Source organism: Lactuca serriola, chromosome 1, assembly GCF_051521515.1.
Source record: "Lactuca serriola cultivar US96UC23 chromosome 1, Lser_US96UC23_V15, whole genome shotgun sequence".
In the NCBI taxonomy this organism is placed as follows: domain Eukaryota; kingdom Viridiplantae; phylum Streptophyta; class Magnoliopsida; order Asterales; family Asteraceae; genus Lactuca; species Lactuca serriola.
The window spans coordinates 74456807-74528895 of record NC_136408.1 but is presented as its reverse complement, the minus strand read 5'-3'; the positions used below and the strand labels follow the sequence as shown (position 1 = coordinate 74528895).

Sequence of the window (72089 nt, the reverse complement as noted above, 5' to 3'; positions counted from 1 at the left end):
ATAATCACCAAAAGAATCCATAATTTGTGACTGAGGTGGCGATTGATTTTGTTTTGATCCTTTTTGAATCAAGATTCTTTTCGCGGTTTGTATCGCTTCAAAAGCCGCACCTTTAACATACGCCATTTGATCGTTTTGCCTCTTCTCCATTTCCTCAATCACAAAGGGTAATTCCGACATTACACATTTATAATCCAAACTCCTCATCAAAAAATTCACCATTTGAATAGCCGATAACCGTTTTTGTGAATTCCCCTCCTTGACTCCCATATTCAAAATCCCAATCCCGGACTGAATCAACAACCTTGCATACGCTTCAACAATCAACCCGTTATGTTTCGCTAACGCCATAACCAACCCCATATGTGAATTTACCATTTTGCCCTTCTCAAGAGCCGCAGCCACCCTTTGACAAACCTCATTCACCATTTCGCTAGTGGAAAATCGCCAATTATCCGAATCCACAAGAGCTTTCAGACAAAGGGCAGAACCGGAAGATAAATTCTCGTGACTCGATAACAAAGAATCCGAAAGCGGTTTGAAAAGAGATCGAATGATTTCTCGCTTCTTGTTATCGTTTGTGGTGGGGTCCATTCCGTATCGTGCGATTGCGGGGACCACTTTCGCGCAAGCTTGATGAAGAGCAAATGAGCTTGCTGTTGAAGTCAAAGTCTTGATAATGGTGGACATGATATTGTCGATTTGTGGAACAATTTTGGTGCCATGAACGCGAGCAAGAACTTCGTAAAGTGAGATTGTGTATTCACCTGATGTGGTTCCGGTTTCTTTGGTTTCAGAGACTTGAGCGAGAAAAATTGGGATTGCTTTTGAATCAAGATCCTTTACGTATGATTTCAAAGCTTTCATGGCGGATTTTCTACTTGCGGCATCTTTATCGAGGTTTTCCAACTCGCGGCGTAGAACTGGGCTCAAGCTTCTTCCCATCTGGTAAAAAAATTATCAACAAGATGAACAATTGAAGGAGATAGATCTAGAAATGCTTATGAATCACAGATTAAACTAAACCATAGAACTGAGATAGATCGTAGTCGGAAATAATCACGAACATCAAGATCTAATTCCAAATAAGCTAAGAAAATTCGAATTTAGCAACGATGGTTGTTCGGATTCAACTTCAATTTGAAAACAAAAGAAAAAAAATCAATACCTTGGTGACGAATAATCTCTTCGCAGCTACTTTTATCTTAATCTTTCTTGAAATCGTTGACTAATTTGAATGAGAAAGAACATCTGAGCTGTCGTTTGTTAGAAGATCGAGAGGTTGTAGAAGGAAATCGATTCTTTGAATGAAAGGATTCGAGAAATCAAGATGTGTTACTATTGAAGTAGTGAGATTGGATTGGATTTTGGAGCACCGGATATATCGCTGGAGTGTAGTAAGATAGGTGTGTTTTAATTTGATCGAGTATTCCCCCCATTTCTTGATGAATATTTGTTTTTTAGGGTTTCCATTTAATTTCAAATCTTTTTGGTTAATTCCACCGCTACCCCTTTCCTCTGTTTGTCTCTGACGATTCTACCCCAGATGCTCATTATTATTAAAAAAAAAAAAAAAAAACAACCACTATATTTTCAAATAATTATCTTAAACGTATAATCTTTTTTTTCCTTTTAAAAAAATGGGGATGACAATTCCAACATAACATAATCGTGTTTTCTTTGAGTTTTTCTAACCTTTAACCACTAAATTTTCAAAACAATTAACTTAACCCGTTTCTAATATATGTTGTGTTTCTAATTAATCATACTAAATTTTCAAAACAATTAACCTAACCTTTACATATTTACTTATTAATATGATTAATTATTAATCGAAATAAAAATAAATAAAATTGTTGTATGTAGTAAAACAACATGTTGGACAATTTTGGTTTCTTTAGCTGTAAAATTTATTTTATTTATTAGAGAAAAGATATTACATAAATCAGTCAATCTATTAGTAAGTCAAAGAGAAGTCATACATGATTTTGCATGCATTTTTTACAAATGATAGTTTTTTGGTTTTTCATTTAGCATGTCATATTATGATATTTTGTTTTCAATAATATTTTTGGATATAATGACTACTTTAAATGGAAAGCATTAAAGCAATCAAGATGGATGTATGCAAATATATACATAATTTCACCATCCATAATTTACGATAGGGTAATAAGTTTTGATCAATCAATATATGGGCATAAAGTACTGTAGTGAAAACTGTATTTTAAAGACTTGTATTGTATGCTGTACTTAAAGGAAAATACGTAATTAGAAAGTGAAGGATATTAATGGACAAGGGCAATCTTGCCATTTCAGTATTTTGTACTTTAGCTGGGTCCCTTTATTTGACTATTGGGCCGTTTGGTAGATTTCCATTTCCCGCTCCATGCCATTCAAAAGAACTGAATCAAGAAATAATAAGTAAACGACTACAAATACTCATTCTACTTATTTATTATTTTGTATAGATATAGATGGTGACGTTTCTTAAAAAAAAATTAATATTGTATACAGTTTATCAATTTGAAACCACTGCAACATAATTCACGTTCGGTTAAATAACGAGCAATATAGAAAAGTAAGCGATTTTATCATGCTTTGGTTTTATTTTTCGTAAGAATGAACGTATTAACTGGAAAACTGAACCATAACAAAATTAACTGAAATATCCAAACCATTTTAACCGAATCATTACTAAAAAAAATGATATGATTTCTATTTTTGATTAACCAAATACATATGGTTCGGTTATGGTTTTCATCCAAAACCAAACCACTAATATTAATAAATGTTTTTAATATAATATAATATTTAGTAAATTACACAAATCGTTCATCGTCAAGGTGTTAAAAGACAAGTTCAGCCCCTATTTTTAAAAATTAACCCGGACCATCTCTGCATTATCATTTTTTCACTCGGGCCATCCCTATAGACATAAAATGACTATTTTACCCTTTATAATTTCCATTTTGGTTTTATTTTATGGGATAATGACTTAAAAGGGTAATATATTTTTTGATTTGTACAAATTTAGTCATTGACTTTTTTTTCGTCCACATTTACCCCTTAAACTTGTTAAACTATACACATTTGGTCCTTATGACCGACTATTCCAGGTTAGCCAGTAAAAATGACTTAATAGGGTAATATATTTCTCACTTTGTACACATTTAGTCCTTAAAGTTTTTGTACACATTTGATTCTTAATAATTTTTTTGTTGCAAAATAAGTAATTTTTGTTTTTGTACTCATTCGGTACTTATAAATAATTTCTTTAGGTTTTTCTCACAACATCTTATGTAGATAGCCATATGGTGGTGGGATAGATTGAGGTGGGCCTGCTATATGTTGTAGTGCGGGCCAGCTGTAAGCCATAGGCACAAATGCTCGAGAAGAGCGGTTGGGTTAAGGCGGCATGCCGACAAACCCTGGGTATTCCAGTCCGATAACTGACTGGACCTGTTGTATGTTGGCATTCCAGTCCAATGAATGCTTGGGCCAAGGTATTCCAGTCTAATGAGTGTGAGGTCGTTATACATGATAATACATTTGTTGTATCTTTGGGGGAAACTCACTAAACTTTGTGCTTACCCAGTTGTTTATGTTTTCAAGTTCTATCGTTGATCGTGGGAAATCGAAGACATGACAGTACACACTCATCCATAATATTGAGGATTCCACGTTTCTTATATTACTCTGATTTTTTATAAATGTATTTTGGAATAAACGTTTTTTTTTCTCTTAATAATGGATTTATAATTAGAGAGTTTTGCCTTATTTAAAAATGAAACTTTTTTGTTGTGAAAATGAGACGTTACACATAAACATCAACAACCCCACACACTTCATAAATGATTGTCCAACACAAGATGTCGTGAGAAAAACCTAAAGAAATTATTCATAAGTACTGAATGAGTATAAAAACAAAAATGACTTATTTTGAAACAAAAAAATATTAAGGACTAAATGTGTACAAAATGAGAAATATATTACCCTATTAAGTCATTTTAACCGGCTAACCTGGAGTAACCGGTCATAAGGACTGAATGTGTACAGTTTAACAAGTTGAAGGGGTAAATGTGGATGAAAAAAAAACTCAGTGACCAAATGTGTACAAATCGAAAAATATATTACCCTTTTAAGTCATTATCCCTTATTTTATTTATTTATCATTCTTTGATTAAAAAAAGAAAAAAAATAACTCCACCAAAAAAACCCCATCCCACCATTGCCGCCTCCCCTTTCCCCCAAATCCCTTCTACGGTTCTACCCATTCGTCTCCCTCCTCGTCTTTTTCTTTGGAGCTGTTGAATCCAGATCTCTAGAGCTGCCATCGCGGGAGCAAAAAGGAAGAACAAATCTTTTATTTTCTGCCTGCATCACCGTTAGAAACCCTAGCTCCACCTCCATCTTTTCGAAATCCGACAAATCTGAGGTACGCGTGTAGTGCGACCGACGATGATTCAGGTGATGGCGAAACCTAGATGGTTCGACGATGGCAACGCATTTCGGAGCAATGGCCATATTCTTCGCACATGTTTCTCGTTTGGGGGACAAATCCATGGCCTTAATTGCTTTACATTTCGAAGAAATTCGTTAACTTTTATAAATCTTGATTATTTGGTTCAGGTGGGACTAAAAGCATGGAGAAACTCTCTTGATATTAGTGGTGTGACACCTTATGATTATGCATCAATGAGAGTCCACTATTATTACAATCATATGCTTCAAAGAAATATGAACAAAAAAAGACCAGAGATGGGGCATGTGGTTGAAATGCCTCTCGTGGTTGAGCAACCCCATAAAGTCGCCAGATTTGAAACATATATGACTATAGTGGTAACTGCCAAGGCTATTGGTGGTGGTACAGAAATCGTGTAGTAGGTGTGAACGGATTTTGGTATATTATGATGATGGGTAGTTATAGAAGGAGGTGATGATGGTGTGTTTGTGTAGTAGTTGACGTTGGTTGTTGGTGGGTGGATATAAGGTTGGTTTGTAGTGGTAATGAATTCTAGGTGAGATGGCTTTAGTGATGTCAGGGGTTGTGTGATTTTCTTTGACTGATGAAGGCTGATTTGGGGAAAAGAGATGGTGGTTGACAATTGTGGGCGATGGTCCAGCGGTGGTGATGATTTTTTGTCACATAATTTAGGGGGAAAAGGGTTTAGAAGGGAAGTGGGGTGGGGTGGGGTTTTTTATTTTATTTTGTTTATTATAAAAATGGTAAGAAAAATAAAATAAATCAAAAAAGAACAAAAAGGGAAGAATAGTCATTTCATATGTACGTAAGGGATTAAACGTGCGAATTTAAACTAACGAGGGATGACATGTGCAACTTTTAACCAAATGAAGGACGGTCCGAATTAATTTTTGAAAATAGAGACTAAACGTCCTTTTTCGCAAATGCATTTGGGACAATTCGTGTAATTTACTCTATAATATTAGATATATGTTATGTAACTATATTTTGAATTAAAAATTTAAAGGGTGATTATTTGGAATTAAATGAAATATCTAATCTTCTATCATATTAATATATTTAAAAACACTGAATCGTTCACTTTTTCTAATAATATACTTTATGTTTTTCACTTTTTATTGCAAAATATTTTTTATTTGTATCTTATTTTCGACCATTATGGTTAACCAATATTAAAGATTAACCATAATCATTAACCGACAAAAACCGTTAACCATAACAATACTAACCAATACTTAATGACTACTAAAATGCATTAACCACTTATAATGGTTATGGTTCGCTTTTGGCTAAAACCGAATCAAAGCACCCCATCCACACCCTTAATTTTTCGCAATATCAAATAGGAGAATGGAGAGGTAACATAGTAGTCTAGTTCTATACACGTCTTATTTTTGTGTTAACATTTTCTCTTATTTGCATACCTTTTAAGGATGACAAAAATGTCCAAACCCGACGGGGAAACCCGAAACCCGATCATTTCGGGTTGGGTAATGGGTCGTTATCGGGTTTTTTTTCGGGTTCAGGGCATGGAATGGGTTATCCTCGCCCCGATCCGCCCCGTCCCGATTATATATATATATATATATATATATATATATATATATATATATATCCCTATTCTAATAAATGAATAGTTTTAATCTCTTTTTGCCAAGTGTCACTCTAATACAACCCTCATTAATATTATCACATGTGTCATGTAGTCATGTATATATATTAGGCAATTCATTTCAAAATTCAAATTTATATTTTCTATGTTAAATTTCAAATTATAATAACTTTAAAATTTTGATATTTCTCTTAATTAATAATTTATTTAAAATAATTGATTAATAATCATAAATTTTTATTATAAAAGTTTAATTAATTTTATAATCCGTGGTTCCCACGGGTTATAAACTAATATATATATATATATATATATATATATATATATATATATATATATATATATATATATATTGTTCAAATCCTTTCGATGTTAATTGTACGCATTCAAAAATAAAATACTTACTATAGACCATCTTTTTAGTTATTAACAATCTGGTGTGAATGATCATTTTTTTTATATTTTGACGCATTACACTAAAGTAAAATCAAATAATTTTTAATATAACGTCCACTTTATTTTATTAAAGTGATTCATCATTTTTTTAATTTAAAAGGGATGCTAGAACATGTACTTTTTTATAAGACAATGAGTACCCTAAAACGGAATAAAGATTTCGTTATCAATTGTTGTAAACCCGATAAGATACCGGAAACCCGACGGAAAAACACGAAACCTAATGGGGCGCCTCGATAAGATACCCGAAAGTTATCGGGTCGGGTTTGGGAAACCATGCCCCGCTCCGAACCCGCCCCATTGCCATTCCTAATACCTTTATTATGTTTTTTTATGTGCTCCAACATTGGTATTTGTATCTGGTTTATTCTTATATATGTTCAACTGCTCATATTTGACTCACCCTCTCTAGTATGTTCAATTTATTTGTTCGCATATATTGATATACAAATATCGAAGGTTGTCTAAGTGACCAAATTACTTTAATATCAGTGGATGTATGACAATTGTAATCTATTGGAATTCAAAGGTTCATTGTTGTTGATGCTATTTTTTCCACGAATACAACATATTATAAACAATGCATATCACAATTTTTTCCGAATATTAAAAAAATCACATAAAAACTATGTTTGTCAGGAAAAACTATTTGATAACCAAAAAGTTAGCAACTAAAATGATGTTTCATAAAACTACCTAATAATGTATGCAACGCCCTACGTTAGGGTAATTGAATATATATGTAAGGTCCTGAAACGGATCTTACCAATGATCAAACAGCAAATACAATCAGTTAGCAATAAAGAACGAGTAGAATCGAGAATAAACAAGCTTGCACACGCTTTTCTATTAAGAACAACTTCTGGTACAACTTGTGGTTACAACAGCAGTGAACTCTGAGGCATCAACAACTGACAAAAGACCTAGTACACCTCTATATATACTGGACCTAGGTCGGCTTTGGGTTTACGGCCGTAAAAAGGCTTACGGCCGTAAACTCACTGTCAGGCCGTAAACTACGTAAAGACTACCAAAAGCTATAAATTGACCAAAAGAACCTATTACATAGAAAGCCTAGACCAAACCACTAATTAGACCCTTCAAAATATATATATATATATATATATATATATATATATATATATATATATATATATATATAATTGTTTCTATAACCTAAAAGTTTAAAGTTTAAGTTAAGTAAGATGATAGTAATATAACTTACTTGAATCAAGCATCCCAAATCAATATAAAACTACTAATTACCATAAGCATTAATAAAACAAATGGTAGAGTATTAAGACTCAAATAACAATGGCAAATGGTATATATACATGTATTCAAATTCAAGGATATACAATCCATAATCGAAAATCAAGAGTTTGATTACTCATTTTTTTTATTATCCAATAAGGTAATCACCAAATCAGGCCAATTTCAAGTGCTTACTAACTAACCATCTATAACAACAAGGGACATAGTGTTCCATAATCCAAAGCAAATTTCAACCCTCCAAATTAAATAAACATCAAAATTGAACTTGGGGTTCAAAAACAAAAAAATGAGTAATATATAACCCATGTCTCAAATTACAATGAAGGCTAAACATTTTCCGCAAAACTTAATAATTCATCTAAAAACCCCAAAATGGTAATTAAGGATTTAATATGCAATAATATGTAATACATACATCTATTCCCAACTCTTGTCTACATCTGAAACTTAAGTATCATCTACAAATATACTCATACACCGACTTAACGACACCTAATTTGTCAAACCCCTTCGAGTATCATGAGTGGCACCCATAGAACCATCCTACATTCATGCACATAAGGGTGATTTTTAAACCTTTTCCAAAACCTATGCATATATCTTTCTTCCTTTTTTTAAAAAAAAAACAACAACATATGTATATCTCAAAAAAGATTTCAAAATGCATATGTAATGACCCAAAAATCACGACATATAAATTTTTGTTTCTAAATTAATAAATCATTAGTACAATTGTTTCCATAAAATCAAAGTAGCAAACATTTAATAAAACGTCATTTAACCAGAGTAATTCACGGAACGCGGAAACATGTGGTTTGTGCTCTGCAATCATCCCGAGCTCTTCCATGTAATAAAATGGAGTACCTGAAACATAAACTGAAAACCGTATGCACAAAGTTTAGTGAGTTCCCCAAAATACCAAACCACATATGACCACAAATTATCATGCACATAAATAAAGTTGTCATGGGCTCTCCCCATGGTCTTTAACTGAAATGTCATGGGCTCCCCCACATGGTCTAATATCCAAGTGTCATGGGCTCCCCCCATGGTCTTTACTTGGAATGTCATGGGCTCCCCAACATGGTATGATATCCAAGTGTCACGGGCTCCCCCAAGGTCTTCCATGCAAGTATCACATAGACAACTAGCATACCACATATCACCGAAACTATGGTCCATATCACCGAAACTAGCATACCACATATCACCGAAACTATGGGCTCCCCCAGGGTCTTCCATGCAAGTATCACAGAGACAACTACCATACTACATAACACAAAATGGGTCGGTATTGGTGCCTTCGACCCATGGATATGGTGATGAGAGTTACCTCGCACTGCTAAATCGTATAGAAGCACCCTTGGCTGTTGGCTAACAGATCCTCAACTACTAATAACAAAAAAAACCAATAACCGATTACCAATTGGGTTCTAATCCATATACATAATCTCAAACCTGGGGTGAAAATACCATTTTACCCCTAACCTAGCCTTGACCAAAACTATGGTCCAAACTGAATGCCCAAAAGGTCAATTAACCAATCAATGGCCCAATTTTCCAAATTGGGCCCAAACCTCTACATGGCCTTACCTTAAGGTCCAACCACCTTTCTATTCCAAAATACTTGGCATTCCTATGACCCATTAGCCCATAACCATTCATAGCCTAAATAAGGCCCACTCATGGCCCAATTTTCTAAATTGGGCCCAAACCTCTCCAATAGAACTTATCCTAAAGCCCAATAATTTCCTTGGCCCAAAACCTGTTTTCCAGATGTCCACAAAGGCCCACAACAACTTTGTCCAAGAAATGGCCCAACCCGAGGCCCATAAGGATGGGTTTTGAGCATTCTAACACTCTTATGGTGTACATGCAACCCTAGATGCTTTGGATCTATGTTTTCTCCAATATACATGCAACTTTCATTTTTCCAAAGCATCATCCTAACTAGCATATTATGGAGTATATACAATATAAAAACTAGTTGAATGACATACCTTTTGTTGTAGCTTGAAACCTTAGACCTTTACGAGCTTAGCACCAATAGTGTGAATGACTCAAATGGAATCACAACACACCTTTGGACAAAGGATGAATTGAGAGAATATGTCTTGCACACAAATTGGCTATGCTCTTCCAAAGATCACTCTAGTGCCCGATTTCATGAGCTAAGAAGCTTCTTATATAGTGTGACACAACTAGGGTTACACCATGCAAACCCTAATGTGCATGACTTTCCACATTCCTTAGGCTCCATGGGTTTTAACCTCCATGGAGTATCCATGGGTCACCACATGGGTTTAGCCCAGCATAAAGACCTATGGATCATAAGCCCACTTTATAAGAATGAATGATTTACACAATCAATCCCCATATATTTAATTAGTCTCTTTTGATCACAAAATTAATTCCAAATTAATTCTTGATCAATATTAATTAAATAATATGATTTAATATTAATATATTATAACTTATAATATATTAATAAATCATAAATAACCTTTTCTCAAAAGTCCATCCTATCAAATTGTCCGGGTGAATGACGCGTCCATTAGATAAGGGATCATATATTCCTCCATTATAGATATCATATGGACTAAGACATGGATTTTAATCATTGTCTCTGTCCCTCTGTTGTTTCCCGATTTTCGATTTATGACGACTGACTAATTGAACAAATCAAATCAGTCCAGGCTAGGCTAAGCACTTCGGTTTGTCATCACTAAATCATCGAGGGGCCTATAGATATCGCTTTTATCCTTCCATGGGTAAAAGGAATGGATAAAATTCAACTTATATGCTTGCTCTATCTACTCATCAAATCACACACAATGATATGTTTTATAACACCGAGTTATCGGTGTGTTTACATATCATCAATGTACAATCGACTTGTAAACTGCAATTCATACTTCTCCGTTTGAAGAAAATAAGATATTATCATCTCATGATCACTCGTGATAAAATCCATGAAGTGATTCAAATGAGCGTGGGTTGAATCCAATACTCGAATCTTATTCCAGGAGCACTCATGAACACTGCAGCTACGTCTAAAACACCTAGACGAACTACATACCCATTCATGACAGTCTTGCCTCAATACCTACTTCCAAAGTATGATCGACTGTGGATGGTTTGAATAACCCAGTTATCCGAGAAGTCAAAACATGCAAAGTGAAACACAAGAATAATACTAATCCTGTATGGCCCCAAAACTTTCGAGCCATATTGATTATTCATTATTCATCGTATAATGTTTCGAATAATCAACTTGACACTTAAATTAAAACAATAGTTATGCCATGCTCCAAGCATACACACTATGTTTTCTATGGTCATTTCTTTGTGAAATAGATCAATTGAAAAACATTTCAATGAAGCTTATTTCTCAATTCCAAATCCTTATTGCAAGTGTAAGAATTCCAAATTCTTGTCACTGCTAGAATGTGTTAGATTCTAAACTATCATGCAATGATTCTGTTGTAATGTATAGATACCAAAACTCACAAAGACTTGACCAACGATATTACAAAATATTCCATTGGAGATTGTTACAAGACAATTTTATGGAAACGAAGTCTCAAATTCAAAGTACATTCTTTTGAACATCCTTATTGCATAAATGTTTCTAACTTACTCATAGATTCTCAATATCCAACTCCCAATATGGAAACATTCCATATTTTCCATATGACAACTCATTATCAATAGAACCCTACCTATTCATAATAATGTCAATATGGTCCATCCATTACTATACTTCCAATTATCCTTAAGCGATCAATCCTTGGCGAACCTTAGATTGTCCTTAACAGTTGTTTAACCACTTTAGTCATGTCTAGTTCTATTCATTTTCCCTTCTTAATGCCCTAGGCATTTGGAAAATTAGAACACGAGAATATGCAATCGATCCTATACCTGACACATTTGGGATACGATTCATAATGTCTAACATAAATACATAATACTCGATCAGTATTTTTCTATAATATTTCTATTTTCCATGTTCTCACAATTCGAATTATGAATAGGGATGCCGTAATCATAATCGAATTTTGAGAACGCAATTAACACAATCATGACTAAATTTGATTAAAATCTCACAATCTAAGCTTTTAGATTTGAAATGAAGTATATAAATTCCTCTCCCTAAATTATAGTAAAACAACTTTCCAAACTCTGCAACTTGCAAATTGAAACTTTTGTTTTCTATGATTAACATTGCTAATCTTGCAACATTCATCATAACTGATTATGCTCCCACTAGCATAACAATCATTACTTCACTAGGATAGCACTTATGCTCCCACTAGCTTTGACATGTATTCAGAAATCAGCTGGACTTCTAGAAATCAATACTTCATTGACTTGACTTTCTTACCAAACTTCAGATTTCTGACATGAGATGCTTTGATAAGACTTTATGTAGGCTTCTCAAACTCATACACCTTTCCTTAGATAGCTCACATGTGTGTCCAAACAATTTAAGAGCTTACATCAATAATTCTCAAATGTTTAGACCTTTTGCCATTTCTCACTATTCGAATCATGAAAAAGGGATGTCGTAATCATAATCGAATTTGAGAATGCAAATATCACAATTGCTATCTCTTTAAATCTACTTAGTGAAAGAATTTCCTCACAATCATTTTCATGAATTGGAGAGAAACCTTAGGACACTTAGATTTTTGTGGTGTATGTGTTCCTATGTAACGCCCGGGTTTCAGGGCTAAGCATTTTTGTCAATGTAATAGTCTAGGTCAACTCTTGTAACTCTTTTTGAAGTAATAAAGATGAAATATTTGAGTATTATGTGAATTATATGTGTTTATTATTTAATTATAAATGTATAATTAATAAAGAATAAAAATGAGCGTCAAAATTAAAGTGTGAGATAATCCCGATATCTCTATATAAAGTTGTAGAATATGTCTCAAGGTTTCCGTACATATAAAGAACGCCGAAATCCGAGTTATAACGAAGAAGTTATGGCCCGTCGAAGTTTTACGGCAAAACCGGCACGGCACCGGGAAGCGTAAATAGTGAATTTACGATAGAGTGAGATTTAGCCTTAGCAATCTAAACAAAAGTTGTGGAATATGTTGAACTAAGAACTTCGGTAAAAAGAACGCCCAAATCTGACTTCGTATGAAGAAGTTATGAGATTTTAAACAGACCAATCCTGTCCCGGCTTGTTAAAAATATAACTTTAAAAATAAAGTCAAAATTAGCTGACGGAGTCTAAACGAAAGTTGTAGAGTACGTCTTCACCTACGCGTGGATATAAAGAACATCAAAAACGGAGTTCGTATGAACGAGTTACAAATTATAATAACATATTTACGTATTAAAATAAAGTATAAATCATGTATACGTACACATATATATACATATGTATATATCATTAGAAAGGTATCGACGATGCGGTCATTATAAGACTAATGTTGAGTTCTTTCGACATTAGTTTAGTACAAATATCATTAAACCCATTTATAATAGTATTATAGAGGGGTGTTTAGTTGTTTATATAACTAAAAGGTCATTAAGTAATTATGGAGGGTAGTTTTTGAAAATTCAATTAGTATAAATAAGAGCCTTGGGCTCTCATATTTCTTGCACCATTCTCTTGATTCAAGAGTCTTTCTCTCCTTATCCCCCGAGCATTTCGGTCCCTCGTGATTCGACTTCTCTTTCTGTAGCTTAGTATAGTAAGGTGAGCGCTGAAGCGCTGCACGAATCTTTCTTAGAAAGATTCAGCGACGAAGTTCTGCCCCTGCAGAGCCCGACTCCTAGCTAAAACCCCCTTGTAAGTAAGTTATGCTTACCTTATTTTAATATAGCTTATATTTAAAATTAGTATTGTTATTATGAACTTATAATAAATATTTGAGCTATTATTATAACTTATATAAGTGTCGTTATAATATTTTTTTTTAACTACTCGCGGTACGGGGAATCTGGTTTAAAGGGCCGCATAGGGTTGTTGGATTTCAGAAGTGCTATATGCCAAAATGGTCCTGCCCTCCGGTGTTTTATGTCTGGCCCCTGTCTGTACATAGTGGTTGGAAAATATTGTTTAACGCTTATATAATAATAATAATACTAAGACTAATAGTTGGTCACGGTAAATATTAGACTAAAATTTAGCGATAATAATGTTAGGTTTCGTCGAAGGAAAATAGAATCGTTAGAAGCAAGCGCTGCCCGATTTTGGAATCATCACCTTAACAAGTGAGTGCATAGTTACTTTCAGCTTACACATAGATATGAAGTATTTTATATAAATTACGTGCTATATGTGCATATTATCTGAATACTTGCTATCTATGCTAGATGAACATTGTTATACATGTTTTCAATGATTTAAACTGTATATGTATTTTATATCTACGAAAATGTTGGGGTAAAACATGGGTAGATGTAATAGCTGATGTGTGATAAAATGATGAGAGGCCTCGATGTTGATGTTGTTGTTTCTGTCATCTAGCGGAGTATGGATGACGACCACGAACTCTTCTAGACAGTCCAGTGGAACGCTAGCAGACTCGCAACCTGTAGGTGTTTGTGAACGACGTGTTCACCGGTGTACTCCATCCCCCACATGGTTGCCTTTAGGACATTTATTGCTGAGGAATCCCCTTAGCAGTAGTGTCCGTCCCGATGATGATCCTTAGGCTAGGTCCCTTATGATAGGTGTTTAGGGACGTAAAGTGAGGATAACGGGAACGGGTAATCGGGTTATTGTTGATTGAATTAATAAACTTATTTATTGTGGGTTGAAAACCCTATGTGCTCACCAGGCTCCCAAGCCTGACCCACTCAGTTTTATGTATTACAGGTAGTGGCGCATGAGCATAGGTGTGATGTTTTGGACGAGGGATTACGGATATAGGCCTGTAGATATGAAATAATGTAGTAAGGCTTATATTGTACTGTTTATGCTTTTGATCTGTACGAACATGACATCCCGAGTCTTTTAATGAAATACATTTCTATGGAAATGCTTTTGATAAATCTTTATCATATTTTTGTTTTGGGACAAATTCCGCAACACTTTCATTTAAAATGTAACTCTGATTTTTAAACAAAGCATAAACAAACCGGTCTTTTGTGGCCGTGATTTTGGGGATGTCACATCCTATCCATGTGAATTTGTCATAACCATAATCATAAGACAAGGTTAGTGACAAATCTAAACTCATATGGACTGAACTTGTTCAATCTTAATTTCTTGCCACTTGGCAGCACAAGGGCCTACCATTTCTTCCGAGTTGTTTCCTTATGCAAACAATTGAGAACTCATAAAACTCACATGCATAGTAAAATTTAACTGGAACGGGCACAAAAACAAGAATATGTCAACACGATAGGTTACAAACCTCAAGTCGTGTGCTAGTGATTAACAATATGTCTACTCTTGATTAGTTTTTCTGGATCTTTAAGACTCCCACTGACCTCTTGACATATAAGATTCACTTTTTCAAGGAACTTTACTTGACAAACAAATATTCAAGAGTTAGTGCGGATTCTAATCAAGACTAACACTTCACGCAATTGGTCTTAGTTGGTCTTTGTCTTATCCAATACATCACAACTTACCAATTTCAAATGTACAAGAGTAGAAAACATTTTACTCTGCATTTGATAAGTGTTATAAACCTTCTTAAGATTAGGCAACTCAAGTTACAATCTTGGAGTATAACTCTAAGACTTGTTTTGGAACGAAGTATGACTCATCTTCTTGATTTAACCATTTCAAACAATTCACGATTCCTCTTCTTAGCCATACAAATGCACTAAGATGTCCTTAGAGTATCAATTGTCATATGGTTTCATAATCACTAAGATTATCATAAAACATGATAATCAAGTACTTCCCATCTTTTCAGATTGGAGAAACTTTTATCTTTTTGTCGAATTTGATTCTTCTTATTCGTCCTGCTATACATTGATTTTTTTTAATGTTTAGAATATACTTAAACTTGTAAGCATAACTATATTTGCTTACTTTGAGTAAATCATGACAAATAGTCTTATCGATCTTTTTTTTGGACCTTGACAATTGCAAAAGAATGTGTACTCAATACCTTAGCCCTTCACTTGACTCACATATGCATGTGATCAAGGAAGTAGTCTTAATTTCCTAAAGATGAAAATTCTCATTCATCGTACAAAACAAGTTGCACAATTCCAAGTTTCTATCCAACTGAAACTTGGGTGATGAGAATCTTTCTTTATTTGGTAATTTTGACACTACCATAGACGACAGAATCAAATCCATTTTTCTAATATTGCTAGAAACATACAAACATCAATTTTTCATAAATGCCCTTGTAAGGAGATTTAAAATAAAATAAATTTCAATTTTTTTTCTTTTATTTATAAAAAGTTGCGGAAAACTTATCCTTACAATGCAAAAACATATGAAAACTATGTTGTTATCTATTCCTAATCAATCTATCATAACTCTAAAGTAGTAGCTCAAAAATCCGATCATCGAACCATGCGATTGAAATCCATCTTTGCGACCAGATTCAACATACTCTTCCTTTAAGTTTCCTTCATTTTGCATGATCATGAAGCAGAGTCAAACTTTTTGATTCTACCTTCTTTCAGATATTTCAGGTAGTCAGGGCAGCTTCGCTTCCAATATCCCTTTAAATGACAGTAGAAACAAATGGCTTCTTTTGCATTGGCACATGAGATAATCACAGACTTAGACTTTCTCTTTACCATTTGGTCAACCGGGTTGACTATGGTCGATCCCATTCCATTGGGTAGAGAAATCTTTTCTGGACTTCCAATGTTACCATTGTCCATTTCCATGGAAGCTTGAGAAGTAGATCCTCCGATCAAATTTGCTTTTCCAGTGCGCCAAATCATTGCTGATTCAGCAGCAACAAGCAAATAGGTAAGATCAATAAGGGTCATATCGTGGTCTGTCACATAGTAGTCCTTAATGAGCTTACTATATAACTCGGGAAGTGACTGAAGAACCCAGTCAATGTCCAACTTCCTTGGGAACACGACACCCAACATTCTCAGCCTATCAATGTGTGACTTTATATCCAAGACATGTGCACACACAGACCTTCCATCCTTGTGTTTGCTATCCAATATTGTGGGTTAGGGAGAATAATTGGAGGAGACTGAGGAAGTGAAGTGTGACTTCCATAATCCAATCGCGGAACATCATCTTCAAGAGGAAAACTTGTTCTAAAAGATTTAGGAAGACCATAGTTGTCTGAACTAGACATCTACACAGGAGAAATTCAAGTTTAGTTGATTTAAGTCCTTAATATAACACCCAAATGAAATATTAAGGCTAGGACCCAACACAATATTTTACAACTTGGAAGAGGGATGTCGTAATCCAAATCGCAAAATATTTGAAGGTAGGTAAATGACGATTTACCAATTTCCACCATGAAAAACGAAATTGAAAATTAGGTTTTAAATGGACTGAAATTCCTAGATCCTTTGAGATTCATTGAACTATTCAATGGCATGTTTAAATCTCGATTGTTCCCTTCAAGTTTGTGACTGGGATGTCGAGGATCACAAACAAGGTGTGAATAACAATGCAAATTAACTTGGTACACCCAATGTTACAACCACCTAATCAATGTGCCAGTTAACCACACACGCTCCATTGATCTATGATTAACATCAAGCTACCCTTTGCCACGTACTGTCAGTCCAGATTAGCGTGCCGATTAACCACAGACGCTCCACTAACGACTTAACAAGGTGCAAAGTGCAATTTCATGGGTTAGCACCATATTCACATGTTCCTAAGTAACTAAGATTTGTGAATTTATAAGTGTTTAGTTACTTTATATTTATCATTATACTTTTAATGAAGGGAGAATTTGAGTCCTTTCCTACCCGTTCGGCTAACAACTCTCCACCAGTCAAGGAAGCGGTGGGTGAGAGTGGACACCCATTAAACTGCCATTTTATAGGCAGTAACCTTATACCCCCCTTATAGACCGACTTCGTGAATGAGGCCTACTAACGGTAAGACTGACTTTACTCTTATACATACATACATACATACATACACACACACACACATATATATATATATATATATATATATATATATATATATATATTAGACCTATAATATTATAATAGTATAAGGGTTGAATTTTAAACTTTTAAAATTATAGAAGGGTTGAATTTTAAACTTTTAAAATTATAGGGTTTGGAACTAAATGTGTCAAAAGAAGACTCTACATTTACAAATTCCAAAACTTAAGGTCAAGTTTTGAACTTTTCAAAAACTTTTGGAATCCATAACATATGAGTTTAATATATGTTTTAATGAAAAGACTCTTGAAAATCCATAACTTGAGGACAAGTTATTGAGTTCATAAAAAAAACATTTATGGAAAAACTCTTCAAGACCATAACCTATGAGTTTAATGAAGTCTTTTAAAAGAAAAACTTTTCATTTTTCATAACTTGAGGACAAGTTATTGAGTACATTAAAGACCATAAAGATCATCAAATAAACTAACAAGCATGTCAAATAATATCCATGATCTAGATTAAACTCATATGAACAAGATAATTCATATCAAACAAATTTCATGTAATTAGCATAACCATATAAAATAATACAAAACATGAAACTTTGACAATTATCTTATAAATTGGATAAGCATGATCATTACCACATCAAAAGTAGGTTTAAAAGCTCAAAAACAGCTTAAGGTAATGATCCTAGTCCAATTCTAGCCAAAAACCTCGATTATCTGCATTCTGGAGCATCAACTCGTCAAGTGCAAGAACAAACTCGGCGAGTTGGTCATGGAATCCCCCATATGGTCTAATATCCAAGTTCCATGGGCTCCCCCATGGTCTTTACTTGGAATATCATGGGCTCCCCAACATGGTCTGATATTCAAGTGCCATAGGCTCCCCCGGGGTCTTCCATGCATGTATCACAGAGACAACTAGCATACCACATATCACCGAAACAACTACCATACCACATAACACATAATGGGCCGACATTGGTGCCTTCGAACCATGGATATGGTGAAGAGACTCACCTCGCACTGCTGAATCATACAGAAGCACCCTTGGCCGCTGGTTGACAGATCCTCAACTACTAATAACAAAACAAACCAATACCCGATTAACAATTGAGTTCTAATCCATATGTATAACCTCAAACCTAGGGTGAAAAGACCTTTTTACCCCTAACCTAGCCTTGACCAAAACTGAAATGTGAAAGGCCCAAAAGGCCAATTAACCAATCAGTGGCCCAATTTTCCAAATTGGGCCCAAACCTCTACATGGCCTTACCTTAAGGTCCAACCACCTTTCTAGTCCAAAACACTTGGCATTCTGATGACTCATTAGCCCATAACCATTCATAGCCCAATTATGGCCCACTCATGGCCCAAATTTCCAAATTGGGCCCAAACCTCCCTAATTGACCTTATCCTAAAGCCCACTAATTTCCTTGACCCAAAACCTGTTTTCCAGATGTCCACGAAGGCCCACAATGCTTATCCCCACTTTTGTCATTAAGCACTTAATGCTTATCCCATAAGTCCAAACCACATATTTGAGTCCCAAATTACGTCTAGACCCATAAAGTCACTGACTTGGTGACTTTGCATGCCCTAAATGAACCCAAACTCCAAATATAACACTCTACTACCAAGGAAATGGTCCTAACTCATGCATGAATGGATTTAAACTCTAAAAGTACCAACTTTTTGGACCTTGAACCTCAGAAACACTAAGAGGGACAACTCAAAGCTTCTGGAATGAAATCAAGACCACTAAATCTCATACCTGGGACCAAAATGAACCAAAACTCATTAATGGTAGATCTAAGACATCAATGATCAAGTTCAAAGCTTTATACCTACAAAAAGCTGGAAATGAGACACATAATCCAGATCCATAAGCTCTTCCTTGATTCCCATCCATACACCAAGCTCCATCTTCATATAAATGGACCAAAACACCAAAAATGGACACCATAAGCTCAAGATACCACCATGAAGACATAAGGACGAATTCTAGGGTTTTATAGGGTGGAGGCTGACTTAGAATGAAGAAGGAGGCTTGACCTTAAGCTTATATAGGGTACAACCCTTGGATTAGGGTTTTCAATCTGACCCTCATACGCCCATCGTACCTTCTCGTACGCCCCGCGTATGAGGCCGAGCACCCGAAACCAACCTCGCGCAAACGCCCCACGTTTCTCCCAACTATGCCTTGCGTAGTTCCTTCTCCTCGATATGCCCTGCGTACCACCTTTTTACGCCCGACGTACTAGGGTTTTTCCCAAGCCCTAATTCTTACGAAGGCCACAACTATCTCGATATAACTCCGATTCCAACAATCTATATATCCCTAAAAAGGTATCGAGACGCTCTACACTATTATCAACTCACTCGGGACATAAGATACTCCGGACGGACATTCGCTTTCCATAAAATCCCTAACTGAAAAATTACCGAAATGCCCCTTGATTCCAAACACAAACCGAATACCCAAAACATCCAAATTACAATATCCAACTCCAACTGGGTCCAAAACTCAATTCCTCAAGGATCCGAAGCCTGGTAATTCCCAATCCTTTGATCAGCAACTCAAAATGGAAACAATGTGAAACATAATGTTACAACTCTCCCCCACTTAAACTGGATTTCGTCCTTGAAATCCGTCCTTACCTTTCCCAACACATCCAATAATTTGGTCAACATCATCACAACCCGAGAATAATACAACCTTCCCAAGGCAACCAAAACCAACCCTAACAGAACCTACCAAACCTGAAAAGGAACGAAGCTTAAACCCCTTGCAGAAAACCACCTCTATCTTTCCCGAAACTCGAAACCTCAAATTGATTTGTCTTCCCGAAAACCCGCCCACATTGAACCACTATCATACCATTTCCTCATGAATACCACACTAAACAAAATTCTTCCAACCCTGATTATCTTGATGCTTCCATCGGAACCAAAACCAATGATCATATACAACTACAGAATACCTACACTTGACAAAAGCCTCAGATAATCCTTGGAGTAGAAGATTACTCCCTACAACGGTTAGACTCGTACGAGTGCTGCGGAACACGGTTGAATCAACTACTCTGAGATTATTTAATCGAACTATGAGCGACTTAACATATACCCCGAATACAAGCAACTCCTCACACGAGGCTTAGATCATTGAAACATCTCCGACTAGTCTTGCTACTACCTATCTGCTTCCCAAAGGCAGCCAAGACCTCCCTGGTCCCAACTAGTCGGCCAACTAACTGAATCACTGAACTTCTGCCCGATTGCTGAGCCAAAAGACATACAAACACACAGTAGCCCCACGCAACTTCCGAGAGCAACCTTATCTGGCGATAATCCTCCAAACCACATTGACACCAACCTACTGCTAAAAGAATGCCACGAGACCAACTACAGTCTCATAACATACCCGATCTCCAACGACCTACCTTCTCCTGATTCCAAACACGCTGAGGCCCTCTCGCATACATAACCAACCCAAGACGCAACACTACATCTCAATTGCTATAAAAAATAAACTCATTCATTACCCTTGAACCCTGTGATTGATGCCTTTGGCATATAGATACCCAAATTCTTTTTCCACTGAAACGAAAATCATGCGCAATCACGCACGATACCCGACATCGAGTTCTTACCCAAAACCCATTTAACACTCCACTTATAACCCGAGATTCATGAATCTACTCTTGCATTTCACACCACACCCTTCCGATTCCTGATGAATCCTCACCTGACCGATAAATAATTACCCCCAAACCATTTCTGAGACTATCAATCTCACACCTGGTCCAACCTCCAGATTCCCAAGAATCCAAACAACAAAGCTACCCAGCCTAAAACCCCTATGTGTCACACATTGGTCCTCCACATGATCTTGCAACTCAAGATCTGATACATGTACCCAATGGTCTCTACCAGGACCCGCCTGATCTACCATAATCACACGGTCCTCGTCTATGAGTCCTACTTCTCTAGAGCTATACGGCCCGACCCAATCCAGACCCCAATGGTCCTCAACCCAAAACAGAGAATATTCCTTGACAACCCTATCCGACATGCCCAAGGCACGAACTAATTCCATATCACACTCGACCGATTCTAATAATAGTTTTCCTTGAACTAGTGAATTCTACGATCCCATCGCAGTCTCACAACACCTCCAACCAACCATGGGTACCACACATGGTCTTACCATACTCAAACCAACACCATACCACGCATCTTGAACTAAATCCTGCAACCAATCAGGAGTTCGGGTCACACATTCAAATCCTACAGTCTAAAATGATCGACAATGGAGATGTCGACTTGCGCTCAGGAGTTTACGGAACCCCCACCAACGCCACCTCAATCCGAACAACCACTTATCTCTCCTCCACTTGAACTTGACGAAAGTCTCTCACCTTTTTGTTGGATAAGGTGTCTAAGTCCATAACTTTATTTGGTATATACTTGACCCGACCCGGCACGGTCCATTTGGGTTGCACTTCACCCGAACTATTTGTATGGTTAAACCTTTGAGAATTATGTTTATGATTTGTTAATATATTATAAGTTATAATATATTAATATGAAATCATATTATTTAATTAGTATTGATCATAAATTAATTTAGAATTAATTTGGTGATAAAAAAGATGACTAATTAAATATGGGCTCTTGTATTTATATAAGTGTGGGCTAATTCTCATTTGGAATGGGCTTGACATGCATGGGAGTCCATGGATAGTCCGTGGATCTTTTAACCCATGGATCCTTGGAAAGGAAGAGTCATGGGTATTAGGGTTTACATGGATGTAACCCTAATCCTCCACACTATATAAAGGAGCTTATGATGCTTGAAATGGCACTAGTGGTGTGTGTGTGTACGAAGGTGGCCGATTTCTAGAAGCAAACATACACTATCATAGCTTTTCCAAGTTTGTGGTGATTTGTGATTTCCATTTGAGGCATCCACATTATTGGTGCTTGGCTCTCAAACTCCAAGGAATCAACTCACTATTGAAAGTAAAACATAGATCTAAGGTTTCTAGGGTTGCATGTACACCATAGGAGTGTTAGGATGCTCAAAACCCATCACTTTTAATCCTTATGAACTTCCGACCCATCTCTTTTAAATAGCGTGAACCGGCCAAACCCTATGCCGAACAATACTATCATTCCATTGCTAGCCAAACTCATTAATCACCCGATTCTAACCGACTGCAACCCATGTGAATACAAAGCTCCTCTGACACTGCTGATGATCAAACAATCCAAACAACTTCCACTACCATCTTCCCGCACCGCTCCCCTCTTAGCAACATCAATGCTTGGACCCAGAAGTTCTTTCATAAGCAACTACACTCCTACCGAAATAAATCCTAGAATCACCGAAAGTTGACGATTTCGCCAAAACTAATTTGTTGAATCCTAACCATATACCTTCCACATAATCCTCCTGAACCGATCTTGACCAAACCCAAAATATCAACTGAACACATTGGAATTCGCTACACAAGATACAACTGATGGGTTTTGAGCATTACAACATTCCTATGGTGCACATGCAACCCTAATTGTTTTGGATCTAGGTTTTTCTCAAGTTATACATGCAAATCAATTATCCAAAGCAAAACCCTAGATCTAGTATATACAATTCGAAATTCACATATATATTAGGGTTTGATGATTACCTCACTTTGTATATTGTAATAACAAGAACAATCCTTGCTAGATATTGACTTCTGAAAGCTTAGTCCCCTAAATGTTGCACCTCTAATAAAGTCACAAACACTCAATGCAAAGAATGACTTAGGAGGGAGGTGAAAATCGACTAATCTAGGGTTTCATAAAGCTTAGGCCCAAAAATCCCATGATGGAGGGTTCCTTATATAGTTGTATGGGCTGCTAGGGTTTCTGGAGGAAACCCTAATTCCTGCTTAAGGCTTAAGCAGCCCATGGACCTCCACTTTAGAGCCCGTGGACGAAATCTTATGGGCTTACCCATAAATTTCGTCCACTCCACTCTATAGAGTCCATCAACCCAGTTTTGCAACTACTAATGATTTGCAAAACAGTCTCTTCATTATTAATCAGCTCTTTTAATCCTAAAATTATTATCAAATTAATTTATTACTAATTACTAATTAATAATATGGTTTCCAAATAATATATTAATCTTATAGTATATTAATAAAATCATTATGAGTACCAATTTATTATTCATATAATAAATCCTACTCTCTCTCTCTCTCTCTCTCCACTAGTCATCCCACCATGTTGCATGAGTGAAGGCAACCCAAAAGGACAATGTTCATAATTAAATCAAGTACATACCAAATATAGTTATCGGCTTAGACACCTAATCCAACAATCTCTCACTTGGATAAGTATAATAACTATTATTGCAAGTATGATTTCAGAATCTGATTAGCAACCGTAGCTTTCAAAACCGTTGTCGAACTCTGATCTTATAAGCAACGCGTCCTTTAGATAAGTGATCAAATATTCCTCCGTGCTACAAGATATCATATGGACAAGAGACATGGATGAATGAATTTTTTGTGTAGGAGACCCAATAAATTATAGTTGAGAAGCTAACCTGCAGAAAACCAAACTCTATCACCACTATTGCACACAAGGTTGCATATATTTTTACATCTATCGTAATTCAAAGTGTCCTTTTTTGATAAGGATGTCCAAGCTCTAGGGTGTCGAGTAAAAAAGGTATGATGCAATTTCCGGAAAGTATGATGCTATTTCATGCTTTGTAATTATAACGTGGTAAATAGCATCATACTTTCTTGCTTTGTAAATACAACGCTGGAAAAGCATCATACTTTTAGTAAATACTTTATTGTAGCATCCTACTTTCATGTTAGAAAAAGAACACTAAAAAAGAAAACTCAGTGGTGTTGTATTTTTTTTTTTTTTTTGTGGATTGTATTTGTTTCACCTGAATGTTTTTGATATTACTCTCCTTACAAAATTGTTGACGATTTTAAACTTTATTGCATTAGTCTAACTGTTTTGTTTATTGGGTTAAATGCAAGATATACAACTGACTTCCATTTATTTGGTTAAATCCAGGGATCACCAACAACTGATAAAATGGGATTGTGTTAGCTGAATCCCCTGCCTTTAAAAAGCATATGGTGGCTTTTAGATCTGCAATGATTCACATTGGTAGTAATCCAAAATTATCATCATAATTGGTAAGTTTGTTACTCTAACTATCATTTTCCGTATCATCCTTTTCATCTGTTAATTTTTTTCATGAATACTGAAGTAACAAACTATTTTCAATTTCTTTTGTCATATTATTGATTTATATGCATGTTTTTTATTTGATCTTGAGGGTTTTCCTGTTTATTTTAATTCGAATGCTTAAAACAATTTGTCAGTGAGTAGGTGCCCAATTGGTAAAATTGACCGTTAATTTGATCGATAAGGAATATTACATTTTCATTTTTACCCACCGTGATGTGATATCAGAGCTTGTAAAGTTTTCAAGTTTAAATTCCCTAATTAGATAAAATTTGGATCTTTCCTGTTTTGTGCGTTAATATTCTTTTGCAGGTCAACTTTTACATCAAAAGGGCGTTGTAGTGATACTTCCACAACACAAGATCACCAACAAATGGTTAATACCTGAGAACTTTAGTGCCATATCAATATGACATTTAGCAACACTTCCATATTCATGATTATTATAATTAAATGCCAATGTAATTAATGTCCATATGTGGTTTTAGAATGAAACATATGAGAAATTGTCAAAAGCCAAAATCATTATTTTTTATTAAGTTGGATGTAATTCTTTGAACATATCTATATTTACATGTTACATTATTATGTTTTAAATGTTTGCTGCAAGATATCCATAGTTTAAATTATTGTTATAAATTTAAATAAAAGTTTTAAAATCCAAATATGGAAGAAAGAAATATTAAATTTTCAAATGAGACGTATTTTTATTTTTAACCCAAAGCAATAATATACAATTATTTTAACCAACCCAAAAAAGAAACATACGTTATAATGAAAAACAAAAACATATCTTATTTTTAATCTAAACTAGCAATTTATATCACAAAAAATATTAATGGAACATCATTTTTGTCGATGATTAAGTGTTCATTGAAATGTGATATGTTTTCAAAAGCAAACTAATTGTGAAAATGAAACTATTTACGTCCACTAAAAGAAAAGTAATCGTCGTTTGATCACTTTCTTTATCTTATTAAAGACTCTTTCTCATCAGAGAAAATTATGTCCGACTCATGAAAACCAATGTATTGAATCGTTTATAAAGTTTTATACGACAAGTTTCGGTCAATTCCATTGTTTGCCTTTGGAGACTTGGACCAAAGACCTATATCAACTATTTTTATTATTTTGTAGCATTTTAAGCAACTTGTAACAAATGAGTTTATTCAGACTATCCCAAACCATAAGGATCATTTGTGTAATTTACTCTAAGTTTTAATGTTCAAAGATTTCAACTTTTGATTGTTTGTTTATTTACTGCTTTAACTTTTGTTTGGTTTCAATTAATAGCATTATTGTTTAGGTAAATCTCAGTCATTTTATTTGCCCAAATTAACGTAACAACCCTTATTTTTTGTAATAGAAAACGACATATTATCATATAAAATTAGATAATCTGGATTTTTTTATTCAAAAAATAAATGTTGAGATTAAACTGTAAACTGACCCAAAATATTTGAACTTTATCGAAGATTTGCCTTTGTTTATTGTTGATTTTTAGATTAATTGGTATAATTTATCAATGTTTATCACAATTAAAATAGTCTATTTACTGGCATTTGAAAAAAATGATTTGTTTGAACTACTTTTACCATTTCTTTTGTCACCGAAGTAGGAATGCTACATGCTATTTGTCTACATGTGTGTTTGACAAAACTAGCTTGTAGTTATATCTGTAATTTTTATTTGTTATAGAGTGTTTAACAAAAATAGCTTGGAGCTTTTGAAATGTATACAATTATATAAAATTACAATTGTTTAAAAAAGATAAATATATAATTATATTTTTTAAGGGAAAATATGGATTTTTATTCTAAAAGCTCAATAACGTTTTTTTAAATGCTACATAACGTTTTTTTAAGGGAAAATATAGATTTGAATTTTTTTTGTTTAAACTTAAGCTAAACGCTCGTAAGCTCAAACAAAGTTCTTTGTTTAAATCGGATTTTTGTTAGAAGTTAGAAATTCTCAAACCTGCGAAACACATATAACTCTTTATGTTTCGATTAACTAAGAGAAAGGAATCATAAAGCTTATAATCTTATATCATGTTTTATTTTGAATACTTATGTATTTATTGTTTAATAATCTTTGTTTTGTGGATTGGTTCAAATGCAAAAAGTAAATTCAAACAAATCAAAAATTGATCCAGAATGAAAACGATAGTCTATAATTAAACTTGAAAACGACTCCAAGTTCTAATTATTAGATATTTTGAGATGCTAGTAACAAATGGATAACTAATCTAATTCCTCCCATTACTAAATAGCAACTTCCCAAAATCAAGAAACAGACTCAAAGAAGTAAATACCAAAATTACCCTTTGCCAATAATCTGCTAATTTGTCTTTCCCGAATTTCCATTCTTGCCCCTCCTAGTATGGTTTTGTTAGACAAAACAATTATAATGGAATATGTTAAAAAAGATTAAAGAAGATGATGTTAATGTTCCCACTTTTAATGAAGTTATATTTAAAAAAGACTTTGGCTTACGAGAGATTGAACCGACTTGTTGATTTGTAAAATTATAACATACATATACTCTTTATAGTTGGCAAGTATTAGAAGTGGGGAAATTATTATGGGCACAAAAACGAACCATATTACAGGCACAGGTACTTTTTAGTTTCTTCTGAAGTTTGAACCCTCGGGTCAGATCAGTTTGACCTGGGCTTTCTTTGAACCGCCTAATTGATTAAACCCGGTTCTTTGGGCTGGTTCATAAAAGAAGTGATCCCATCATGTGCAATATACTAACAAATACTTGTTTCCGAAATCACATATGGTGAAAATTTATAGTAGTTTCTAAATACCCAAAAGAGGCTTTCACCAATCACTCAGATTTTCGAATAATTCATTTTTGTATTCTGATTTTCAGTGAACACATCAACGCAAACCAAAAAACTTGATTATGAGGAAAGGCTATCATTGTAAAAGCAAAAGAGATGCTTTTGACCTCCAAAAAGAAACAAGAAAAAAAAAAAAAAGTGGGCAAATGTAATTTGACTTGATTACGAGAGAGAAAGGCCATAATGTAAATTGTAAAAGCAAGAGAAACAAGGAAAGGAAAAAAACAAAAGTATAAAAAGTGGGCAAGTGTAATTTGAATTCTCCTCATCTCCAGTATGACTATATCATAGTTTTTTGTCCCTTTGTCTTTATTTGTGCTAATACTTTATCTGCTCATCATCTTCCACCCCATTTGTTTACTATATATAGATCATACGAAGTTCATATATCATATATATGGATATGGATATACCTAAAGGAACCATCGTCTTCACCACCATCGGCCGACCCCACTATGGGTTCGATGTTTTCTCCACTCCACTGCCTGTTAATCTCCAAGAATTTTCAGAGCAGCGCCTCACCGACGGTGTTTCTGTCAATTTCAATGCTCAATTCATTGGCCCCGATGAACAACACCGCCTGGTTTATGTTTCCGAGAGAAGTGGATCATCCCAAATCTATCTAGATTCAGAACCCTTACCCTACTCTGCACCTGAAATAAGTCTCTTCCATGATCGCCCCATCGTTAGAGATGGACATCTTTACTTCATATCCGCTCACGAAACCTCCGATGCATCCTTCAAAAGCTGGTCCGCCCTTTACACCCTCCAGTTAGATGTAGACGATGCTGCTAAAACTAAAACCCTGTCTCGCTTGACTCCTTACGGATGTGTGGACTATAGTCCATCTCTTTCTCAATCCGGAGACCTCGTCGCCGTTGCTTCTTATGGTTTTCGCCCTTGGGCCGGTGAATTTCACCATCTCGAAACGGATATCGTTGTTTTCCGTCTTTCAGACCCCACAAATCGCTGGCTCGTATGTTCACAAGGTGGATGGCCTACATGGTCTGGCGACTCTGTGATTTACTTCCACCGACAAGCCGACGATGGATGGTGGAGCATTTTCAGACTCGATTTACCCTCCAAGTTTGATCTTTCTCCACCTCCTGCTCCTCAACGTGTCACTCCTCCAGGTGTTCACTGCTTTACGCCGGCTGCTATGCATAACCGCCCACAAGTTGCTGTCGCGACTCGCCGAAAGGGCGATAGTTACCGCCATATCGAAATCTTGGATGTGGAATCCGGCAAGTTTTATCCTGTAACCAAGTTTCTGAATCCTAATATTCATCACTACAACCCATTTGTTTCTCCGCAGTCGGGGTTCCTCGGTTATCACCGGTTTAGAGGCGGTGATTCTGGAGAGGGTGAGTCCATAATTCCAAACTTAAACCTGGTTTCATCCCCGGTTAAGGGTCTTAGAATGGTGAGGGTAAATGGGGGGTTCCCTTCAGTGTCTCCTGCCGGAGATCTGATCGCCTTCAATCCTGTCTTTGACTCAAATGGCGGTGTTGACATTGTGAAATCAGATGGATCAAAGAGGTGGAGTCTGTTAAAGGGACGAACATCATTCTACAATTCATGGAGCCCCAAGGAGAAAAACGTCATCTTCACGTCGATTGGGCCTATATTTGATTCTGTTAAAGCGACAGTGCAAATTGCACGAATATCCTTTGATTTTAAAGGAGACGGAGAAGATGATGTTGAAGCTGAAATCAAGATCCTGACCAAGGAGGAGACGGGCAACAACGCTTTTCCTTCGTGTTCACCGGACGGGAAAAGTGTGGTATTCCGATCAGGGCGGTCGGGCCACAAAAACCTCTACGTAATGGACGCCGTGGAAGGAGAATTTAAGTGTAACGGCGGCATCCGACAGGTAACGAAGGGACCATGGATTGACACAATGCCGAGCTGGTCGCCTGACGGGAACCTCATTGCTTTTTCTTCCAACAGACACAATCCGGACAATGCAGAAGCGTTCAGCATATACATCATGAGTCCAGACGGGAGCAATACACGTAGGATCCATGTGGCTGGAGCTGAAGGGTCTGAAGAGGTGGATAGGGAAAGGATAAACCATGTGTGCTTCAGTGCTGACGGGGAGTGGTTGTTGTTCACCTCCAATATAGGCGGAGTCACGTCGGACCCGGTCTCCCTACCTAATCAGTTCCAGCCTTATGGAGAGCTTTATGTCACCCGTTTGGATGGTACTGGTGGTCTGCGGAGGCTCACTTGGAATGGATACGAAAACGGGACTCCCACGTGGCATCCTGTTACTACTGTTCCTGAGTTGGTGAATTCCGGGGATAAGTTGTTGGGTCGATTTGATGAACCACTATGGATCAAATGTGATTTCTAATCACACCACACTCGACTCAACAAGACAACAATAAACAATAAATAAAATTCCGATGGAAACTAGATCTGTTTGGTCGCATCGGATTTATAATTAATGCAACAATAAAATAAAATAGTAAATTACAAAAATGGTTCTTCTGTTTTGGTCACATTTTTTGTCTTTAAATAAAATAGTAAATTAGTTTTCCTAATTTAATTATTGAAACGGATATTTGAAACGGATATGTTATATGAGTATTGATTGATAACCATAACATAATTGTACATGATGTATAATGTGGTGTACTCTCTTAAAGTTCAAAAAATATGCAATATGTTTTATAAAGAAGTAAAGTGTGACATCCCCAATTTCACGGCCAGAAAAGACCGAGTTGTTTATGCTTTGTTTTAAAATCAGAGTAAACCTTCTTAAGGAAAATCGTTGCGGAAATTGTCCCAAAAACAAAATATGATAAAATTTATCAAAACGTTTCTCAAAGAGAATGTATTTTCATTAAATAATAAAACCTCGGGATGTCAAGTTCCGATACAGACCAAAAACATAACAATATAAAATAGACCTTACAACAGTTATTTATAACTATTGATCTATAATTCAAAACCACTCATCAAGTCCACCAACTTATACTCTTGTGTCATTACCTGTAATGCAAAGAAAACTGAGTGGGTCAGACTTGGGAGCCTGGTGAGCATATAGGGTTTTCAATCCACAATAAATAATTAATTTAATTTCATCAACCAATAATAACCCAATTACCCATTCCAGTTATTCTCACTTCACATCCCTAAGACAACTAACACAAGGGACCTAGTCTAAGAATATTTCATCGGGGCGACAACACATGCTTGGGGGTTCCTCAGCAATATAAGTCAAATAAGGCAACCATGAGGGGGATGCAATACAACGAATGAACTCCCAAGTTCATTAACACCTACAGGTTATGAGCCTGCTAGCGTTCCACTGGACTGTCTAGAAAAGTCTGTGGTCCTCATCTAAATTCCGCTAGATGACTGGATTATAATGACATTGAGGCCTCTCATCCTTTTATCACAAGACAACTATCTACCCATGTTCTACCCAACATTTTATTAGATAAAATATACATTTTTAGACATAGTTTAAAACCTGTATAGTATGTTCATTCAAAACACATTCCAGATAAAAGATGAGGCACATAAACATAACAGATATTTCATAGAGAATAAATCATATCTATGAGATTAGAAGATAACATCGATACACTCACATAACACATATACTTAGTACATTCAAACAATACTTGTATTAAAATCGTGTTTATGAAAGGGACTATACACTCACGCATATAAACAACTTTATATTATACACATAGCACATATTTCATAGCAAATACTTAATATTTATGTGTTAGAAGAAAGTAACTACACACTCACACATATAAACAACTTTATATTATACACATAGCATTATTTCCTAGCAAATACTTAATATTTATGTGTTAGAAGAAAGTAACTACACACTCACACATATAAACAACAATAGATACACACATAGCACGTATTTTATAAAATACTTCATATCTATGTGTAAGATGAAAGTGACTATACACTCACTTGATCAGAAGATGATCAGACAGCACTACGGCTTGTAGAAGTAGTATTCTTCGGTAGATCTGGAAGATCTTCACAAAAACCGGACTCCTCGCGGGCAGAGCTTCGGCTCGGAAACTCTTTTCTTCTCGGGATCTTCGGGCTTCGGGATATTTCTTGCACGCAAATCGAGGTAAAAATGGAGAGAGAGGAGAGAAAATAGCAACCCTAAACAGCTGGCCCTTCAAATCTATTTATAGGGCAAATTTGGCCCTTGCCACGTCGTGGCACCCTTTTTCCACGTTGTGGGCTTGGTCGTCACTGCATACGTCATTGCAAGTTGCGTCTGGGGGACTCCCGGAGGTTTCAGAAGACTTGCCACGTCGTGGCACTGCTGGCCACGTCGTGGTCTCTGACACAGCTTTGGGGTTCGCGCCCCGAACTTCAGAAATTCATAACTTTCGCATACGAACTCCGTTTTCGACGTTCTTTATATCTACGCGAAGGTGAGATTATGCTCTACAACTCTCATTTAGACTCCATTGGCTAATTTTGAATTTATTTTTAATATATTATAAATATATTACTTATATATTATTTTTAGTAGGCCGAGACAGGAAAATTCGTTCGAAATTCATAACTCCTTCATCTGAACTCTGTTTTCGTCTATCTTTTTATCGTTGGAATACTATTGATGAGATCTTCAATTCTCATTTAGAAAGTTTTGGCTAAATATCACTCGACCACAATCTTGCGTTTCGGGCTGCATACTGCTAATGCTGAAACTTCGAAAAATCATAACTTCCTCATCCGAAGTCAGATTTAGACGTTCTTTTTATGCACGCTCTCGGTTTAACGTATTCTACGACTTTTATTTAGATCGCTAAGGCCAAATATCGCTCTAACGTAAATTCACATTTTACGTCATTCGGCGTCGTGCCGGTTCGGTCGCGAAACTTCGACAGGTCATAACTTCTTCGTTATAACTCGGATTTCGACGTTCTTTATATGTACGAAATCCCTGTAACATATAATACAAATTAGTTAAGATTAATCCTTCTAAATAATCTTCCATCAAAAAGTCATTTTTTGATACTTATCGTCTCTAAATTGACTAGCCCGGATCTACGGGCGTTACATAAAGTAAAGATAAAGATAAAGATAAACATAAAGATAAAGATAAAGATAAACACTAATTTTATTTCTCATATTTCTCTCTACTCTCAGATTTTCTCACAATCAAATATCCAATACTCCTAATCGGAGAGCTGTCGTCATTGCCCTCATCTGCCAAAGTCACCGCCCTCATCCAACCAAATAACGGTTATGCTTATCTTGATACTTACACCTCTTTTCTCCCACACCACCATCGCACAAACAGTGCACCACAATCCACTCCCCAACCTCCACCATCCATCGTATCTGACTGACGTCTCCATAATCTCTCTTCCTTCGCACCACTTTTCGGCAACGAATCCCCACAATGATCCATTTGCCCCTCTCTCTATATATAAATTCACTTTCCAATGCGGCCACCACTCATCGTTAAAGACACCGTCATCATCGTTGCCCCACTTCTGCCATCAATTGGTGCCCAAGCGTTGATGACATCTCTGCTACGGTCCGAAAAAGGTAATACATTTATTCTAAACCTAATTGTTTTTCCTTAAAAGAAAATGGTTATGAGTGTAAATGATTTTGATTGTTTCTTTCAAATTGTTGTTTTATCTTTTTTTATAATTGTATTATAAAAAAAATGTATTGTTTTTGTCCCAATGTAGGAATTGTTTGAATCGGAGAATGCAAAACAGGACCGTATGAGTGAATTGAAGGATGATTCATGTTTGATACTTACATAAACACCACCAGAGTTGATGTAAGTTAGTGTTTTATCCCCTTTCTCTGTGTGTGACATTCCCAATTTCACGGCCAGAAAATACCGATTTTTGTTTATGCTTTAATTGAAAATCAGAGTAACATTTAAAAAAAGTGTTGCAGAATTTGTTCCTAGTAAAAGATAAATACGTTATCAAAGCATTTCCGAAGAAAAGTATTTTTAATCATTTTAAAACATTTGGGATGTCATCGTCAATACAAAAACATAAGCATAAACAAAACTTACATTCATTATCACTAGTGATTTATATCTTCTTAATCTCTCAGTGTAATGTGACTTCATATAAACACCTATGATATAAATAAACTGAGTGGGTCAGGTTGGGAAACCTGGTGAGTACATAGGGTTTTCAACCCACAATAATATAATTATTATGTTTAAACATCAAACAATCAACCCAATTACCCATCGCCATTATCTTCTTAAGGATTTACCCTAAGAATCAGCTACTCCTCGTTTATTCATTCCTAAGGATCATCCTAAGGAAACGACACGAAGTCCATCATTGCCAATGACACAGTTGTCAAGCACAACTGCTAATATTATCACTTAGGCACAACTGCCATAATTGTGACATTCTCTATGAGGCACTTTTGCCGGTATTGTCCTTTAAACGCTACTGTCATGGTTATAATGTTCTCTATTAGGCGCAGCTGCCGATACTATCCTTAGAGCGCAGTTGTTAGGATGTTTACCATAGATCAACAACATCTACAAGTTGTGGCGCAGCTGCCAGTGCTCATCTATAGGGTACTAGGTCCATTGTTGCCAATGTTCACCTATTTCAGCTTTCATCCCTCATGATTCATCTACCCATATTTTACCCAATATATTTTGTAGACATAAAAATACATATACAACTTAAATAATTTAAAACATGTATAAAAATCTTTCATCCAACATAAACATCAAGTATTCAGACAATATGCACAGATAACATGTAATTTATATAAAATACTTCATATCTGTGTGTAAGATGAAAGCAACTATGCACTCACTTGAAAAGGTGGTAACTCGGCACTCGGACAGCACTTCGTTGCTCTTAACTCAATTTCCCTCTGACAAAATCTAGTATCATTACCACTAGAGTTTAGTTTAATATTCACCGAGACTATTTAATAGTCTTGCTATTATTACTATTATATAAGCACGAAACAATATTTCTCAACCACTATATACAGAGAGGGGCCAGACATAAAACACCAGAGGGTAGGACCATTTTGGCATATAGCAGTTCTAAAATCCAACAACCCTATGCGGTCCTGTAAACCAGATTCCCCGTATCGCGAGTGGTTAAAAAGATATTATAACGAAACTTATATAACTCATAATAATAACCCAAATACTTACTATAAGGTCCTAATAACATTATTATATTGAAACATAAAATACACTAACGATAGGGTAGGCGTAGCTCACTTACAACGGGTTTTTCGCAAAACCGGTCTTCGCTGGAGCATCGTTCCCGAGCTGAAAGGATACTTTTCTTGGGACTCCGGGAGCCTGGGGGCTTCCTTCGGGTTCTAGGAGGTTTACCTAGAATTTAGGGGGCTCAAGGGGAGTTAGAGAGAGAAAGTGAAGTTGGAATGGTGTAAAGAATGAGGGAACCCGACACCTCTATTTATAGTGAGGTTGGCAGCTCTACTCATCGAGTAGGGGAACCTACTCGTCGATTCCATGCCACATGTCACCTTCTGGTGGCTAGCCTTGGGGAGGAAGCAACGGCCAAGATTTCGCTACGTCACCCGATTTCGCACGGCAGCCTCCCGACTTAGAAAAATCATAACTCTCGCATACTAGCTCCGATTTTGACGTTATTTATATCCACGTGTTTAGGTTACTACAACTTTTGTTTAGGTTACTAAGGATAAAAAGTCCTCTATCGTAAATTCACTATTTACGTCTCCCGGTGCCGTGTGACGGACCATAACTTCTTCGTTATAATAGGATTTCGGCATTCTTTATATGTACGAAACCCTTGTAACATATACTAAAACTTGGTTAAGATTAATCCGTATAAATAAACTTCCATCAAAAACTCATTTTTGACGCTAATTGTCTCTAATTTGACTAGCCCGGATCTGCGGGCGTTACACTATGTATATATGTATGTTTGTGTGTGTCATGGGGGGGGGGGGGGTGCAAACGTACATACATGTAAAAAAAATCTTAATCAACTCGGTGTGGGACTGATTTTGGGAATTCATGGAAAAGGTAAGTTCAAACAAATTCATCTTGATTCTTGAATAGGTAAAAGCTTTATAATTGAGGCTGCTATCGAGGGCATTTTGGTCAACAATCATGAGTAGATACAAAAAACCTAATTTTCTTCATCGGTTTCCTATTTGATTCTTAACCTACCCCCTAAGTTGTTTTATTACTAGTTGAACCATCTTACCATTTATTTTTCTTTGTACCATTCAGAGGGTTTTTTTAGTTTGTTGATTGATTTCCATTTGCTCAAGCACTGATATTTTATTCACAGTAAATCAAGTGCAAGTTAATGTTACGGCTGCAATAGAGCCTATATACATGGTGAAAGATGAGTAAATTGCTATTTCAAATAATACGGACGCACAAACCCACAAGCCCTAAATCATGGAAGTAAACCTTTAATTTTTATCAAATTATAATATATATATATATATATATATATATATATATATATATATATATATATATATATAAAGAACTTTTTGGCCTTAGTAATCTAAACGAAAGTCGTAGAATATGTTAAACCGAGAGCATCCATATAACGACCAAAAATTTGAGCCAATTTAAAACATTTTATTTCATTAAAAAACCATTAAGTTCATACATCTTATTTTCAAAATAATTTAAACATCAGAGTATCCCCCAGAACCATATCACATGAATCATAAAACATGATGAGCGGTACGATCACACCTTCGCCTTGCCACAATCACCTAAAGTACCTGAAACAATACACTGAACTGTAAGCCTGAAAGCTTAGTGAGTTACCCCCAAAATACCAACCACATACAACCATAATCATAACATATTGTATCACAATACTAAACAACCATGACTCTCAAGTCTACAGCGTGACTGGTCCACTCTCTGAGTCTACAGTATGACTAGACTGCCCGCACCGGGCCTTCAGTCTATCTGGATCTATTCGAGCCTTCGGTATGACTGGACCGCCATACGGGCCTACAATCTATCCGGACCGCTCGTAGGGTATGTTGGCCTTAAGCACAAAGCAGGACCGCCTCGACCCAAACATCAAGTAAATAACCATGTGTACATATAACAGGAAATCACATAACAGTCCATAGGCAAACAAATTGATCTAGCAAATCATAAAGCATAGCATCATCCTTACCATGATATCGACCTAGCCGGTCACTAACATAGCATCATCCTATATACCAAGATACCGACCTAAACCAGGTCACTAACATAGCATCACCCTATATACCAGGATACCGACCTAAACCAGGTTACTGACATAATATTGTCCCAATTACCAGGACGTCGATCTAACAGATCAATAATCACATCAACAGTACAAGTACAGATGTCAAATATAACTATCTCACAGATCATCGATCATAGAAATCTCTCATGACCAAGGAATCGACCTAACCAGGTCACTAACATACCAATCCTAACGGATCACATGAGCATAACAGCATACTGTCTATTCTAATACCAATCTAACAGATCATAACCACATGTAGCATACTGTAACCGAGATAACAACTAAAAAGGCCGGCCTTGGTACCTTAAACCCTATTGATATAGTGAGGATAACTCACCTGAAATTGCTGACTGAAAAGATAAGACCAAGCTGCTCCGGCCTCCGACACGATCGCCGCCACTGAACACTACCAAAGAACCAATTCCATAATACCAATATTACCAAAGTACCCTTGGAAGTCAAACTGTTCAACCCTTGGTCAAGGTCAAAGTCCTCAGTCAAAGTCAACCTTCCTGGTTGACTCTACTCGCCGAGTCACCCCGTCGACTCTCCGAGTTCCCTTACCCAGAAAACTCTCATGACACAACTTAACTCGCCGAGTCGCTCCAAGACTCGCCGACTCCAACGATCTCTGAGTCCCATCCTGTCCAACTCACTGAGTCGCCAACCGACTCACTAATCCAATGCTTTAACCAAAAGAGGTTGGGGTTTTGCGACCTGACTCGCCGAGTCCAAGGCAATCTTCAACAGACTCGTCGAGTTGTTCTTCCAACTCGTCGAGTCCATGCACGTGTTCATACAACTCGTCGAGTACACCCATGTGACTCGCCGAGTCTCTCCAGTTCTCAATCCATTCAGAGGCTTTTCGAGCCATGTTGAGGCTCCAATCCGTAGATCACCCTTCTACAATCTATCCCTCACATAAAGTTGCAAACTTTACGTGAAACCAAAGAGATATAGGCCCAAAACACACTATGGCTTGGGTTTTAGACAAAAGGGCTTCACCAACAATTCAATAACTGATGCTTTATGACTTTCTGGACCAATACAAGTCTAGATCTGAAGTAGCAACCTCAGATCTGGACTCCAAACCCGAAGCGGATCTCAATCATACCAAAATGGCCCTAAATCTCATTCAAGAATAAATCTAGAAGCAACAAAGGAAAGGTAACAGCTCATTACCTCCAAGATGTGCCCAAAACTGCAGTAGATTCTGGATCTACACTACTTTCTTGATGCAAACCCTTTTGATCTTAAAGTTTCTTCCACTAGAAGACCTCTCAAAGCTTCAATCTCCCTCCGGTGGCCTTATACACACGAGCTAGGGTTCACTGGATCTCAAAGGGGGCTAAGGGAGCTGAGGGGAGGACATTTAGTCCTTTAAAAAGGGTGCAAACCCTAAGATTAGGGTTTTTCTCATCCCAACACCAACTCGTCGAGTCCAGCTTCCGACTCGGCGAGTTGGTTACTTAATTCGCGACCCAAACCCGCTCTGACTCGGCGAGTAAGCGTACCTACTCGTCGAGTGCCTTCTTCGAAATTACACTTTAAACTCTTAAATCGTACTTCTGAAATTCGGGATGTTACAATCCATAAAAAGAACGCCTAAATCTGACTTCGTATGAGGAAGTTATGATTTTTCTAAGATTTGGCTTAGCAGTGCATTGCCCGAAACTCGAATTTTAGATTGAGCGGTTTTTGGCCTGCGCGACCTAAATGAGAATTGAAGATCTCATTAATAGGAACTCAACGGTAAAAAGACAGACGGAAACGAAGTTCGTATGTAGAAGTTATGAATTTTACGCGGACGTTTAACAGTATAATCTCCTCGTACTATTCAATTTAAAATCGATCGAGAACTAGCCCACGGAGTCAAAATGAAAGTTGTAGATGTTGTCTTTACCTACGCGTGGATATAAAGAACGTCAAAAACGGAGCTCGGATGCAAAAGTTATGATTTTTCTAATTTGGGAATGAGGTGTGCGAAATCGGGTGACGTGGCGAAATCCTGGCCGTTGCTTCCTCCCCAAGGCTAGCCACCAGAAGGTGACATGTGGCATGGACTTGACGAGTAGAGCTTTTTTCCAACCTATAAATAGAGGTGTCGGGTGAAGCTCATTTCTCACACCTTCAAACCCTTCTTTCTCTCTTTAGAAACTCTCTCTAAGCCCCCCAAACCCCCTAAAGCCTAGGTAAACCCACCTAGCACGAGAAGGAAGCCCCGGAGTGTGACATCCCCATTTTCACGGCCAGAAAAGACCGATGTTGTTTATGCTTTATAAAAATCAGAGTACTTCATTTTATAAAAATGTTGCGGAATTTGTTCCCAGAAAAACATGGTAAATACGTTATTAAAACATTTTCGAAGAAACGTATTTATTTCATTTTAAAACGTTTGGGATGTCATCGTTAATACAGAAACACAAGCATAAACAGAACTTACAATTATTTACACTAGTGATCTACATCTCTTTAAATCTCTCAGTGTAATGTCACTTCATATCAACACCTGTGATATAAATAAACTGAGTGGGTCAGGTCGGGAAACCTGGTGAGTACATAGGGTTTTCAACCCACAATAATATAATTATTATGTTTAAACAATCAAACAATCAACCCAATTACCCGTCCCTATTATCTTCTTTATTCTTAAGGATCTACCCTAAGAATCAGCTATTTCTCATTCATTCATTCCTAAGGATCATCCTAAGGAAACAACATGAAGTCCATTGTTGCCAATGACACATTGGTCAAGCGCAGCTGGTAATATTGTCACTTAGGCTCAGCTGCCAGAATTAGGACATTTTCTATGAGGCGCTTCTGCCGGTATTGACCTTTAAACACTACTGTCATGGTCATAAGGCTACCTATTAGGCGCAACTGCCGATACTATCCTTAGAGCGCAGCTGCTAGGACGTTTACCGTAGATCTAAATCATCTACGGGTTGTGGCGCAACTGCCAGTGCTCATCTATAGGGTACTAGGTCCACTGCTGCCAATGTATACCTATAGGGCACTAGGTCCGTACTACTAATGTTCCTCTATTTCAGCTTTTATCCATCATCATTCATCTACCCATGTTTTACCCAACATATCTTGTAGATATAAAATACTTTATACAGTTTACATCATTTAAAACATGTATAAAAATCTTTCACCAGCATAGACAGCAAGTATTCAGACAATATGCACACATAGCACGTAAATTTATAATAAAATACTTCATATCTATATGTAAGATGAAAGTAACTATGCACTCACTTGAAAGGTGGTGAGTCGGCACTCGGACAGCACTTCGTTACTCTTAAAACAATTATCCCTTGACGAAACCTAGTATCATTACCACTAGAGTTTAGTCTAACGCTTGACGAGACTAATTTAATAGTCTAGTTATTATTACTATTATATAAGCGTTAAATAACACTCAATATAACTCATAATAATAGCCTAAATAATTATTTTAAGGTCCTAACAATGTTACTATAATTAAATAAAATCTATATTAAATATACTATAGGCGTAGCTCACTTACAGCGGGTTTTTATTAAAAATCGGGCTTCGCTGGAGCAGCGTTTCCGAGCCGAAAGCTTTTCTTCTCGGAGCCGTCGGGCGCTCCGGGGATTTCTTCTCATGATAGGGAGGTTCCCTAGACTTGGGAGGGGTTTAGGGAGGTTAGAGAGAAGTTATAGAGAGAAAGAGAGGCTTATGGTGTGAAGAAAATATAAGGAGTTCACCCTTGTATTTATATGAGTTTTATAGTAAAGTAGTCTCTAAGCTTCGTCCGTAACTTTTGCATACGAGCTCCGTTTTTGTCTGTCTTTTTACCGTTGAGTTCCTATTAATGAGATCTTCAACTTTCATTTAGACCTCGTTGGCTAATTCTCATTCTATCTCGGATTTACAAAACTGTATCGAATTCGTCGCGCTCGAAAAGTAGGGACTAAGCTTCGTCCATAACTTTCGCATACGAGTTCCGTTTTTGTCTGTCTTTTTACCGTTGAGTTCCTATTAATGAGATCTTCAACTTTCATTTAGACCTCGTTGGCTAATTCTCATTCTATCTCGGATTTACAAAACTGTATCGAATTTGCCGCGCTCGAAAAGTAGGGACTAAGCTTCGTCCATAACTTTTGCATACGAGCCCTATTATCGACGTTCTTTATATCCACGCGCTGGTATTTATGAGTACTACAACTTTCATTAGGTCCCGTCGGCTAAAAATCGACCGATCTAAAATTCAGATTTCGGGCTGTGCACTGCTATGCTAAATCTTAGAAAAATCATAACTTCCTCATACGAAGTCAGATTTGGGCGTTCTTTTTATCGATGTTCTTAGTTTAACATTTTCTACGACTTTCGTTTAGATCGCTAAGGCTAAATCTCGCTCTATCGTAAATTCACTATTTACGCTTCCCGGTATCGTGCCGGTTCCGTCGCAAAACTTCAACGGGTCATAACTTCTTCGTTATAACTCGGTTTTCGGCGTTCTTTATATGTACGAAAACCTTGTAACATACTCTACAACTTGGTTAATATTATTTATTATAGATAATCTTTTTTTTCGAAAAGTCGTTTTCGACCCCTATTGCCTCTAATTTGACTAGCCCAGATTTGCGGGCGTTACAATTATCTCCCCCTTAGGATGATTACGTCCCGGAATCATCAACAAAACAGGGTTGTATAATGACTCCATACTTCATCTCTTCATCCTAGGTAATAATTATAACTTCTACATTCCTTCAATTCTATCTCTTAAACTCATTGACTGTAAGAGTACTTGATCGTGCACCTGCTCTCTACCTCAGGTTAGACTCCAAATTATGACCTTCAAGTCACAATCTCGATCCTTGCTGGATACGGACTTGAGATAAGTTCTTTTATTACTACTATAGATCGATGTGTCATATTCTAATGACCTATCATCGTATGTTGCAACACTTAGACTTAGGTCTCTTAGAGTTAAATTCTAAAACAGACTATGCCTTCCTTCATGTTCTAATGTGATATAATCACACTTTAACATTAGGCATTTCTAGCCACCAACTTCTTTAACAACGAGTGCGATACTTCTATTGATCGCTTTGATTTCAACCGTTTGGTTTAAGTCGGACGCTACATCAAACTTGGTTCTCTGAACCACACAACATACTCATCGTAGTCGGACTCGATTCGATATGACCACTAGGGTCGGAATATCAACAATCTTCTTAGTCATTACCGAAATGATGGTAACAACACACTTGAATAAAACGAAATCAATTACTAGCTTCTTGGTAACCTTGTGACTTTCCCTGATCCAAGTGTGAGTCCTGTGCTTCCGGTAGTATAGGCCTCTACTACCATTCACACCTACTCATACTCGTCTCAGGTATTGTCCCACAGTTTTCCAAGTCACCACACAAGAAAATCATATAACAGCTTAACACATCAGATATCAAAACGAAGGTTTTTATTATTCCTTGAAACTATTACATAGGTGTTCAAGTTCACCCTAGAATATGCCTCTAACAGGCTACATCATACGATTCTATGGATACCTCATAACTCGATCTTTGGATGTCAAGTTGTCACTCCTGAATCCTCGCATTGTCATCTGCTTCGTCAAGGATCATTTGAAATGCTCTCGCCTTTGGCTTTGGCGGCACATTTGGCTTTGTAGCCCCCTCTCTCTTTGGGCAATCTTGCTTGAAGTGTCCTTCCTCATTACATTCATAACACACCCTTTTATTGAATTTACACTCGTTGGCATAATGCCCATGCTTCCCACACTTGAAACAAGTTACTTCCTCACTGCATTTTCCAGAGTGTTTCTTTTTGCACTTCTCGCACCATCTTTCTTCACTCCCTCCTCCTCTAAACTTCCTGGTACTTGATTTGCTTCTCTCATCGGGCTTCGCAGACCCCTCAAACTTCCTCTTTTCGCCAACCTCGGTCTTGTTGGCGGCTCTTCCCTTGATCATCTCCTCAACCGACTTGGCAGCCCAGATAGCTGCCTCCAAAGTAGGTGCCTGACGCACTGGCACTGCATATTCCCATGGAAGTCCTTTTGCGTACTTGTCAATTTTTGTCAGCTCATTCGGAACAAGACGTAAGGCGAACTCCATCTTCTCTGTGAAGTTGTTGGTGTATTCATCAATAGACATGCTTCCTTTCTTTAAGGTAAGGAATTGGTTTTCTAGCTCGAGCAGATTTTGGGCTGAGCAGTACCTACGTTTGAAATGCACCAGAAATTCTACCCATGTTAGTTGCAGGGGCTCATTGGGGCTCAACGTCTTTCCCATGGTATTCCACCATCGTACAACACCTCCTCGAAACTGACGCACTGCAAATGTGGTCTGTTGTTTTCCCTTGCAACCGCACGTCATGAAAGCTAATTCCATCTCCGAGATCCAATCCATGACCCCGATCGGATCCTCCTTTCCAGTGAAAGTCGATGGCTTGCAAGTCAGAAAATCCTTGTACTTGCATCCATTCCTCTCGACTTCGTCATCTTGGTTGTTTTGTCGAACTATTGGTGGGTTGACTTGACCAACAGTCCCACTGTAGTTTCCTTCCTCAGTCTGCCCTTCGTTCAACTTGGGCTGTTCGATCTGAATAGTCGCTTCCTCTCGATTTTGCTGGAGCAAACGTCTGGTTTCCTCCATTTGACGATCCAACATTGCTTGGATCATCGCTTGCACTCCTGCCATCGTTATTGGCTCAGCAGCGGCTACCACAACCGGTATTTGCTCAATCGCTGGGGGTTGATCTCGGTTCCCATTTGCATTCACGTTTCCGCTACGGGTTCTTGCCATCTTGATCTATACGCCGAATAAGGTGAATCTAGACCTTTACTTAGGATTGACGTTTAAATCATTCTTATCACTCCGAAACGTTTATATGCTAGTTCTAATATCGTAGTTAAACGCTTAGAATCCTAAACACATAAGGTTTTCCAGATCCGGTCGGCAACAAACCATAGATCCGAACAAATAACAGCATATCAGGCACAAGCATTTAGCACATAAAAGCATTTTAGGCACAATTCCTAAAATAAGCTAGTGCTCACACCTCACAATCATCGCTTAGCATTCTAAGTTTAAGTCTAGAAATAAATCCATATTCCTAGTTCGCTTAAACTAATGCTCTGATACCAACTGTGACATCCCCATTTTCACGGCCAGAAAAGACCGATGTTGTTTATGCTTTATAAAAATCAGAGTACTTCATTTTATAAAAATGTTGCGGAATTTGTTCCCAGAAAAACATGGTAAATACGTTATTAAAACATTTTCGAAGAAACGTATTTATTTCATTTTAAAACGTTTGGGATGTCATCGTTAATACAGAAACACAAGCATAAACAGAACTTACAATTATTTACACTAGTGATCTACATCTCTTTAAATCTCTCAGTGTAATGTCACTTCATATCAACACCTGTGATATAAATAAACTGAGTGGGTCAGGTCGGGAAACCTGGTGAGTACATAGGGTTTTCAACCCACAATAATATAATTATTATGTTTAAACAATCAAACAATCAACCCAATTACCCGTCCCTATTATCTTCTTTATTCTTAAGGATCTACCCTAAGAATCAGCTATTTCTCATTCATTCATTCCTAAGGATCATCCTAAGGAAACAACATGAAGTCCATTGTTGCCAATGACACATTGGTCAAGCGCAGCTGGTAATATTGTCACTTAGGCTCAGCTGCCAGAATTAGGACATTTTCTATGAGGCGCTTCTGCCGGTATTGACCTTTAAACACTACTGTCATGGTCATAAGGCTACCTATTAGGCGCAACTGCCGATACTATCCTTAGAGCGCAGCTGCTAGGACGTTTACCGTAGATCTAAATCATCTACGGGTTGTGGCGCAGCTGCCAGTGCTCATCTATAGGGTACTAGGTCCACTGCTGCCAATGTATACCTATAGGGCACTAGGTCCGTACTACTAATGTTCCTCTATTTCAGCTTTTATCCATCATCATTCATCTACCCATGTTTTACCCAACATATCTTGTAGATATAAAATACTTTATACAGTTTACATCATTTAAAACATGTATAAAAATCTTTCACCAGCATAGACAGCAAGTATTCAGACAATATGCACACATAGCACGTAAATTTATAATAAAATACTTCATATCTATATGTAAGATGAAAGTAACTATGCACTCACTTGAAAGGTGGTGAGTCGGCACTCGGACAGCACTTCGTTACTCTTAAAACAATTATCCCTTGACGAAACCTAGTATCATTACCACTAGAGTTTAGTCTAACGCTTGACGAGACTAATTTAATAGTCTAGCTATTATTACTATTATATAAGCGTTAAATAACACTCAATATAACTCATAATAATAGCCTAAATAATTATTTTAAGGTCCTAACAATGTTACTATAATTAAATAAAATCTATATTAAATATACTATAGGCGTAACTCACTTATAGCGGGTTTTTATTAAAAACCGGGCTTCGCTGGAGCAGCGTTTCCGAGCCGAAAGCTTTTCTTCTCGGAGCCGTCGGGCGCTCCGGGGCTTTCTTCTCGTGATAGGGAGGTTCCCTAGACTTGGGAGGGGTTTAGGGAGGTTAGAGAGAAGTTAGAGAGAGAAAGAGAGGCTTATGGTGTGAAGAAAATATGAGGAGTTCACCCTTGTATTTATATGAGTTTTATAGTAAAGTAGTCTCTAAGCTTCGTCCGTAACTTTTGCATACGAGCTCCGTTTTTGTCTGTCTTTTTACCGTTGAGTTCCTATTAATGAGATCTTCAACTTTCATTTAGACCTCGTTGGCTAATTCTCATTCTATCTCGGATTTACAAAACTGTATCGAATTCGTCACGCTCGAAAAGTAGGGACTAAGCTTCGTCCATAACTTTCGCATACGAGTTCCGTTTTTGTCTGTCTTTTTACCGTTGAGTTCCTATTAATGAGATCTTCAACTTTCATTTAGACCTCGTTGGCTAATTCTCATTCTATCTCGGATTTACAAAACTGTATCGAATTTGCCGCGCTCGAAAAGTAGGGACTAAGCTTCGTCCATAACTTTTGCATACGAGCCCTATTATCGACGTTCTTTATATCCACGCGTTGGTATTTATGAGTACTACAACTTTCATTAGGTCCCGTCGGCTAAAAATCGACCGATCTAAAATTCAGATTTCGGGTTGTGCACTGCTATGCTAAATCTTAGAAAAATCATAACTTCCTCATACGAAGTCAGATTTGGGCGTTCTTTTTATCGATGTTCTTAGTTTAACATTTTCTACGACTTTCGTTTAGATCGCTAAGGCTAAATCTCGCTCTATCGTAAATTCACTATTTACGCTTCCCGGTATCGTGCCGGTTCCGTCGCGAAACTTCAACGGGTCATAACTTCTTCGTTATAACTCGGTTTTCGGCGTTATTTATATGTACGAAAACCTTGTAACATACTCTACAACTTGGTTAATATTATTTATTCTAGATAATCTTTTTTTTCGAAAAGTCGTTTTCGACCCCTATTGCCTCTAATTTGACTAGCCCAGATTTGCGGGCGTTACAATTATCTCCCCCTTAGGATGATTACGTCCCGGAATCATCAACAAAACAGGGTTGTATAATGACTCCATACGTCATCTCTTCATCCTAGGTAATAATTATAACTTCTACATTCCTTCAATTGTATCTCTTAAACTCATTGACTGTAAGAGCTTTCGGCCCAGATTTGCGGGCGTTACACGGAGCTCCCAAAGGCTCCGAAAATAAGAGCTTTCGGCTCAGAAACGCTGCTTCATCAAAGCCCAATTTTGAGAAAAACTCGTTGTAAGTGAGTTATGCTTACCCTACTTTAAGTATAACTTATGTTTAAGTTCATTATCGTTATTATGAACTTATAAACAATATTTATCAGTGATTCCAAGTTGTTATTCTGATTGATCTATTTACGGGGATGATGTCTAGGCTGTGATTTAGTGAAGTGTTTAAAGTGATATTTCCAAATAGTACACTTCGTATACCAAACGGACTCTATCTCCGATATGATCCTACCTGGTCGTTCCTTACTTGATAGATCATGAAAGTAGACTCTGAGTTAATGATGAATCTAGACTAAAATCTAGTGGTAATGATACTAGGTTTCGTCGAAAGAAAATAAATTAATAGAAACGAAGTGTCGCCTGAGTTCGGAATCACCACCTTAACAAGTGAGTGCATAGTTACTTTCATCTTATACATAGATATGAAATATTTAATATAAACTAGAAAGGTTACCCCCGCTACGCGGGGGCCAGAAGCTTTCAATATTGTTTCCGAATCGATAAATATGACAGACGTAGAAAGTGCAAGGATGAAAAGCCCGGAGTTTGCCCCAGACCGTTTTTTCATGTTTTTATGAAAAAATGTAAAAGTTTTGACTGCAAGGATCAGAAGTTTCAAAACGGTTAAAGAATTAAAGGGGTAGGAATTAGCAAATTTTTAGAAAATGGATCAAAATTGTCAAACTGTTAAAGTTTTGTGTCCAAACTTTAAATATTAAAAGGTTCCTATAAAATGTAAAAATATTGATTGCAAGGACCAAAAATGTCAAAATAGGTAAAGAACGAGGAGCAAAGTGCAAAGACTGTTTCTGCCAAAAAAATGCCAAGTTTACTATTTCTAAGCTTCATATCTTTAATATATATATATATATATATATATATATATATATATATATATATATATATATATTAATTACGTGCTATGTGTGCATATTATCTATGCTGGATGAACGATTTTATACATGTTTTAATTAATTTAAATTGTATATGTATTTTATACCTATAAATTACGATGGGTAAAGATGGGTAGGTGAAATAGGAGTTGGAAGATGAGATGAGAGGTGATATAGACCATGAGATAAGGGTGAGAAGTGAACAATGAGAGAAGCCTTTTACCCGAGTGTTGGCCCCGTCATCTAATAGAGTATGGATGACAACCACAGACTATTCTAGACAACCCAGTGGAACACTAGCAGGCTCGCAACCTGTAGGTGTTGTGAACGAGATGTTCACCCGGTGTACTCTAAAAACCCATTGACATGTATTGCAAGTGGAGTCTCGGAAACGATATTGTCGATAAACGAGATAAACTCTGGCAACTATGCAGACTTAGTGCCTAAACCCTGGCGACTATGTGACTTAGTGCCTGTTGTATAAACCCTGGCGACTATGAGACTTAGTGTCTAAACCCTGGCAACTAGGGATGAAAGTGGGTCCAAACTCGGACCGAATGGACTCGGAACCGTTTAACGAGATTTATTAGAACCGGAAACCAGACCGGTATATAGAAACCGGTTTCGGTTCGGTTCCGGGTACGATACCGAGTAAAGTAGGTTTAGAACCGAAAAACCCGGAAATAAGAAAGTGGGTAAGGTGGAACCAGGTAAAATGAGTTTAGAACCAGAAAACCCGGATTTTATTATTATTATTATTATTATTATTATTATTATTATTATTATTATTATTATTATTATTATTATTATTGTTATTATTATTATTATTATTTGTAATTACCTCAATCGCATAATCTTTCAACCGTTATAAAAAATTAATAAACAAAAAATTACATTTAGATTATTGACGACATTGATTTTTTTTTTAAAAAAAGTAACGTGATATAACAAAGTTGGTTTAATATTACTATAAAATATGAGCTTTTAGTTATGTGATTCTAATATATACTGTACGTTCATAGGGATGAGTTAATTGTAACAGGATTAGAGGTTCTAATTAAAAAAATAGTTAGAATAATTAAACAACAAAATGAATATATAACCTTTTGTAAAAGATCCACTGTAAATAGGCTAAAAGCTTATAGAACTTTAACCGATTAAACCAACAAAACAAGTTGATACTAAAAATAATAAAACTTTTGGATTTCACTTTTTTGATCAAATACACTATTATATAGTCAAATTCACTCAAATCAAACACCATAACTTATTACAAAAGTTATTACAGTATAATGTATTTAAACGATTGCATAAGCCAATTTTTCAAAATTTCATACAAAGACGAAATCACCATTTTTAATTAAACCATTCTTTAACATATAAAACCAAACTTATAATCATTTATCTAATATTAATATTACATATAAATTATGGTTCTTACAAATAAAGTTCACCAGAGAGGGGAATAGGAGATAGGCTGAGATTTTGTTAGATAAATGTCATGCTTCATATATATCTCTGAGTTTTCCATTACATCAATGTTTTTTTTAATTATTATGAGAGCTCATATGCAAATTGAGATTATGATAAACAACCATCTTCAATCCTACATCCATTTTCTTTAGATCAAAAATATATAAATAATATTTCATCTTTAACCGACAAATTTCTATACCCAAAATATATTCCTAATATATTCATTTTTTAAAACTTATATAGATTATGATAAAATACCCATCAACTTATAAGCTTTTTTACATATTTATTTATATATCCTATATAAAAACTTTATAAAATGTACAAAAATCGGTTCCGGTCCATTAAACCCGGTTCCGGTTTTTTTACATATCCGGTTCCAAAAACAGGTTCCGGTTTTTTTACCCGGAATACCCGGACCTGTTGGACCCATACCTGAAATACCCGGAACCCGGATAAGACTAAATTTGGAACCCAATACCCGGACCGTTTAAACATTTTCCGGTTATACCGGTTCCGGTCCAATTTTTCGGTTTTATAACTCATCCCTACTGGCAACTATGTGACTTAGTGCCTGTTGAGTAAACCTTGGCAACGATGGATTTCTTGCCGATTCCTTATGATGATCCTTAAGAATGAATGAACGAGGAATAACTAATTCTTAGGGTAGATCCTTAAGCGTAAAGAAGATAATGGGGATGAGTAATTGGGTTGATTGTTTGATGTTTAAACATAATAATTATATTATTGTGGGTTGAAAACCCTATGTACTCACCATGTTTCCCAACCTGGCCCACTCAAACTTATTTGAATCACAGGTGCCGATACGAAGTTACATTACACTGAGAGATTAAAGATGTGTAGATCACTAGTGTAAATGACTGTAGGTTCTGTTTATGCTTATGTTTTTGTATTGAAAATGACATCCCAAATGTTTTAAAATGAATAAAAATACATTTTTTCGGAAAATGCTTTAATAACGTATTTATCAGGTTTTGTTGGGAACAAATTCCGCAACATTTTTATTAGAAGAAGTACTATGCTTTTTATAAAGCATAAACAAAATCGGTCTTTTCTGGCCATGAAAATGGGGATGTCACATGCATCATCTTCTTCGTCCCTCTCCACCAGCCAACTGCATCATTAAAATTCCCCCATCCTCATCGTAAACTTAAAACCATCAACAAAACCGAAGATTAGAAATCAAGACTCATCTTCAAAACTTGTATACCAGTCGATCAATTGGAAATATGGTCTACCAAGAAAAGTTCATCCTTGAGTTTTGTAGATTCCACAAGATTTGTAAACAATGGTTCGACAATGAACAAGAAATTTGGTCTAACAGCCTATCGATTGGAAATCGACATCCATCTGCAAAATAGAAAACAAAATTGAAATTAGGGTTCAATGGATAACAATCGATGACATTCATCATTTTACAGAGATATCGATAAATGTTGGTGTTTTTTTTTCGTAATATGCTCACTGTATTTATTTGATATCAGAGAATTTTGAATCAGATTCATCAGGTCCAAGTGTTTGATTTTGGTTTAGGTCCAAGGTTTGTTTCGAATACATACCTCAGGAACAAAGTAATATTTATGGTTTCCTTGTCTATGATTCCAATTTCATCTGATTTGATTTAAGGGTATGTATTTCTTTGTCTCAAGAACAAAAATAATTTTTATGGTTTCCTTCTTCATGATTTCAGGATCATTAGATTTGATTTCACGGATTGTGTGTATAGTTTCTTTATTCATAAACGATATCTTTAAGATATTTCTGGTTTGATTGTATTTTGAATGTATTTTGTTTTGATTATATTTATTGTCGGAATAGTAAATTTTTTTTTTTTTTTTTTTTTGTATTTTAAGAACCAGAACTGCATCATAAATGAAGAACATGATTCTGGTTTTTTTTTTTTGTTAGTTTGATTTTGGTTTCAATTTGAATTGTCTCTCATCATTACACATCTAAAACGAATGTGAGTTTTGTAGGTTGAAGAGAGAGAGAGAGAGAGAGAGAGAGAGAGAGAGAGAGAGAGAGAGAGAGAGAGAGAGTTTATTTATTTATTTATTTTTGTTTTTCCTTTTTTTCCTAAATTTGATTCACCCTAAAAATGACATGTCATACATCTTTTATGGCAAAAGTGGCATGACAATAAAACGACTGCATGATATGTCTTGCACCACTCCTTCCAACCTTATAGATAACTGAACCTACATTAATATTTACAAACTAATAATACTGGTTACCGATCTTGATTATATTTTAGAAGTGTGTTTGGCAACAAGTTTTTAAAAACTTTTAATTTGTAATTTTTTAATCTCGATTAAAGAACAAACTCTCTTTGGAAGTAAGATTATTATTATTATTATTATTTAATTTAAAATAATAAACTACTAATCGAAAAATTACGTCAAATACCTTTTCAAAAATACTATATTTTGCAAAACGAAACAACTCATGGGTGATGGAACACTACCTTGGTTTGAAGTTTCTATAACAAACCACCATTTCCTTTTTTTGTGAAGTGTAGTGATTTTATGTAATTTTGCACGAAAAATAGTTTTGCATTTGTAACAAAAATCCAAATACGAGATTTATTGATAATACAAATAACATAATACAAAATCAAACATAAATATATAAACCTCAAGGGTTCCAAAACTAGAATTTCCTTCCAAACAATCTTCTTCTTTTTTAAAAACCACTTATTCACAGCGGAAGTTGTCTGCAAGTTGGACAATACCACTTCCCCTTGAACCTTGTCTCAGGAGTCAACCCAACACACGAGTAATGAAACCACTCTCCACCTTGACACTGTATAAACCAAGACAAAAATTAAATCTTTATTTTTTATTTATTTTTGTTCAATAAAAATAAGACCCAGAAAATAAAAAATAAATAAAGATAATAAATAAACAATAATATGATGTGACAAACCCATTACCTATTTTTCTTTCTTCTTTTTTCCTCCCAACTCCACTCATTTAAATTGATGAATATCATGATTCATAAAATTTGTCTTTTTGGAATGTAAGGGTAAAATAGTCATTTAGTCTCATTCAGTTTATATTCTTTACCCATATGGGATTACTTATTTGGCCTTAATAATAATATCTTAATTGATGAATGCAATCATATAAAGAAGAAGGTAATAGCAACTTACATTTTCATTATCACATGCAATCATGTCACCAAAGGAAACCTGAAGAAAAAAAAGGGAAAGATCATGCTATTGAAATCATTTTTACTTGATAAAGTAAAAACTAAAAAAAAGAAAAAAAAAAAGAAAAGCAAAACACAGAAAAGCACAACATACTTTCACTATTTAATAGATAAAATGGTTTATGTAATTTTTATTTTTACCTGATGACAAACACAGTATGTGGGTTCATTTGGATCAATTGGTTGATCAATATCCAATGAGGTGGCAGTTGCAGTGGCAGTGGAATAATCCCTTTTGAAGCCACCTGGCGGAGGCATGAGCTCAAAATCTCTATCTCTATGATCCCATTCCCTATCTCTATAATCAAGCTTCTTAGATTGAGGAACGATATATGGTAATTTCCTCTTCTCGATTTTAGGAACTAAAGGTAATGGAGGAAGTATTGCTGGTTCATCTGCTGGTAATTTTCCCTCTACAAACAATCAAAGTCAAACAGTCAACTCAAACATTGAACAGTTAACTGAAAGTATATTTGAGATTTTGATCATACCTTGTTTTAAATCCTCAGCAAAGTTGTGTAGATCTTCATCAAGACGCTTTACATGACTGTCTATCTGAATGTTAATAAGAAGAATCTTGAATATGGAAATGTTGGAATGTGAGATGTTGAATGGAAGAAGGAAAGAAAAGAAAGTGAAACATACAAGATCGTAAGCTTGTCTTGCTAGAAGAACCTTTTCAGTACATAGGCTTAAAGCATTATCTTGATTTGCTTCAATTTCTTTCTTCATCTTCTCAAAAGCCATGTCAGTGTCATCATGAAGGCTTTTGTGGGTGTTTTGAGAAGCCATGTCCAAGCAGTTCTTTGTCTGTTGTCTTGTTTGATTAATCATGGCTATAACACAAGTAAGACACCCTTGATTAACTACATTCACAATTGCTATTTGCTAATCTCTTTGCTGTTTCAAAGAAGATAGGCTTTTCAGATTGTTTCTGAAATTGAGAACCTTGTTAAAATACGCAGGCTATGACCATATAAGCATCACAAATATCAATTGATCTATGTTTTCTTGAATTTTTGCATAAGATTAAGTTTTTCAAATCGGTGTTATGTCAATTGCTAGACTTTAAACATGTCCTCATTTCCTATCGTATCACAAACACATGTATATGGTGCATAATTAGCATAGTGTTAGTGTGTATCATTGGATCAGAAGACAGAAATGTACATTGAGAACGTTCATCGAGTTCTCTTATGGTGTTGAGAAGCCTCTGTAACTCTGCTGGCAATGTGCTTGCGTCTATTACAAAATTCAGCATAAAAAACTAGCGAAATCAGAACAAAAGTTTACAATTTGAATTCAATAAATAAATCATAGAAAAAGAAAGCTTACACTCCAAGTAATCGTCGACGAAAACTCCAGTCCTTGCGATCGCCATAGTTTCAAGATCTGAGCGCGCGTAATTTTTCGCTAGGGTTTACAGAGTTTGAAATTAGGAGTGATTTCGCGAGGAGGGAGGCAAAAAGAAAAATTAGGGGAAACAAATGAGACGTTGTCGTTTCAATTGGGTGAATTTTGTATATACTTAAAACTTTAAGGAGTTGTTAAGCATTTTACATATGATGAAAGAAATCATGAAGGTGTGCTGAAGCCAAAATGTTTAAGTCTGGGAACCACATCTTCAAGTCCTTATAACAGAAAAGGTGGACCAAACGTCTGCAGTCTATTTGTTTTTTTTACGTCTGCAGACTTTTGAAAAATAAACTGAATTTTAAATACACTAATTTTACAACATTTTATTTGAGTTTTACAACATCTAATAATTATTTCATCATAATAGATAAGAAAATGCTACAACAAACAAATCACATATAAACAATATTTAAAATATATAATAATAAAAAACTACAACAAACAAAATGATATAATATCAATATTTTTACAATGAAAGAACTTAAAAATTCCATCATCTTGATCTTCTTCTCTGAGATGCAACTACAACATTTAGCACAATAGGTCATTTGATCATTATTAACAAAGTCTAGTTTCTTGCTTGAACATCGAGCAATCTTGATAATCATTTTATGTGTTTTGAACTCATTTGTTATCATTGCCATTGACATGTAACATGACACAAACACCACAACTTGATTCAAAAGGAGGCTCTTATCTTGCTTTCACAAAGAACTTGAGTTGAAATTAAATAATCTACTAATAATCTCAAAAGTGGTATTATGTTCTTTATACACTTCTATATACATTGCTTGGGGTTTTGCAAACACCATGATGTGTTAAAGATGCATCAGCCCTTGTTATTGATCCAATAAAACTTTTGATTTCTTTGAAGACTTTTATCGAACACTTGGTGTGCAATATTAAATCACCTCCTCTATATGAACCTAATTATTAGAAGGATTTCATATACCCAAACCAAGCAATTCAGATGAACAAAAAACAAAATTAAAAGGATTCCACATGCCCAAAATCACATGATTATTATTCAATCATACTAGATGTTGAAAGAAACTGACATCTTATTTTAGGGAAGAATAGATTCTCATACGTGTGGATGAAGCCGACAGTGGACGGAGGAGGAGGCAAGCATCGCCGATATTTTGGTGTGTATGGTGGACAGTGATTATGGTGGTCGGTCAGAAGGGGGAGAATGATCGGTGGAGGAACGATGGATGGTGAGGAGATATGGAGGCCCTATGAGTTGTGAAGATGTTAAAAGACATTGGGTCATGTCTGTGCCAAGAATACTTCGCGCAAACGTTTTTAGGTTTGTGCACTTCCAAAAATCAAACAATCTGTAAGGGCTTATGTCTGCGAGGCACAAACAAAAATGATCATGCAGATCTACAGACAAAAAACAAACAACCCGAAGTTTCAGTCGTAGTGTTTAAATTTTTTGCTGGTCCCTCAACAAACTTTTTATAAGAGAATCATGATTTATGTTTAAGGAAATTCATTAAACCATGATGTGTATTTTGAAAGAAAATATTTATATTTTTTTGGCAAAAAATAACCAATTCCGAAATGGGGTATTCTAGACCGAACAATTTTTTTTTTTGATAAAAAAAGTACATTTCAAACAAATATTTTAGATACTAGATTAATATTTCAGAGTTCGAATAAAAAACACAGAAATTTCAAGAATAAGGCCAAAATCCGATGAAAAATTCTGGAATTTTTAAGAAAAAAAATTTGTTTTTACTAAAATCTAACAAAAATTAAAACAAGCTTAGTAATGAAAACTATATACGATGTTTTATATTTCAGAACGAACATTTCAGACATTAATATAGACATTTTCTTTTAAAAAATAGCAAAAAAGAAAAAAAAAATCCAAAATTTGAAGAATAATCCAAAATGAGATATTCAGGAGAAAATGATTATTTTTCAAAAACTAAAAATAAAAAGTGGTTATTTTTCTTTAAATAGCTTATTTATAATGGTTAGTTTAATGAATTTCCTGTATAATTAACACTTTTAGACACATGACAACAATATTATACAATATATAATATATGATGTCTTGAATAACCCAATTTATAGTAGATAGTACATATGTTTTCGAACAAAAACTATACGATATTGGTTTTAAAGAAATTTCAAGACGACCGGTTGATGAAAGAAAAAAAAAAAACTAGACAACACGTTTCAAAAGATCAACCATAAACCATTCAATAATTGTTAATGTGACATTATTTTGGCATATTAACAAACCACATTCTTTTCCTAAGGTTTTATACATGTGTTTGGTGATACAATGGTTTTCACTGGATATCATTGTCGATAGATATGGTACCACCAACACATGAATTTGTGTTTTAGGCAATAGTTTGGTGGTGTCTGTTATGGTTCATTTATTTAACTATTATAATGGTGGCATCGGTTTTTATTTATTTATTTTTTTTTATGGTTTCTTTGACAACAATGGGATCAAAGATTGTGCTGAGTTTATTTCTCATGGCTTAATAACGATCGACTACATTTCCACTTTTTTTTTTTTAATTGAATAATGAGGGGTGTATTAAATATAGGACAAGAGTGGGTCTTGGCCCACCCACACAAAATTAAGATTCCATATATAATATAGATTATGTATAATATATATTTATGTTAAATAAAAGGAATTAGGGTTGTGATATGGTCTATTCCATTCAAAACTTGAAATTTATAGAACAGAATACATTGTTGTCTATGTCGATTAGACTCCATTTTAGATTATTTTAATAATATAAGACGACTTCGTGTGAAATTTAAAATAATCAGGTTATTTAAAAATACATATATAGTTACCTTTTGTTATCGTTTGGAGAACTTTGCAACTCGTTCATTTTTTGTATATTATTTGGCCTACTCTGAAACAAAATTCTGACTACACTACTCATTGACTTCAATGATATGTACCACTATAAAACTACACTAGCTTCCCAAAGATTTAGGGTTTAACATAATTATCATTTAACCTTCGTTAACTTTCCAATCAGGATGATTATTAGTTAGTTCACTTGTAGTTTTATAACATGTCAAAATTACTTTTTAAATTTGCATATTGAATCAAAGTAGTAAAGTCAAAAAGGAATCTTAATAGAATTTAGAAGTGATTGATTTATGTGGTATTAGGTGTAAAACTCGTGTATTACACGAGTTGGTTAAAAAAGAAATTAAATATTACAGTGTAAACAATAAATATATTTTAAAATAAAAAATAAAGAAATGTATTAATTGCAATTTAATATCATATTTATGACATTTAATACTTTACATATATAAATATTATGTGACTTTTTAATTTTAAAATTTGAAAAACCTAAGAATTGACATGTGAATATTATTTATTTCAAAAATATCACAAAATGACGTGTCAAAACTCATGAGAGATTGACATGTGGCAAAATGAATTTTCATTTATTATAGTTGATATTAAGCACATTAGATATTTTAAATCTTTCAATTTCCAAATTTATTGATAATTTTCAAATCCTACAAAAATAACCCAACAATCCAAACGCCACCATATAGAATGAACAGAGACAGGTCTAGTGTTTAAGGATGAGCTGTGTTTTAGTTTAACTTGTAACCGATTTAATATTAACTAATAGGATTTATTAATATGATTTATGATGCAATGAAAAAAATAGACATGTACACACAATCTCTCGGAAATAAATCATACACCATAATAAAATCATCCCTAAAGAAACAAAATTACATAGACATTGATTGAACTTGTCTACATTATTTTATCCAAAAGAAACAAAATTACATAGACATCGATTAAAATTGTCTACATTATTTTATGAAATAATAAATATAAGGACCTAAAGATTAATCAAGCCGGAAAACATTACAATTATTTTCTTGTTTATTTTGCTCGTGTAATAAATCAATAAATAAAACGTTTCAAACTCTAAAAGAAAAACAAGGAAACCATAGCCAAAAGGGCCAAACTTGTGAAAGCAACCGGTGGTGCACGGGTGATGTGTGACGATGAGAACCATGATTTGAATCTTGTCCATGAATCTTTAGGATCATAAGGCACAATCTGAATATTGAACTTGCAATAACCCTTAGAAGGATCAGTCTCAACTTCAGTAGCCAAACCTCCAAAATCACAACTATCTTTTGATTGGTTTGATGCTTGAAAATAAGCATTCAAGGCGTAAGATGTTTTATCAGGACTACTAAGACCACTACAGGATCCACCTTCAGCGAAGGCACTACAATCAGCATTGTCACAAGCATACAACAAGCTCTCATGGAGTTTGTGTTTGTCCAAAGACTTTTGTGCCTTCAAAACACACCACTTCTTAGATTGATATTCGACGTCTTTGACTCCTATCAACGTTTTGTTTTCGTCTTTTCCATTTAAGCTCATATTGAACTTCGGTTGACCTGCATAGTCAAAGATACCCCAATGTCGCTCGAAGTTCCCGGGAAGTATGCTTTTTGCATCTTCATCAAGCAGTTCGAAAAGGTACACTTCAATGTGCCCAGGACGCAAAGGCGTCCCTTCTTTGGCTGCTAATCGTGGTAAAAGCCCTTTATAAAATCTTGAAGCCAGGGTTTTGTTGGCCAATACGTTTCCATCTGTGGGCCAACCTATCTCCCCAACTATAATAGTCATGTTCTCATGACCGGCTTGTTTTAGAGCTGACACACAAGTGTCATAACTCGCATCGAACACATTAGTGTAGTCGATGTTATCATCTGTGATACCAACGTTACCGTCAAAAAAAGCAAAATCGCTTGGATAACTGTCATCTGACAAGGCAACACTCGTAAACGGGTAAATATTGACAATAAATGGAGCATTATGCTTAGCTAGGAAATCGGCTATATCTTCAACTTGGTCGGAAATTTCAGGACGAAAAATCCCTGCAGATGGAAATGGCTTCCATGGTGGGGTCATATAAATATCCTCATTGAATGGAACTGAGGCCTTGATCCTGTCTCCTAAGCTCAACTTATCAAGGGCTCTTTGAATATTCTCTAGGGCCAGAAGTGTTGAGTTGATATACATATTCTCATAATCCTCTCGAAATGGCTCGTTACCAACCGCTACCATCCTACATTATTATAAACAATAAATCATTATTTTTACAATGCTTGAAATCCATATTTTCATTCGAGGGACAAAACTCTTGTCTTTGTTAGTGTATCCAACATCGATGTGGTACGATTGTATAAATGTCTATGTATGTTGGAGTCTATAATTCTCCATAAGGGCTCACATAAGAACCCACATATATCTTATGGTCCTCTATCGCTGGAACATAAAAACCTAGGGTTTGATCTTATAAACACGGATTCAAGATAATATATTTTCATATACCGAATAGTAAACATGTTCAAGAAATAAAAGCATACGTTATTTTGACATTATGATCAATGTGTTTGACAACATTGTCCTTGACCCAATGCTTGGCTTTGGTCTTATTGGTCATTTCCTCGAGTTCAGAATTCTTGACAGCCACCATGACCTCAATATTTGTTTCCGCGAAGGTGTTTAGTACGTTTTCATCGGCATCGAACAACTTCACCTTCTCAATTTCATTATCTTTCAACATTTGAACCACTTTTTCGGGTGGTAATTGGTGGTAAGCTTTTGTACCCCAATTCACACCCAACCCTTCAACATTTGAACCAAAAAGGCTCAACACAATTGCACCTACAAACAAAACATTCACCATATTCCAAAATCTTTCCATTCCTTCTTCTCCACACAAAACAATATTTTTAGCTAGCAAGACTCTACAAGAATATAAGAAACATACGTATCTAGAATTTGGGATTGAAACAATAACAATAGAAATTAGCAAAATAGGTCACTGAATGAAGGGCCAAAAAGTGTCCTCGAGTTATGTATGTAACTTGTCAAGTGACTCTTCATATAAAAACTTCTACTTCCCTTGGTCACCAACACTTTCCCTCAAAATTTGGGACAAAGATCCACAAATTATGCCTTCAAAAATAGCCCCATAAAAACCTATTTTAAGGAAGTTTGCTCTCAAAGAGAAGATGTCAAAATCAATATTTGAAAAGTTTCCATACGTCTCTTCGTAACATATTATTACTTGAATCATCAAATACAACATGATGACACAATCAAACACTATTAATAGATGTAAAAACTAAAAACTATAAGAATCCATAAATGTATCATCAATTCGTAAAATCACTCTCAAAATGACAATAATTTATGTATCTACATCAAAAATCAAAACTACAACAACAATAACACAAAAACAATCGAGTAAACAAAAAGATAAACTGAAGATCGAGAAGCATCAGAATAAGTCCCCACTATCTGAATATTAAACCTGCAAGTCTCTGTGGATATATTAAGCGTCGTCACCATAGCCAAACCTTGAAAATTACACGCCATTTCATCTTGATTTTGCACCTGAAAATACGCATTAAATGCATACGAAGCATTCGCATTTGCATCCAACCCATTACACGATGATCCATACCCGAGTGGAGTACAATCAGCAAAAGTACAAGCGTAATTGATATTCTCCCCCAATTTGCTCAAATCCTTCGCATCTGGGTTGAATTGACACCATCGTTTCTCTTGATACCTCACATTTTGCGCCGGAACTAGAAACGAGTTCTGACCTCTGCCGGAGATGTCCATGGCGAACTTCGGTTGTCCGTCGTACCGGAAAATCCCCCAGTGACGTTCGAAGCTTCCCGGAGCTATGCTTTTAGCGTCCTCGTCGATGAGCCCAAAAAGGTAAACTTCAATTCCGCCGGGACGGAGTGGAGTACCTTTGTTGGAGGCGAGACGGGGTAGAAGACCGTTGTAGAAACGATACGCCATGTTTATGTTCGCGTTTTTGTCGCCGTCGGTGGGCCACCCTACTTCTCCGACGATGATCGGCATGTCACCAAAGCCTGCTGCTTTTAAAGCGGAAACTAAGGTGTCGTAGTTTGCGTCAAACACGTTGGTGTATTGGATCCCGTTGTCGACGATTGGCTGGCTTGCGCCGTCGAAGAACGCGTAGTCCACCGGAAAATCGTCGTTGCCGTAGAGGCTGAGGAAAGGGTAGATATTGACGGTGAAAGGAGCGTTGTTTTTGGCGAGAAATTGGACGAGTTGGACCATTTGGTCGTTGATGTCTGGTCGGAACCTCCCGGCGGAAGGGACTGGGTTGTCGGTCGGAGAACCGTAGACATCGGCGTTTGAAGGTACGGTGGCTTTCACGGTGTCGCCATGGCCAGCTTCGTTCAGGGCATTTTGAATATTCTGCAGCGCCGGGAACGTTGTTTTCAGATTCGACCCGTTGTATGCCGTCAAAAACGGCTCGTTGCCGACGGCGACGTATCTGCCATTAACGATGAAGAAAACATTTTGTCAAACCCTAAAACCCTATCAAACTTACTAAAATAATTTGAATTTATGATTTCTGAATTATTGCAAATAAATTTTAATAAAATTAAATATATGAAAATAATAAAATTATAGTACAAGTAAAGATCCATAATTTTTGGAAATTACTTCGACAACAAAAAACAACCACATGTTTCACACATAAAATATCTCAATGGCCTACAACGTACAACTCCCGATGCATACAGTACAACAAATAATGCATACTGTATAGCATCTAAAAAGCACACGCTCACTACTGTAAAGGTCACGCGGTTTAGGATTATACAAAAACCAAAACAGAGTACAACTATCCAAATCACGAGTTTTTCTACAACGGATACAATGTACAGCTTCATATGCATAACGTACAAGCTGAAACAGCTTCATTTGTCTAGATTTAGTAATTTTAGTATTGGAAAACAAGATTTTACGTTTTTACATGTTCAAAGAAAGAACAGCATATAATGCATATAGTACAACAAGTAAAGCACAAAGTTTGTATCGGAACTTACTTGATATTAACACCGCCGTTGAAGTTATAACGCGTGACGTTACGCTGCACGAATTTCTTAGCTCGGCTGTAATCATTCATGGCGAGGAGCTGATCGTTCGGAATAGCAATCATAACTTCGATGCCGGAGCCGGCGAGTGCACTCATCGTCGATTGCTCGGCGTCAAAAAGCTTCACTTTAGTAATCCCGTTGTCTTTCATCATCTGAACCACCGTTTTCGGATCCATCTTATGCGTCGCCATCGTCCCCCAGTTCACACCCAGACTTTCAACTTCAGCCCTAATAAAAATCAGGCCCGTGAATAATACCCAAACGGCAGTTCTCACCCCTGACATTATTTGTCTATTTGATTTTCAAAGCGAGTGAGAAAACAGCCGGGAGTCTCGAATCTCGATTGAACACAAATCAGATCTTATGGGTGTTGTTTGTTTCAGAATATAAATCTAGATGTGGGGTTTTTTCTTCAGGGAAAACTAGAATCGATTGAATAGAGATAGTGAAGATATAACTTGTAAGGGGCAAAAATGGCGGTTGAGAAGAGGCGAAAAGAGGGGGATCGAACTGCGAATTTTTCTGGGGGTTTCTTCAAGAAGAAAAAGAGAGATCGTGGAGATGCGTGTGTATGTATTGAATGGATAAAAGTCGGCAAATCTCTCCTATGAAGTCGGTGTGTGTGATAGAGAAGAACAAGTGATTCTCAACCTGAAAGAGAGAGGAAAGTAGAGAATTTAAAAGGGAAAAAGAATTTGAAATCGATTAGAAGAACGTTATTGGATTTTTGTTTTATTATCTGCAGCATAAATTTTGAAAAAATAAATAAATATTAAAATTGGAGATATTTTTGTGTATTTAATTGGTTAAAAAAAGTAATTAAAACGGTTGTTTTAGAGTTTTAAATTTAATTAAGTTCCTTCTTTATTTGGGCACCTTTGTTGTGACTCATCTACAAAGCTCCAACAAAGTATTATTTAGTGAAAAAATTAATACCATATGTTTTAAACTTATGGTTATGTATATATGTTATAAATTTATAACTAAAGACTTATAAAAAATATATTTTGTTTTCAATTTTTATGTGCTTATAAATTTATTGGTTAGAAAAATAAAAGAGCAATTGCAAATTTAACAAAATACATTAATTACTTTGTGCAAAATAACAAAAAAATTAAACGAAAATTGTATTTTAGCCACTAAAATCGCAGATGGGTATAATCCATCTGCGATTTCGTCATGCCATCTGTGAACGTACAAGTAGCTAAAGCACAAACGTGTTTTAGCCACTTGTATGTTTGCAGTTTTTTTTTTATTTTTTTTTTTATATGTCCATCTGCGATTTCCTTTCTATTCACCTGCGATTTAGTGAATTTTTTTTGTTTTTTTTTTAATTACAAAATTGATAGGTTTTGACTACGAAACAACTTTATTATATATAAATTTTTGCAAAAAATTATCATTTCTGTTGTTATTGCGTTGAAAAATTTGCTAAAAGATACGTTATTGTTTTTGTTTTTATTTTTATTTTTATTTTTATCTTTGTCGTGTAGAAAAAAAAGTATAAGTTTGTTTGTAATTACAAGCAGCCAAGCAGTTGCGATGGTCAACAATCATGGCCACAAAATGTTGTTTCCAGTCCCATCCCAGTTAAGTTACGGCTCGTCGACCGACCTCACTCTTTTTTTACTTAATTCTTAATCTAATTATTAGTTAAACCCTTCCCGTCGTTTAAAATTAATCTCTACTAAACTGTTAACTTTCTTGTTAATCTGGACTATTATTTTTTTGTTGGTTGAAAATGTTATAAATATGACAGCTAATAATAATTTATTAGCTTTTAATTGTAATTTGAAGAAAAAAAAGGAAAGAAGTTGCATTCACTTTAAGTGGTATTGTCCGTAGTAGAAATAGAATGTCCAATCTAATTAATCATGCATCAAGTAAAGTCCAAATCCAATCAACAGCTGCACAAAATAAAATATAGAATTGTCAACTCATATATAAGAGAGAGAGTTTCTCTAAAAAAGATAATGAAAAAAAAACATTTTTATATAAAATAGCTACGAAATCGCAAATGGAATGTACAAAATCGCAGATGGACTGTTCCATCTGCGAACGTACAAGTTCCTAAAGCACAAATGTGCTTTAGACACTTGTACGTTCGCAAATGAAAATACGAAATCGCAGATGGGCTTAATCAATCTGCGATTTTAAGGGTTAAGTTTGTAATTTGAGTTTTTTTTGCTATTTTACACAAAGTAATTTGTGTATTTGGCTAAATTTGTAATTATCTCAAAATAAAATAACAACCGAACATGTCCCAATATAAATGTGTTCTTATTGAAAGCTACGATTGTGATCGTTAGGTTATTGATTCGTAACCGAACATGTCTCAATATAAAGGAGTTCTTATTGAAGCTACGATTGTGATCGTTAGGTTATTGATTCGTAAACATAAAAGTAACTTTTTTTGGTAAATAAATACGTGAAGATCGATTATGATAGATACATTTTGATGAGAAACTTTTTGTGTACAGCTATTAGTTTAATGTGTTATATTAATTTAGTTTCAAAAATAAATTAGTTTTTAAGAAGACAATTTTTATTAGTCGTACGTTTTGTAATGATAATTAACAAGAGTTAGAGTATTTTTTATAAATATTTGTGTGTTTCTTAAAGATTTTATTTTTACATATAGGCAATTGTACGTTTAATGCATTGTATAAATTTTTTAATGCATTGTATAAATTTATAAGCTTAACAAATCTCTACACATACGATGATACGAAACATATATTGGATATCCACAAAAGTTTATATATTCAATTGAACAAATCATTACAAACTTATACACAAAGACGTATATCACTGTAATTTTTAAGTTTTTATTGCATCTTTTATTTTTCATTTACGTTTAAATTTATAAATAATTGTTTTTTTTTTTTTTCTAACCTATGATTTTCGTGAGTTTTAATCTAGTAATAAAATATACACAAAACTTCATAAACGATGCTCATTGTTTTGATTTTGTCCTCAAAACAGATTTTATGAAACATTTTTTGTGCATGAAATTATGGATAAATGTCACTTAAAGATATTTTGTAAAACTTCACTTAAGAACCATTTATTAAACCGTCTAAAGATCATTTCTAAAATTTCACCTAAAAGACCATGTGTGAAACTTCACCTAACGACCATTTGATTTTTAAGTTTTTTTTTCTTAATTTTTTATATGTAAGTTTTTTTAGCTTTTTATTATTTATTAAATATTACAACTATATTTTATTTACTATATAAATAAATTTTGTTATTTAAATTATATATATATATATATATATATATATATATATATATATATATATATATATATATATATATATACTTTTTAGGAACTTTTTAATATTAAAAGTTTGGCCACAAAACTTTAACGGTTTGACAACTTTGATCTATTTTCTAAAAATTTGCTAATTCTTACCCCTTTAATTTTTTAACCGTGTTGAAACTTCTGATCATTGAAGTCAAAACTTTTATATTTTTTCATAAAACGGTCCGGAAAAAACTCCGGGCTTTTCATCCTTGCACTACGTCTGTCATATTTATCGATTCGGAAACAATATTAAAGTTTCTGGCTCCCGCTTAGCGGGGGTAACCTTTCTAGTTATTATTATTATTATTATTATTATTATTACTAAGCTTATATTTTGAGTTTTTTAAGTGTTTATATTACACGATCTAAAATATGCTTTTATAAAATATATATTTTTAAAACTATTTTGAATATTGTTATGAAGCTTAGGAATAGTAAATTGAACATTTTTTTGGCAGAAATGGCCACTGCACTTTGCTCCTTATTCTTTACCTATTTTGACATTTTTGGTCCTTACAATCAATATTTTTACACTTTTTAGGAACCTTTTAATATTTAAAGTTTGGTCACAAAACTTTAACGGTTTGACAACTTTGATCTTTTTTCTAAAAATTTGCTAATTCCTACCCCTTTAATTCTTTAACCGTTTTGAAACTTCTAATAATTGCAGTCAAACTTTTACATTTTTTCATAAAACGGTCCGGGGAAAACTCCGGGTTTTTCATCCTTGCACTACGTCTGTCATATTTATCGATTCGGAAACAATATTGAAAGTTTCTGTCCCCTGCATAGCGGGGGTAACCTTTCTAGTTTAAACTATAATACATGATTGAATATTTTCGTTTTCTATTTTTTTCTAAAAATATTTAATATACGAAAATCGTTTTATCTATTAATTTTTATGTGCTATTATTTTCAACATTTATTGTTATTTTTTATTTAAATATATTTATTATTATAAAAAAACGATACATTATTATTTCTGAAACACAAACATTTTAAACATGTAAACTATTTTTATTTTCCTTTAAAGAAAATGAATTTAATGAACTTAATGTTATATTACTCATTGTTAGATACATTTCATGCATCCATTTTGTAGTTTTACTCAATAAAAGTGCATTGCATTTAGGTTTAAACTCATGCATGTTGCATATTTTTCGGGATTTTTCATGATGCAATTTCATTCACATGTTTTTCTAATATTTCAGGGACTTTTGGAGGTAGGATCTTAGTTGAGGTGATGAATAAGAGATATGGATGAAGTTTCGGGACTTGTGGAGCATCGAGGAGGAAGATATCAAGAAAATGAAGATTTTAGCTTTACATAGATTTACACGGCCGTGTAAATGCAAGCCTTGTGTTTACATGAGCCGTGTAAACGCATACTCATGAGCAGTGTACTTCGAAGACCTGGCCAAATTGAGCAATATACTTTTTTGTGTTTACACGGCCGTGTAAATTGGTAGTGTTAGTTTACATGGGTCGTGTAAACGAGGTCGTCAGTTGAAATAAGTTTTTCTCCTTTCTAAAGTTATGCAAATGGTTCCAGAAGAAGGGGGATCGATTTGGTGAGTTCTAGGAGGAGATTTTGGGAGCATTTTGAAGACAATTGTTGCTTGAAAACATTTAGATTTCACTTGGATTTTAATTTGTAAGACTTTAACTTCAAATTCTAGGTTTGTGCTTGTTCTAGTCATGAGTGGCTAGAAACTTAACTCTCCAACTTCATGTATTGACAATTATATGTATCAATTCAATCATTTGACTTGGTGTTTGTTTTAAATGCTATCTAATGAATTTGATTTTGTTTTAATTGAAGGTTTGATTTCAATTCTAGTTCTTTTTGGCCAATTGAGTTAGGGTTAAATCACTCATGTTATCTATTACACAAAATCCGTAATTGTTTTGTAAAATAGAACAAGTAACAAGTATTAAATCATACTACTTGCAATGATTCTAGTACAAATCAAATTCACACATTCTAACACTTCCAAGCTTATGAGAAGTATTGAATGTTGTTTGTAAAATTCACACAAAGCATAATGCAATCTTTCCACCTATTCTAAGAACTTGTTTAGATTAGGTTAGTTAGATTAGAATTAGTTAAAGAGCTTATTTTAATTAATTAAAGTGGTGAATGTGAATTGCTAGAGCTTATTAGCATTTCTAATACCAACTTATATGGAATTAAACAAATATCATTTCATATTTTTAATCACATTGCTAATTAGTCTTGCATAGAGTTGGAGTACTTACAAATCTTGAATTTATTTTACTTAATCAATTGCTATTTATTACTTCAGTCCTTTATTTGAATCATTGTATCTAAACCTCCCCCGCCCCCTTTTTTGTGATCTCATTTGTACCTTACGCAAAAAGGGTATAAGCACTTATCTCGTGTCTCTGAGGATCAACCTTACTTACCTTGTATTACATTTTTATTACAAAGTAGTAGTGTTTAAAGAGTTATTTTTACCCATTTATTTGTTAGGTCTGGCACGCCTAACAAATTGGCGTCGTTGCGGGGGACATGGTGTTACTAATTGTTTATGCCTACATCTTTTTGTATAGGTACACCATTGCCAATTGATTCGAAGATAAAGAAAACTGCAAAAAAGTTAAGGAAGCAAGCCAAACTTCATAAGAAGCAACCGGGCTCTGGGACTTCTTCATCATCTAACCCTCTAGTAATCAACATTTGGGAGGACATACATCTCTCAAGTGTGTCTGCATCTGAAACAGAAATCCTATCACTCTCATCTCAACCATCCTCACCCAAAAATACCACTCCACCATCTTCACCTACTTATAATATCCCAAACAATACACCCACAGAAACTTCAACCACTACTCACACCATAGGAGATAACCATGGAGGGAATCCACCTCCAAACCCACCACCCAAACAAACTCTCTGTCAATGGTCGAGGCAAGAGGTTACTCAACAACCTCTTTGCATCACATATCCGACAGCCACAAATCTTGAACTTAAATTCGGACTCATCCACCTACTCCCTACCTTTAGAGGTTTGGAAAATGAAGATCCCCACAAGTTTCTAACAAAATTCCATGTTGTGTGTGTGGACATGAAACCACACAATGTCACAGAGGATCAAATCAAGCTTAGGGCATTCCCCTTCGCAGTGCAAGATGCAGCTAAAGATTGGCTCTACGACCTCCCACCGGGGATGGTTGCTACTTAGGTAGATCTTGCGCGCCTCTTTTTGGATAAATACTTTCCCGAGATGAAAGCTTTAGCCCTACGGAGGGAAATCATTGGAATCAAGCAACATAAAAGAGAAGCATTCCCCTTAAAAGAGAAGCATTCCCCTTCACATAGGGGCCGCGTACCCCAATTCTGTGAGTGGCCGGGTACGCCCAACGTACAGTTTTGGTACGCGCAGCGTAACCCGGAGGGTTGACTTTTGGTTGACTTTTAGGGTTTAGTCAATGGTTGGATCTTTGAGCCATAAGAGGGGTAAAATGGTCTTTTACCCTTCTAAGAGAGCTTAGAGAGGGTTTAGTCTAGCCTTTGAGAGTTGTATTGATTAGATTAATTATTCCATGTGATTAGGCGAAGGCTAGACCAGATTTACCGAGTTACCGGAGGTGAGCCTTCTCACTATACTTTACCTAGAGTGGTAATTAGAGTTATGTGACAGAGTATGTTGTATGCTATTATATGATGTGATATCTATGTGATTCTGTGCTATATGCGATTCAGCGTTTACAGAGTTAGGACCGAAAGGTCCACAGATTTAGGACCAGAGGGTCCAAAGAGTTATGGGACTAGAGGGTTCCACTTAGACACTTTGACCAAAGGGTCATACAAAGTTATAGCCTCGAGTGGCTAATATGTGTTGTATGTGGTATTTTGGGGAACTCACTAAGCATTTATGCTTACAGTGTTATGTGTTATGTGTTTCAGGTACTAGCGACGATCGCGGGAAGGCGCCCACACAATCCGTACACACAGACCGTGGATTTTATTTGTGATCTTGGGATATGTTTTATTTGATTACAATTGTTGAACATGAAATTTGAGAATGTTTAAATGATAATTATGTTGTTTGAAAAATGTAAAATTGTTTTGAAAATTTACGTCGTTACAAGTTGGTATTAGAGCCTTGGTTTGAGGGATTCGGACGCACCTTCGGGGGTATCTGAACTCAAACTGAGGATTTGAGGAATTTTTCGCAATAAAACAATTTTTCTAAAAAGAGTAAAAGGTTTTAAGACGAGCAGAACAGAGCAGTGTGTACGGTCAGCCAACACCCGAACGGTGATTTCCCAAAATACCCTTACATTATGTGTTATTAGATACGTTATGATATGTTATGCATGCTAGAGCAGGCTAGGTACGCATATTAGGACTAGAGTGGCCTGATTTGTGATGCCTTAGCCTAGGAGATTTCTGCTGCTATGTGATGCTTGAGAGTGAATAGGTAGCAGCGAGGAGCGTATGAGAGGTCTGCTAGAGAGTGGCCTGTGCGTAGCAAGGTTAGAGTACTTGCGATCTGGGATCCTAGGATGGGGACTTGGGGTGAATACTGATGCGGTGTGGAAGGTAGTATAAGGGTCCGTACTACTGGAAACACCGGATCAGTGCGCAGTCCAAGTAAGAATCCTTAGGGTACTAATGTAACACTCATAATCAGGAAGACCAAGAAAGGAAAGAAAAGCCCTAAGTCAAAGGAGTCAACTCGTCGAGTCCAAGGAGGAACTCGACGAGTCGGAGCGTGACCCGTGTCGCGGATTAAGTGACTGGCTCGTCGAGTCGGGGAGACTGACTCGGCGAGTCTGGTCTAGGTTGGGAAACCCTAATTTCCGGACTTGGTACCCTATTTAAGCATCATTTCAGACCTCCACCCCAGCCTCCATCACTCCCTTTACCTACTCTCAAAACCCTAAGCCTCCATTGTAGTGCTCTCAAGCTTTCTTTGCCATTTTTGGGTGCTTTGAAGCTAGAATGAAGAAAGGAACCTTTGGTGATTCAAGAATTGGCAGTAGATTCTGAGTTGGTGTGATATTTCAGATCATTTGAAGGTATGAAGCTCATACCTTGGCTGTTATTCATTTAGATCCCCTTTCCTAGTTAGATTTTATCATTTTTGGGGCCATTTCCAAGGCCAATTCGTGTATTGTGCCTTGGTGAGCAAAGAGAACTTCATATATAGGTTCGTCTTGGCCCAGAAACCCATAAAGTATTAGTCTTTAGTGTATTGGTGAAGCATGTTTGTCTCAAACGCTAGCCCTAGAGTGTTTCAAGCCTATAAATCCTTGGTTTCACATAAAGTTTGCAACTTTACGTGAAGGGTGGGCCTTAAAAGTGTGGATCTACAGTTTGGAGCCCCTGCATGGCTCGAAAAGTCATTGTATGGATTAGGAACTAAAGCGACTCGGCGAGTCACATGGGTGGACTCGGCGAGTTGTATGAAGATGGGCAGGAACTCGACGAGTTGGAAGAACAACTCGGTGAGTCTGTTGAAGGTCGCCTTGGACTCGACGAGTCTGTTCTTGGACTCGGTGAGTTTGGTCGCAGAACCCTAATCTTCTCTCGTTAAGACGCAGATCAGTGAGTTGAGTGGTGACTCGGTGGGTTTGGTCAGGATGGGACTCGGAGATCGTTGAACTCGAGGAGTCTTGGGGTGACTCGGCGAGTTGAGTGGTACTTTGAAGTATTATGAGTTTAAGAACTTGGTGAGTTTACGGGTTGACTCGGCGAGTAGAGTCAACTGGAAGGTTGACTTTGACCAGGAATTTGACTTTGACCAGAGTTGACTTAGTTTGACTTCTAGAGTTCAGTTTAGGCTAAGTGTTATTTCTGGTATTGGTAGCTCAGGGAGCTAGAGGAGCAACATTTCAGAGAGTTGTCGGATAGCATCCAGAGGGTTATCGGCCGAGTTCAGCAGTTCAGGTGAGTTTTCCTTCTAGTAGGAACGGGTCTACGGCCACAATGCCGACCCGTCTAGTTAGCAGTAGTTTCCGGACTCCGGTCCGATGTAGTAGTTCGGTGTGCTTGACTTCTTTGTGATTCAAGCATGTTTTTGTGTTATGTGTTATGGACTTCGGTTTGATGCAGTATGCAGTATATGTGCTTATTCTAGTTGATATGTTATGCTCAGTCAGTTTCCGGACTTCAGTCCAATGCAGGGGCAAGGCCGCGGTTAGTCCGGACTTCGGTCCGATGCAGTTAGCCGGACTTCGGTCCGATGCAGGGGGCAAGGCCGAAGTTAGTCCGGACTTCGGTTCGATGCGCAGGGCAAGGCCCCAGTTAGTCCAGGCTTCGGCCCGATGCAGTTTTCAGATTTCGGTCCGATGCAGGGGCAAGGCCCCAGTTAGTCCGGACTTCGGTCCAATACAGTGGGCAAGGCTCAGTATGTGCTTTATATGTTATTATATGGTATGTGGTAGTTTGGGGGAGCTCACTAAGCTTCGTGCTTACAATTTTCAGTTTTGGTTTCAGGTACTTCCGGTAGCGGAGGGAATAGCTCGGGATGATCGCATGGCACGCACCATATTTAGTCAGCCTGGGATGTTTCACTCTGATAATAAGATTATGTTTTGAATTAATACTTTGATTTTATGTTAAGAATTATTTCATGGTTTGATAATCATGGTTTAAGTAATGTTATTTAAACGAATTTTTTAGTTATGATTTTTGGGTTGTTACAACTAAAGAGCAAGCATGGTTGAGTGATCGAGTGTGAGTATACTCGAGCGGGTCTCTGATATT

The 72089-nt window shown here is 35.9% G+C and overlaps 5 protein-coding genes across 5 annotated transcripts in view; 1 reads left to right on the top strand and 4 right to left on the bottom strand.

Annotated features, from left to right (window-relative positions):
• Positions 1 to 1436, bottom strand: part of LOC145092468 (protein SINE1-like) — a 2512-nt gene extending 1076 nt beyond the window's left edge. Inside the window, exons 1-2 of the mRNA XM_079030408.1 lie at positions 1169 to 1436; positions 1 to 945 (exon numbers count right to left, since the gene is read on the bottom strand). The exon at positions 1 to 945 is cut by the window's left edge and continues 255 nt beyond it. Of these exons, the coding sequence (XP_078886534.1) occupies positions 1 to 945 (945 nt within the window). The 5' untranslated portion in view covers positions 1169 to 1436. The remainder of the gene's footprint in view (positions 946 to 1168) is intronic.
• A 26892-nt stretch (positions 1437 to 28328) lies between these two features.
• Positions 28329 to 30538, top strand: LOC145092459 (uncharacterized). Its single transcript, XM_079030398.1, has one exon. It carries the CDS (start codon positions 28390 to 28392, stop codon positions 30346 to 30348), a length of 1959 nt encoding a protein of 652 aa, XP_078886524.1. The 5' UTR covers positions 28329 to 28389; the 3' UTR covers positions 30349 to 30538.
• Positions 30539 to 52001: 21463 nt separating this feature from the next.
• On the bottom strand, positions 52002 to 54150 carry ING2 (PHD finger protein-like protein). Its single transcript, XM_079030387.1, has 7 exons — positions 53983 to 54150; positions 53818 to 53889; positions 53293 to 53483; positions 53139 to 53202; positions 52789 to 53060; positions 52589 to 52627; positions 52002 to 52239 (listed from the first exon to the last, which is right to left on the bottom strand). The coding sequence occupies exons 1-7, from the start codon at positions 54026 to 54028 to the stop codon at positions 52135 to 52137; spliced, it is 789 nt and encodes a 262-aa protein (XP_078886513.1). The 5' UTR covers positions 54029 to 54150; the 3' UTR covers positions 52002 to 52134.
• Positions 54151 to 57882: 3732 nt separating this feature from the next.
• LOC145092428 (glucan endo-1,3-beta-glucosidase 8-like) lies at positions 57883 to 60071 on the bottom strand. The gene is made up of 2 exons (XM_079030369.1): positions 59470 to 60071; positions 57883 to 59168 (listed from the first exon to the last, which is right to left on the bottom strand). Exons 1-2 carry the CDS (start codon positions 59808 to 59810, stop codon positions 58010 to 58012), a joined length of 1500 nt encoding a protein of 499 aa, XP_078886495.1. The 5' UTR covers positions 59811 to 60071; the 3' UTR covers positions 57883 to 58009.
• Positions 60072 to 60199: 128 nt separating this feature from the next.
• Positions 60200 to 62738, bottom strand: LOC145092438 (glucan endo-1,3-beta-glucosidase 8-like). Its single transcript, XM_079030378.1, has 2 exons — positions 61990 to 62738; positions 60200 to 61430 (listed from the first exon to the last, which is right to left on the bottom strand). Exons 1-2 carry the CDS (start codon positions 62322 to 62324, stop codon positions 60326 to 60328), a joined length of 1440 nt encoding a protein of 479 aa, XP_078886504.1. The 5' UTR covers positions 62325 to 62738; the 3' UTR covers positions 60200 to 60325.
• Between the last annotated feature and the right edge of the window lie 9351 nt (positions 62739 to 72089).

What these genes read in the sequence shown, in the direction of transcription:
- LOC145092459 (XM_079030398.1), top strand. Translation starts at nt 28,390, where the DNA reads ATGGATATGGATATACCTAAAGGAACCATCGTCTTCACCACCATCGGC.
- ING2 (XM_079030387.1), bottom strand. Translation starts at nt 54,028, where the DNA reads ATGGCGATCGCAAGGACTGGAGTTTTCGTCGACGATTACTTGGAGT. An exon ending in CGTCGACGATTACTTGGAGT is followed by an intron (nt 53,890 to 53,982) that starts GTAAGCTTTCTT and finishes ATTTTGTAATAG; the next exon opens with ACGCAAGCACATTGCCAGCA. An exon ending in ACTCGATGAACGTTCTCAAT is followed by an intron (nt 53,484 to 53,817) that starts GTACATTTCTGT and finishes CTTGTGTTATAG; the next exon opens with CCATGATTAATCAAACAAGA.
- LOC145092428 (XM_079030369.1), bottom strand. Translation starts at nt 59,810, where the DNA reads ATGGAAAGATTTTGGAATATGGTGAATGTTTTGTTTGTAGGTGCAATT. An exon ending in GATCATAATGTCAAAATAAC is followed by an intron (nt 59,169 to 59,469) that starts GTATGCTTTTAT and finishes ATAATAATGTAG; the next exon opens with GATGGTAGCGGTTGGTAACG.
- LOC145092438 (XM_079030378.1), bottom strand. Translation starts at nt 62,324, where the DNA reads ATGTCAGGGGTGAGAACTGCCGTTTGGGTATTATTCACGGGCCTGATT. An exon ending in AACGGCGGTGTTAATATCAA is followed by an intron (nt 61,431 to 61,989) that starts GTAAGTTCCGAT and finishes CGTTAATGGCAG; the next exon opens with ATACGTCGCCGTCGGCAACG.